The sequence below is a fragment of the Tenrec ecaudatus genome, chromosome 4 (assembly GCF_050624435.1).
Source record: "Tenrec ecaudatus isolate mTenEca1 chromosome 4, mTenEca1.hap1, whole genome shotgun sequence".
Lineage (NCBI taxonomy): Eukaryota > Metazoa > Chordata > Mammalia > Afrosoricida > Tenrecidae > Tenrec > Tenrec ecaudatus.
The window spans coordinates 186,117,067-186,189,155 of NC_134533.1; the positions used below are offsets into that span (position 1 = coordinate 186,117,067).

Below are 72,089 nucleotides of genomic sequence, written 5' to 3' on the forward strand. Positions count from 1 at the left end.
TGGTGAACCAATAGGCCCGGGTAGAACTGCTTCTGAGTTCCTGAGACTGTAGCTCTTTACAGGAGTAAAAAGCCCAGACTTTCTTCCTCAGCAGGTACCCTGGCGTCCTGGTTACACGTTGGACTGTGATCTGCATGGCTGGCAATTTGAAACCACCAGCAGTTCTGAGGGAGAAAGCCTGGGCTTTCTATTCCCATAAACAGTTACAGTGTTGGAGACACACAGAGGGTCACTATGAGTCAACACAGATTTGATGGTAGCGAGTTTAGGTTTGGTATTTTTCTTCCTCAGAGTAGCTAGTGGTTTTGAACTGGTGACCCTGCAGATCTTAACCTCACATATAACCATTGGCCTTCCAGGGTGCAAACCTCCTAATATGGATCGAGGGACTCAATTTACAATTTGAAAAAAAAATTTAGAGGAGCATCTCTTGTACATAATACTAGTATCCTGAATTTATTTTTTTAGAATTTTTTATTTTTTAAGGCACATTGTGCCTCTTTAGCAACTAACTACCTTGCTGCCTTCAGTGAAGTTCTACCACATCTCCACATCATCTCCACATCTCCAGATCGCTTATGTTCATGCTCTCCTTAGAAGAGTTTCCCAACATATCATGAAACAAAATGCACTCCTCCGTGACAATTCAACAGTGGCTAAAACAAGGAAAGAGGGAAATGGACTAGAACAATAAACCAGAGCTCTCTGCCAACAGAGCAGCGATAAAACAGGAGCCAGCAACCCGCTCTATGCCACTGCAATTCGGTGATGATTACACCATAGTAGAGTAATCATGTAAGAAAGTGAAAACAGTCAGATGGTTGAATCTTTGCAAGATTCCCTCCATCCTGCCAGGCTACTTGAAAACACTCCACCAACAGCCCTCTAGCACATGGCAGTGTGCTCCGAGTTCCTGGGATTGGGAAAAATCAGTGCCAACCTGGTTGGTCCCTATCTGCCTAGAGTACCAAGGCTGGGAATGTTTCACTTAAAAAAAAAATTCAATTCATTTCTGCGGTGAAATCACAAACAAGCAAGAAGGGACGACGTGACAAGAAGGTGAGCAGCAACGGAATAGCTGAAATCGTAAAGTTCTCAGACTTTATATATATGTATAAATATACACGTATATACATACACAAACACATAATGTTTTTTTAATGCTGTTGTCACCGAGAAACTGTGCAACAGAACACTTTGCACACGAAGCATGCGTTCGCTGGCGCTGATGACAGTCGGGTTGTGCACCCAATTCTCGCCCTTCTCTGGATGGCTTTTCCATTAACATAATTGCAATTATGTTCATTGTTAGAGCATCAAGTGATCAACTACTTCATTTAATCATTACGTTCTAATTATTCAATTATGAATATATTAAAAATGTTAACATAACAGAAGTGGCCCCTAATTCCCTACCTGATCTGTGTCATTGCTACTGTCTGATCACACAGAGAAGGATATTTAAAGAGGACAAGGCTCAGGCAGCTAACTCACCTAATTCGGCTTGTTTGTTTGTTTGTTTGTTCTCAAGGCGTGCTAGTCTGTGTGTATTCGCTGCGGAGAGCGTAGAGACGGGAAGGCATTCAGTGCTCTTGCCTTTCTTTAACAACTGGAGCTCAGTACATATAGAATGACATAATGCCTTTGTTCTAGATCTAAATTTAACAAAGCAATTTGACTTCGGTTTAAAACCGGCAACAGAGTATGAAAGCGCCTTATGGATTAAATTAGCCAGCTACAGCCCGTTACCGAGCTTGATGAAGAAAATGACAAAACATTAATAAACAGCCGCCTTTCAAAAATACCCACCTCTGAAAACATAAGGGAATGCAGTCATAGTCCAAAAGGAATGTAAACCCGTATTATAATACCACATGATATGGTTCGTTACACACTTCGAGTCTTTAGGGTGCTTTTCGGAATTGCAAAATATTTCTGTCATATCCCCACTGTAATTCAGTACTCCAAAATACCATTAACTTTTAAATGTACCAATTTGCTTTTTGCTGCTTGATAAATCTTATTTGTCATTCATAGATTCTAAATTCATTTTATGCTTTATGATAGCCCACTCAAAAAAACTTTCTGCAGCGCAGCACATTCCTCAATAAAAAAATAAAAACTTGGAGATAAAAAGGTATTTAGGCAGAGTATAGGAATATTGCCAGTCATTGTCTCCTTCTACATTAAAATTGATGTGACTATTTAGGGCAAGCAAATTATTTCTCTTTTGATTCTGAAAGCATCTAAAACATTAAAACTGTACATAGTTGTGGCATCAGCAGTGTGGAATGATGTGCTCCGCGTGGAAGACAACCAAAGGACAGAAGTTTGTATCAACACCGTCTTGGGGCTTATTCATATACAATTTATAGACCAAGACCAAATCCAACTAAATGAAAGAAATTGCCAGTGCATGGCGTGATCCCCAGCAAATACAGAAACCGAGAAAGACAAAGGCAATTTAAATCTTCAGTCATCCAAACAACACATTTTTTAAAAGGGAGCTATGCTTACCAGAGAAGACCTGCCAAATTATCTCTGGGGCCCTTTGGAGTAGCCAGGATGTGCCGGTAACTTTCCCAGCCTTCAGCAGGAACGATAGGCTGCAGTTAGGAGACTAGCAGCTAGTAAAGCTTGGGATTTGATGTTTGTCCCCCTAGAAAGAGCCACAATGGAATGACTGCCTTTTGCTCCGCTGGCCAGCCAGTTCCAAGGCCACAGCTGAATTTCACAAGTCAGGACAAACACAAAAACTCAGACAATACCTTTTGGCAAAATAACAATTGGAAAGGCTCCATTATTTACCATTATGCTCTTCAAAGGGAACTTCATTGAGGAGCTGTGGGAAGTCTGCTTAACAAAACACAACAGAAAAAAAGCATTCACTAAAGACATGGAGGGTATTAGAAAGTTTCCATCCTCGTGCGCTTCCCTGAATACATTTTGTTTGTGGTCTAACCCACAAACACAAGGAAGTATAAGCGCATATGTATTTTTATGTGTTGTTGGGTTTTTCACGCCAATAACACATTTTGATTTCTTTTTAATATGGTCAAGGCTCTATCTGATACTTTCTTATCCGCTGTATCTTGTTACACCCCACAAGACAAAGATAAAGGGATTGTGGAGTAAAGCGGTCATGACAAATCTATTTACTGGTATTTTACTTTGTTTCTCAAATAACACTTTAAAAGAGCCTTAAAGGGACCATTTTATAAAGAATAAAGACTCTTTGAAGGTAATTTCTCTGGACTCAGAAGCTGGAGCACACATAGTAAGTGTGCGGAGCCCTGATTGGCTCGGACCATCAGACACATGGCCTTTCCTGGCCCAAAGAGATCATGATTCAAAGAGGCCAAACTCAGATCAACAGCCAGACTGCCAAAGGCCAAATTCTCTAAAAAACCTGATACAAATAACAAGCCTTAAATGTAATTCTATTTGAACTGGCTTCTTGAAAAATTGTGTATAAATGTTCAAACACTATACTTTGGGGGAAGTGTTCAATAAGCTTAGAAAGCCACAACATAAACATATTTTCCCTAATGGTGGTATATTTCACGCCTTTTTTTTTTTTTGCTATCGATCTATAAAGGAAATTTATAGTTAAAGCACGATTGGCATTCATTTTCTTCAAATAAAAAGGCACTGAAAAAATAATCTGAAAGAGGGTTTTATAGGATTTGCATATTTTACCTTCGCTTAAAAAAAAGGTTCATTCAGAGGGAAATCACCTTAAATTGTTTTTCTACTCTGCTATGTTTCTTCCTTATTCCTAGGAAAAGGTTTTTCCCTTTATTTATGGCATTACAGTTACACACTGAAATGTCACAAATGAGTCAATTTATTTAAAATTTCTAGGAGATGATAGATTTCTTTTGTTCACTTAAATGAATCAGCTAGCTCACTCTTGTTAGGATATTTTATTGGTAAACAAATTGTATGACTGCCCTTTCTTCTCTGTCATCTTTAATTACTTTCTTTAAGCAGGGAAAGAAATACAAATGGGAGAGAGATTAGACCCTCCATGAATTCTGACAGTGGCAGTTTCTTCCACCAAAGTAACAATTCACTATGATTCAATCCCTCTGGATATTTCTGACTTAATACATAGCATTTTCCTGGTCACTTCTCAAAGCCTCCCTCACAACAAACAGTTCTGAGAAGAACTTGTTGAATACAGTAGTATCTGTCCCCAATTCCTTTCTAATTCATAACGAACCCTAAATCACTCAATCCAGGAGGAACATATAGGAGACTTTGAAGCTACTGAAAATTTACAACAGAAATATTCAATATGTGTATGTGCAAATGTATGCATACGCATATGGAGAGAAAGTGACAGAATGACTAAAAATACACCTATCCATCACAATGAGCACTTTGGCATTTCGGTAGAATGTGACTATAATGTTAACAGAAATAATGTGAGACAACGTATGCACACATGCTGCAGGGCAACGAATTGTTTACCATGGCTCTTCTTGTCGCGGTCTTTGTAAATTACCAAAGGCCCACCTGATGAGTAAGAGAAAATAAGGGTGAAATACTGATAGTATCTGTGTTCGTCTGGGTTGACTAGATAAACAAATTCATAGACATTCATCTGTGTATAAGAAAGAGCTTTATATCAAAGAGTAATGGTATATTAAGAAAACATACCAGCCCAGTCCAGATCAAATCCCTAAGTCTGATATTAGCCCATATGTCTGATATCAGTCTGTAAATTCTGCTTGAGACTCACACAGCACATGCAATGCTGCTGAGTGCAGGAAGATCACAGGCCAGTGAGTGGAAAGTCTTGTGGATCCAGTGGTGGTAGAAGCATCTCAGTGCTGGTGTGGCTCTCCACTTGGCTCCTCCAGCTCCAAGGCTCTCACTGCAATCAGCATCTCTCCATGTGACTTGTCAGCAGGAAGACAAAGCAGAGAGAGAGTGTGTCTCTGGCTGGCCTCCAGTGAGCTAGTTAGCTCCTTTGCACCTCCAAATGAGATCATCACACTGCAACTGATTGACAGGCTAAGTTCCAGCCTTTCCAAAATTGACAGGGGTTTATGTAACTACCATGGTATCCAATTTTGAGCAATTGTTAACAGGGCCCATTGTGATTGCTGGGGAAGGAGACATCAGGCGAAGGGAGAGGTGAGCAAATAACGCCATAAACAGGGGAGCAACTAGGGAATTAAAATCAACAACAAGGAAGACATAGAGATTGTGGGGGTGATGGAGCTACACAATCTAGCTGAGAGGAATTACTAAGAGGCAGAAGAAGGGCAAGTGTGATGGAGGGGCAGGAGGAAGGTAAAAGGAATGAGAGCAAAGATCTAGGAAGCAAAGCTATGGATAGTGGTATGAGCATAGGTGTGGACATATGTAAATACGGTAATTCATAAAATAGAGGTATTGGCCTATGTACATATCTTTATATGGACATACACTGAAGGAGTGGACAGACTTGAGGCCTCTGCTCAAGCCCTCTCCTAATACAAAAACACTTTGTTGTAACAACCTGACATCTGGCTCACCATCCAGGCACAGTCACTGAAGACAATATGGGTGCATAAAGAAATGTGCTGAAGAAAGCAGATGATGCCTGGCTACCAAAAGATATATGGCATTTGGAATCGTAAGGCTTGACGTTAAACAAGTGGCCACGTAGCTTAGAAGCAACAAGCCCACATAAAAGAGAAGCACACCAGCCTCTGCCATAATGAGGTGTCCATGGGATCGGGTACCAGGCATCACGATCCAAAGCAAGCAAGCAAACAAACAAGCAAAAAACACATTTTTGAGAACAAGGGGTCAGAGCAGAGACCCAAAATCCATCTTTAGACAATGGGACATCCCCTCACAGAACAGTCACAAGAAAGGGCTGAGTCAACCAGGGCGCCGTTTAGCACCAATGAAACACAATATTCCTGTGGTCCCCTGAAGCTTCCTCACTTCCCACTATCATGACCCTACTCCCGCCTTTTGTTATGGACTAAGCTGGAACATGGACACAGGTACAGATAAGCAATAAGAGCTCACGACACACACAATCCAGGACCAGGAGTGGGAATAGTGATACCAGGAGGGTAGGGGGAAGGTGGAGAGGGAAGGAAGGGGGAAATAATGGCAATGATTGATACATAACCACACAAGCACATGCACAGAGGGTGAACAACAAAAAACATGGGGGAAGGGAGACAGTGGTCGGTAAGATATGAAAATATTTATAATTTACCAAGAGGTCACATGGGTGGGGGTGGGGAGAGGAGCTGATACCAAGGGCTCAATATAAAGTAAATGTTTACAAAATTATGATGACAACATATGTACAAATATGCTTGATACATCTTATGTATGGATTGTTATAAACCTGTAAGAGCCCCCAATAAAATGATCTTTTAATAAAAAACATTAAAAAGATATGTGTTTAGAAATATTTGGTCGAAAAACTATATGCTGAATCCCTCCAAACAGCCAAGAGCAAGACAGGGCCAGGCTTGACACTCTCTGGCCTTGTGATAGCAACTAAGTGCCTGCTTGCCACAAAAGGCCATGCACCCCTCATACATAGAAGAGCCGGAAGCACTTGGCCACAGACCATGCCTACCATCCATTCTTTTTGAAAGAAAGGCATGCAGCTTCCACAAACATTTCGAACATTGGCAACTAAATAGGGCAGTTCTCTCTGTCCGATGGGATCACTGTAAGTTGTGATCAACTCTATAGAAGTGGATACTTGGCAGTACTGTTGTGTAAATTTACACTGAGCAAATCTATGTAGCAAAAGTCATTGTGTAATCTATGGGGGTTTAGTCTATGGAGTCTGAGGATAGATACATGTAAAGGCATATGAAGATGTAGGCAAATCTGCAGACAAAGATGTTTGGGAAGACATGTAAATTCCACAAAAGTTATTCAGTGCTTACTTTGGGGATGACACCAATCAGTTATTTATATGTGATATTGTGCTAAACTGGGAGTCACGAATTTAAATAAAACAATGTTCTCAGTATTTCACAGAATAAAACTCCAAAAACCAAAATCATTACCATTGATTTGATATCGTCTCATAGCAACCCTGTAGGACAGGGTACCACTACCCCTGTGGGTTCCCTTAGAGGATTCGGGAGCATAAGGGAAAGCTAATCTGGTCTTGACAGATCAGTAGAACTTGGTCAAAATAAAAGTGGGATTGAATTGACAAAAGGAAGTCACAGACATTTCATGTAAAAGATCAAAATGCCCATTCAGGGACTTGGTGGAATTACTTTTATTTATCTTGCGGGCTAGCCATGGGGAAGCGCAGAGAAATAAGGCAGACACTATGTTAGGTCAGATGCTCCTAAACACCACTGTCAAGTCTGAAATGCCATGCTAAGACATGTAAGCATTGGTTTATACAATTGAGGATGGTGGTTCTTCAGGCAAGAGAGAGAAATAATTGGATATATACTTTTAAAATTATGAATGAAAAGTGGAGACATTACATAAATCAATGATTCTCCCCAAATTAGATTGGATTCATGAAGCCATATCAGGGTGGTTTAAAGCACAGTTCCAAATCATCCACCTCAGTGTACAACCAAACAGAACCCTGCCAGTCCAGCTCCATCCTCACAGTGCTCAAGTTTGAGGCCGTCTTTGCAGTCACTGTGTCAGTTCATCCCGTTAAGGGTCGCCTTCATCTTTGCTGACCGTGACGTTCTGTAATGACCTTTACCAGGGCGGTTTCTCCTGATAAAACACACACGTACCATCCTTGCTTCTATAAGAAGCCTTCTGGCGGCACTTCTTCCATGGCATATTTATTTGTTCTTCTGGCAGTCAATAGTCTTTGCCAGCACCATAATTCAGATGCATCGATTCTTCTGTGGTCTTCTTTATTCACTGTCCGAAGTTCACATGCATATAAAAGGGTTGAAGATTCGATCGCTTGGGCCAAGCACCTCCCAGTTCTCAAAGCGACACCTTGCTCTTCACCACTTTAAAGAAATCTTGTGCAGCAGATTTACCCCAGGCAATGCGTCATTCTATTTCTTGACCGCTGATTCCCTGAGCCTTGATTGTGGATCAATGAAATATTTGACCACTTCGAATTTTATTCCACGGATCACGGTGTTACTGATTCATCCACTTGTTAAGATTTTAGTTTTTTTACAATGAGTTGTAATCCATACTGAAGGCTAGAATCTCTGATCTTTCTCCCCAATTGAAGTCCTCCACACTTCCAACATGCAAGGTTATGTTGTAACCTTGTTAATAAGCCTTCCTCTAATCCTGATATTGTGTTCTTGGCTCCTACACCCCAGTATCTCGGATAATTTGCTCAGCAGACATATGGAAAAACCACGATGAGATACAACCCTGACACTGAACTTTCCTGATTTAAACCGTGCCATATTCCCCTTGCTTTGCTCAAGTGATTGCTCCTTGGTCCAGTGTACTGGTTCGCCAGAGCATAATGAAGTGTTGTGGACTTCCCATTCTTCTCAGTGCTGTCCATAGTTTGAAGGCCTAGGTTCTACTATAAACAAGCTAAGTGATTAGGATACCTGGCTTTAGTCATTGATGTTTTTCTCATCATCATTGGATTATATGTACTACAAATTTAGTATAAGATTAGTTAACATTTGAAAGCCAAACTCACTGCCATGGTGGCAGCTTCAACTCATGGTTGCCCAATACAGGGCTTTTCCAGGACCGTAAATCTTTATGGGAGCAGAGAGTCTTCTCTTTAACCCTCAGAGCAGCCAATAGGGTTAAATTTCGGATATGGCTTTCGGTTATTTGCCTAATGCCTAATTCCCAGTACCGCCAGGGCCTCTTTAGGAGATAGAAGGCACTCTAGAATGCGAAGTAAATACATATTCATTGAAATCCTATTATGTTCCCGGTATTGAGGGGATCATGATAAAACAGACAAATGAAGAATTACCTGGTCTAACATAAATTTTAAGAGGTGGCCCAAAGGAAGTGGACATTATCTAACAATGTCATTCCTATCACACGGAAGTAAAATGCTGGGGAGGCAGTTCATAAATGGCAGCCCATCAATAGGGAACTGCCAGATTCTGCAGAAGACCTGCAATGAGGGATCGCTGACACCAAACAGCTCTTGGCTGAAAGCACAGAATACCTTAAAGAAGTCTACTTGCGTCTTATTGACTATGCAACGCATTCAACTGTATGGATCGTAACACATCATGGATAATGTAAATTCCAAACACTTAACTGCGCTCCTGGGGAAGATGTGCATAGGTCTGAAGACCATCTTTCAGACCAAACAAGGGGGAAAGTCCTGCTTTAAAATCAGGGAATGTGGACCTCAGTTTATTCCTCTCACCATACTCATTCAGTCTGCATCCCAAACACACAAGCAGAGAAGCTGGATTTCATGAAGAAGAATAGGGCATCAAGACTGGAGCATGGCTTATGAGCAGTCTGTGCGACATAGATGATACAATTTGTCTTTCTGGAAGTGACGAGAACTTGAAGCACTTGCTGGCAAAACAAAAGGCTGACTGCTGTCTTCTGTCCGGACTGTAACTCAACACAAAAGAAAGCCCGAATTCTGTAACAGGACGAACAGACAACCTCGTGATAGATAAACTGAGGAAAGCTGTCAAGGATTTCATTTCAGTTGGATCCGCAAGCCAAAAGTGCAACAGATTAAAAAAATCAAATTACTTGTTACTTTGGTCAAATCTGCTGCACTAGACGTCTTTCTAGCAGTGAGGGACAAGGACGTCACTTTGAGGACTCAGGCACTCCTGATCCAAGCCAGGGGGTTTCCCATCACCTCATATGTTTGCCAACAGTCAACAGCGAATGAAGAAATAGGAGACTAATTAATTAATGCATGCAGATTATGCTGATAGCGAAGAGCATTGGAAATATCGCAAACTGCCGGATGAAGAAATCTTCCTCGGAAGAAGCATATAGACATAACACTGCTAGCAATGAAGACCACAAGACTTCACCTCACATACTCTGGACATGTTATCAGGCAAGACCAGCTCCTGGACAAGGATATCATGCTCCGGAAAGTGGATCGGCAGCATCCAAGAGGGGGACCGTGGACTAGCTGCATTTAAGCAGTAGCTGCAACAATGGCCTCAAACATAACAATCGGAAGGACAATGATGGTCCAGAGCTGGGTAGGGTTTTGTTTCCTTGCACACCATGTCACTACGAATCAGAATTGATTTAAAGGCATCTAACAATAATGACATTTACAGCAAAGCAGCATTCAATCAAGGTCTTACCAAATGGCTTCCATTTGGCTTTAATGGTTCTGAGACAAAATTACTTTTGGTCATGGGATTTTAAAAAAGTTTTATGACCCTCTAAAGAATTATATTTCATATTCCCAACCGGATGCACAGAAATACAAAGCTTCCAGAGCTTAAAGTGTTCAACCTGGTACACATTCCCCTTTCATTCAGATGCACAGAAAGGATGAAACCCCTTCCCGCACTGCTCCCAAAGAGCACTCTCCACCCTCTACCTAAACTGAGACAGCGGTTTCAGTCACTGTTTGCAGTGTGTTACGACGCTCTTTAACAGGATGGCCAATGAAAACAACCCTTTAGTTGTTTTTTTTTTCACCCAAATTAAACATGTCTAAAAAAGTTATAAAAATTCCTTTATAAAAATACATTTTGTTAAGTGCCATCAAGCCAGTCCCGATTCATAGCGATCAGATGCACAATGGAATGAAATACGACAGGTCTGAACCATCTTCAGAATTGTTTGAATGTTTGCACTGCTTCAGATTTTCAGTACATCTGATAGTGTTCCCCTACCATCCAGACAGTTTTCAGTGATGCATCACTCCCAAGTGGACAGCCTATCCCTTCACCTGGAGGCTTGTTTATCTTGGGTGACCCTGCTAGTATTCCAAATACTAGTGACACAGCTTGAAGCACTATGGCAACACACAAGCCACCACAGTCTGGCAAACTAACAGAACATCTGGACTTATTACAAGAATCCCTTTTTCTTGGTGGCTTGGTTTTTCGGCCTGTTCCTGAAGTGGCTTGGGGCACTGATTCAGAAAATTGCACCAGATAGGCTGCATCTGTTTCTACTTTCTTCAATATGGTGTTCCACTCTATTTTCAGCTATTACGTTACTCTATTTGTAAATTTACCATCCTAGGTTTAAATATAAGAAGTCAGACCCACGAACAACTCGATAAAGCCAAACAAGGTAAGGGAAATTTGAAAAAGAATTAGGTATGAAAGGACTTTCAAGGGAAGTTGTATATGGACCTATGGTGGCTAGTTGGTTGTGCATTAAGCTGCCAATCATAAGATCAGTGGTTCAAACCCACCAGTCACTCTGCAGGTTTTAAAAGATTTAACTCTTTTTAAAAAAGATGTCACTATGAGCTAGGATCAATTAGATGGCAGCAGGTTTTTTGGGTGGGGTGTGTGTGGGAGGCTGTGCAATATAGACTGAGACTATAAGTTGGATATCAAAAATCAGAACACAGCTTGAGAAGAGTGGAAAATAAACAAAATCGAAAAGGCAGACATATGAAAGGTGTGAGCGCAATTTAGAACATTGAAAATAAAAGACTTCATATCTACTTTCATAACTATCTTGAAGACCTAAAATTTCTTCTTCAAATTACACTGTTAATATTTCAGAACATGTTGTCATCTATCTGTCATATCATATATATACGTATATATATGTCAATGGATAATTCATGTTACATGCTTCAGAAGTGAGGTGACTCCAAGGTTCTTTATAAGAAAAAGTGTAACTTCTAAGAGTTTCTGTGCATAGGTAGAGAAGTTGTGCCGTCTTATGACAAGATCAGAGCATTTTAATTTCAATAAAGGAGTTTGAATGCTGGCAGACCCAGTTTGGGTACTAAACTCACTACCCGTCAACTGTGACTCAGCAACCCTCTGAGAAAATGGAACTTCTCCTGTGGATTTCTGAGACTGTCAATCAAAAGGGGAGCAGAAAGTCTCCTCTTTCCCTGGCAGAATTCCTGATGGGCTCTAATGGCTAACCTGTGGTGAGCGGTCACATACATAACCCACTACACCATCAGAGCTCCTTAGCTATCGTACAGTAACTCCTTGGTCTAGGCCCCTTTTAACATAACAAACTGGAAGTACCTGCTATTCAGTTCCTAATGAAAGTGAAGTGACACTTGGGGAAAATTCCCAAGTGTAATTTGTACTGTTCAAATATATCTTTGGATCCATAGACCCCATGTGAAGAATAACTTGACCAAAATATTTAGTACAACACAATCTAAATAAAACCATGTGAACTTCCTTTATCACAGGGTAGCTAACACTGCTTTAAACTATCTTGATATTGTATGGGCAAGCAGAGTGAAGATGGTATATAGCATGCATTATGTAGCTCAAAACTAAGCGGTGCTATTTTTGAATCAGCAGGTCAAATATACCCGGGACCAAGTCGCACATCTGAGTCAACAAAATGTGTGTTGGCCAGTGCCATTATAATGAATGTGTTGTACTTGAGTGTCCAGTACCAAATTATGTTAATGCTAGAAATTATCCTTCTTTCAATTAAATCAAATGAAAAAAATTATTGGTGAAGAATGTAATAATTAGGATGATATACATACAACACTTTTCTTAATGAAGAAAATGAATATAAAGTATTAACTCCAGGAAGTAGTGTTGGTTAATATAGCAGCTCTGGCCAATCATGAGAAAGAGACCAAACTGACAGTCAAGATCACCAAGTAGTTTGGAAGCTCAATTCCCTCTGAGAGTGCTAGGAAGCAGATCTTCTGGGTTGAGTATGAAGAAAAATAGGAATATAAGTTGCACAATTTAACTGCCAGGAAGGAGCCATAAATTAGCAGGGTTTATCATGTATGCCTGCATCCTTGGAAAATAACACTGTGATTGTAATTATGTAATGGAACTCAATAGACATTTGTGGAACAAGAGTCATGACCAATGTTTGGTTGCCCCCCACCCCCCAGAGTCATATTTTGGGGTGGCAGAATAAAAGTACTCTTCTTTGCTCAATTATAAATTATAGTCCCCAAGCCACCATATTATAAACTACAGCGCAGGATACTTTCCCTCCCTAAAATGCATTTTTATTGAAGATCATCAGTCACTTTTCTGCTTACTCTGAGAAAGGCGAGAGCTTACTATAATTTACCCATAAGAATGGCCTGTGCAATGTGCAAACGCAGAGATTTCCTTATGTGCTCTAACTTCCAAGCCATTTGTTAAAATGGTAAGTCAGGAGGCTGATACCCGGGTTCATCGCCCGGAAGATTCAGTCCATTAGTCACCTGCTGTCCTTACTAGGTTTCCTGTTGAAACATTTCAAAATATTTTCTCCTCACGAATGTGTTTGCCAATTACCTATCGCCTTTTCAAAGAGTATTGCAGATGTAGGATAAAATGATATGGGGAAATCTTTACATCACTGATTTTACACGACTTTTCTAAAGTTTCTTAAAAACTATGCTTTAATAAATGCAAGGAGCTTCAGAGGTTCTTAAAAACTCCCCTTATCTTTTAATCCCATTTTCCATCAACTTTTTTGAAATTCCCTTGTTCAAAAAGAGCCCTGAAGCGCTACGGGTTACACACTGGGCTTCAAGGCTGTCGTTCAAACCCACCGGCCACTCCATGGAAGAAAGCGGAGTCTGTCTGCTCTCATAAAGATCTACCATCTCTGAAACCTCATCCAGGGTCACTCTGAGGCAGGATCTGCTCCGCGGCAGTAGGTTTGTACAATAAGCTAACTAAGAGAAACATTACCAATATCCTAATAGTGATCATTCCTGCTTGATAATATTCCCGTACATGTGTCTCATTATTTTTGTATTTATTCAGTCGTTTACATAATATGCACATTTTAAAGTATTCATGAAAAGCTGATAAGCTTTGAAAATATCTAGTTGTCAAATAAACGGTACCAAATAAAAGACAGGTTTGGTAGCATCCATAAGGTTTACAATGTGTGGTAGTTACCTGCTCTGGTGTCAATTTGGGACTTGAGAGGATTAAGAGTGAAGGGATGGACTCTAGTCTGTCAATCGGATCTCAGTCAATGAGGCCTCTGTGTGGGCATGGCCTTCTCCTGAGAATTGTGGGAAATCCTGTTTTTCCTCCTTGAAGATGGGAGACACACTCTCTCTCTGCTCACTCCCTGGGAGACATAGCAGCGGACAAAACACATGGAACTATGCTAGTGGCCGGAGCTAGAGAAGCCACATGGAGACCCCTGCCAGCACTGAGATGCTTACCACGCCACTGGATCCAAATTTTGTCTACCCATTGGCCTCTGATTGTCCTGTATTTGGTGTCATTGCATGTGCTTAGTGAGTCTGAAAAGGACTTTCTTTATAGATACGTATCGGACATATGGGCTAATATCGGACTTAGACACTTGGACTGGACTGGGTTGGGATGCTTTCCTAATGTACAATTACCCTTTATATAAAACTCTCTTGTACATGTGAGTGTCCATGGACTTGTTTCTCTAGTCTCCCCTGACTCACACAGAATGTTTGGGGTAATGATGAAACGTCTAGAAAAATTCTGATAACATGCCCTTCAGTGAAACCAGTTAATATTTTTAAATGTTTTTATTTTATTTTTTTCTGTTGCAAGATTTGCTCTCTTCTTGAATACACAGTTGGCTATTTAAAAGCAACCCAATTTCTAGGGATTACTCATGCAAAACGTGGATGGTTTTTTATACTTGGTACGGGAACTACTGTCTTTGGTATAAGAAATAAAAACAAAGAGGAAGGAAAACATTACTTTAATTACAGCTACTAAGAATGAGGGCTTGAGGGATGAGGAGGTGAATTAACCACAAGTCACGGGGTGTAGGGATGGCTCAGCCAATCACACCGTGATGATCCTCAGCTGTCAATGAAGATGTGAGTGTTTTCGTGAGGCAATGTGCAAAACCTGTTTCAGCGGAGCTTCTAAACTAAGGCGGCCTAGTTGGAAAGGCCTGAAAATCTACTCTTGAAAATCAGGCAATAAAAACTCTCTGGAAGACCATGCTCCTGTGTGTGATGGTCGGGAGGGCTCAGGGTTCCGTGTGCCTGGACTGGGCAACCGCTGCAGCAGCAGCACTCTGTTGCCTGACAAAGAGGGAAATTGTGCTCCAATGCGGAGATGACCTTGAACAGTGGAAATGGACTGTAAGGGGATCCTTGTTGCTGAGAAAGAAACTTGGAGGTGAAAAACCACAAAGGCCAGGTGAGAAACCTCAGCGATTAGGGCTAAATTTTTAAATGGCCAAGATTGTAGGAAGAAAGAATAATTTCTTACTTCAAAGAAAACCAAACTCCCAAATCCAAACCAACTGCAGTGGGCTGATTCTGACTGACAGTGTCTCCAGGGAGTGTGTCCAAGACTTGTGTCTTTACTGCGGCAGGTAACCTGATCTTTCTCCCAAGAAGTGGCTGCAAATAAACCACAGTTGCAAAATTAAAAAAACACCCAAATCTCGCTACCATCCAGTCAAGGCCGACTCAAAACCACCGGATAGTCTCCAGTGACGCACCTGTATGACAGAGCAGCTACAAGAAACCCCACTGCTCTCAGGCTGGGCCCCGAAGTGCCCAAGAGCAAACACAGTTTCCATTGTTTATTTTAGGATGCTACCAAATTCAAACCCGGACTTCTTGATGATGGCTGATAACGTTTTTATACACAGATGATAAGGAATCACGCCTTCAGACTACAGAAAAAGGCTGATTGATGCAGAAACTCACGTCCGAAGATGTCACAAGACATGCATGGTGTAGGCATGGGCACACTATGCCAAAACTTAGCATAATTTCCTTGGTTCCTCCTGTTTTGCATGTCTCTGTGTTAGCTACTGTATATACTCATGTATAAGTCGAGTTTTTCAGCACATTTTCAATTCAGTTTTTGTGGTAGGTGCCCTGGCTGGTATTCGGGTTGAATTCCATTTGAGTATATACGGTATGTGGGGCATGGTGCATGTGAGGAATCTCTTAAGTCGAACAAAGACCAAGTATATCTTCAGAAGGGGTTATTCTTTTTATGACCTGTATGACTAAGGGAGGAATCCTGGGGTGGTAAAAATGGGTCAGACACTCAGCTACTAACGTGTTTGTAGATTTAAGTCCACCACGGGTGCTGCAGAAGAACGGCCTGGGAATCTATTTCTGCAAAAACTAGCTCGATGCTTTTCTTTGATACCCTGTGGAGCACAGTTCTACTTTGACACCCATCGGGCAACCATGAGTTGAAAGTGACCAAGGCAACTGGTTAAAAGCTATAAAAAGAAACCCAATGGCCTTGACTCTTCTCCATTATCTACAGAGTCTCAGTTTCTTAAACCCAGCTCACCCTCCAACTTCCATATGAGGTGAGTTTTGCTTTTGTTAGATTTCCATTCTCAGTGGAGGCTAACTTTGATTTGCAATGGTCTTGCATAAATATATTTAGAACCCCTTAAAGATCATTCCCATCTGTGTTTGATACAGCAAAACACACACACATACACACACACACACACACACCAACCACTGTGTACAGAGAAGGGTGTGGGCTTGGGAATACAGGAGTACAGCTACGCTACAGGAAACAAAGCTAGTTTTTGGTACAGGTTTGTCAAATTCCCTCCAGTGCACAATACATTTCCATCACATCTTCTGCTCGCAGGCATTAGTGCAGATTGAAAACATACAAACGATTGTAGCAGCAGCAGCTCATATCCACACATTTGAATGTCTACAAAATCATATGAAGGACTACACATTTGGAAAATAATTTCACAAATTTGGTGTGCTAAGAAAAGTTAATATAGAATGGGAAATCCATCTCACAATGCACGCATTCGTCATTGTTAACCGTGCTTCTTAATGTGGATTTAGGTTGTGAAGGTTTCCTCTTGCCTGCAGAACTCAAGATTAGAGAGAGAGCTCTCTTCTACGTGTTTCTAGGCTGTGGCAATATATTTATTTCCTATCAGAATGGTTACAGAGAGATACCCAAGTACCCCAGACCTGATAAGGAGAGGTCACTGAGCTTTGAACCCCAAACATCCCTAATCAGAGACAAGGAGCCTGACAACCACATTCCATCACTGGGTAAACATGCAGGTTGGAAGCTCACCTTATGCAGGTCCAATCCAGCGAACTGCTGTTTTTGCTTTTGCTTTAATTCTCCTTTTAGGAACAAGGGAATATACACTGAATAAGGGACCCATCAGAACTGAGGGTTCCAGAATCATTGTTATTCATATGCAAAGGTAAATTAGTGATAATTAAGCTCAGTAGAAGTTTCCAGGGTGCATATGTGCATGCGTGCACATGTGTACACTCACAAGCCCCAAAGTCTAATTAAATATAACAGACACTGGATGAAATATTGGCTTTGGTACCATGAAGACAAAAATAGTTCTGCAAGAAAAGCTATGATTTGAAGTAAAGGTAACATTACTAGATCGAGGCACTCTACTGAGGATGTTCGTAATGAGGAGGAGGAGGAGGACTGGATTCCATTCTTCTTCATCATTAGAGTCTGGGAATGAACGAAACCAGTCCTCAAAGGCTGTGGTTTGGAAATTCAGCTGAGTTATGGCATGGAAACATTCAAACTGGCCTTTCTACTGAACTTCTTAGGCCACGCAAACAAAGCCTAATAAATTTGGTCTGAGAACAGGCCAGTGATGGGAGTATCATATTAAGCCTCATTTGGGTAATTTATCCTGATCTAACAATCCAACTATTTGAACAGTATAATTTGTTCTTACTGCAGACTGGAATATAGCCCCCAGGGGCTTTGGTTTCTAAGAGCTTATTATATATTTACATATGCCTATCCTATTGTCACTTCATTCCTAATATATTCAAGCCAAACTCCTCATTCTTACTACAAAAATAGCTCCTGATCACCCTGTCTCTTTTCAGCACCCTCATTTTCTCACTCAGGCTGAAACACCTCAAAGCCCTCACTAACCCATTCTTCTTGTGTAGGTAGCTAGCTAGTATCCAAATTATTATTCTTTTTAATATGCTGAAACTATCACTTTATGTCAAAGGCTTGTGGGTCTTCCAACAAGAAACTCATGTTGTAAGGAAGCTTCCTCAGATCAACCTACTGTGTGCTTCATGCTACAGTTAGCACCACGTGCTCTCCTCACGTTAGGTAAGAAGAGATGGGTAGAATTCAACTTTGAATGATAAGTCATAAAATTAAAAAAAGACTCAAAAATATTTTAAAAAACAAAAATAAAAGTGACTTAATATGGTGATTCCACCAAATCTTTTCCAAGCATACAGTTACTCGTTTGGGCCACAGAGGGCAGAAACTAATGACTGTTATTTTCTCAAAAATGGTGCCCAACTATTACCATTCTATAGGCAAGGGATCCTTTGGACATTGGGGCTTGGGGTTTAATTGTCTCTAAAGAGCCCTGTTGAGAAGAGCTGATTATAAACTACTAAAAAAAGCAAGTGAGTGATAGAGTAAGTGACAAAAAGACTGCTAACACAGAGCATAAACGCTGGCATGGTAGACCTGGCCCAGTCACCCCACCCCACCCCCACCCAGGCTCTAAGGGGAGTCCTTCAGCCTCCAAGGATCTCAACTGTTATCATGTAACATGACACAATTAAACCCATCGCTTAGTAAAAATCTCATCCTATTGACGGTTTTAAACAATTTCTACCACAGAAGCCATCTGCCTCTCTGCCCACTGCCCAAATTGTTAGTGCTTTTAACAAAGATTAAACTATTCGCCAACATACCAGAAAGAGGGGTTTCTAGATCCTGCCTCATACCCCCTCAGCCTTTAACCTGTCCTCTTACACGGATTCTGACACAGAGATCCGATCGGCTAACACCTTCCAAGGCTGCCACCTCTCTGAAAGCCAGCGGTCACTGCTTTGTACTACAGGCCAGCTGGTGGGATTCAAACTGCGGGCCTCCTGGTCAGCCACCGCGCGCTTCACCATTGCACCGCCGGGACCCCTGACCAGTCTCTAAGCTTCACACTATTAAATTCTAGATCTGTTCCATCTTATTCATTGTTCTCAAGACTTGCCAAGAATTCCAAGGAATTTGGCCAGCTGTCCTCGGATTAAATGCTCTTCTTTTAAGGCAATTCTTTACATCCAGCTCTAACATGAGTCCCCTCGGTTTAGGGCCAGGCGTGTAATGGGTTTCAGTCTTGATACCTTTGCCCAATATCTCAAAAAGCAAATTGTCACAGCTGAGATTCAGCCTCTGCATGATACAGATTCAAAATAGAATGAGGAGAGAGAGAGAGAGAAAAGAGATGCCTATATAAGGTTTTAAAATAACGATTCTATAATTATTGGTAGATCTCAATGGATTTAGTACATCACTAATTATACTACATTACTGTCAAATGAATTCTTTTAGGATGATTAATGTTATTATCCCAAATCCCAAATTAATTCACAATGAGTATCTTAAAGTCTCAGCAATACTTAAAAGGAGGGGGTGGGGGGAAGGGTGACAAATTAAGCAGGGCCATTATAGTGAAATACGGGGAGGTTTGCTTTCGAAGCCCTTCAAATCTATTGCTAGAATTAACCTATATATTTATGAAGCACCCTTTGGATCTCAGTTCAGTTTTGCAGTAGATTTTTCAGCTGAGAAAATACTGTGCTAAATGAACAGCTCAACTACGCAGGCCTTCGACCTTGTACCCTTGTCTGCACACGTCCATTGTCTGTCTCTTTTGTGGAAGCCTGTAGCGGTCATCACTGCGGAAGCCGGTAGGCTATAAATAAAAATACAAGGACAAAGAAAACATGCCGCCTCTTTGTCAGTTAATTTTTAAATTTAACTACTCAATACTTTTTCTGATAAAACGAATCTTCTCCAATTATCCTAGGATTTGATTAGCCCTCGCCTGTTTGGGTTCTCTGTGGCAGACTCAAATTTCTTAATTGCCTGCCATTGCCTGCCTTTCCCTTTATCCTCCATGGAGCCAACCCACCTTCTACAGGTCTCCGCTCTTCCCCACCCATGTGTTTTAAGAGAGCAGACATAGAGGTCAACTCCTTGGGTTGTATATCTTGCCTCTGGCGAGCTGTGTGAAACCTTAAACAAGATACTAAACTTCCATTAACTCACTTTGCACACCTGTGTAATGGGGATAATAATGCTTACCTGTTAGGATGTATGGCAGTGAACTCTTGTGAGCTTCAATGGTTTCCTATCTGCTCAACACAGTACTGAGAAAAGTATAAGTGCTAGGTACACCTTAATTTTCATTATTATCTGTTTTCTGAAGTGAACTATACAGACAGAGGCCCAAACCCATTCCCAACATCAGCAGCATCATTTCCCCTAATACTTAGGTGCCGATGATGGCACTAAGCATTCAACATGGTTGGTAGATATAAGCATTTGTTCTTACATTTCCCAGGCTTACACCGCTTATAAAGATGACAAGGGCTAAAAAAGCATTTGAATTGAGTTGGGTTTTTGTTGTTTATTTCTTTTAGCTCAAGTTTATAAAATTAACTGTCTATGACAAAAGTGTTTTGATTGCTTTACAAAATGATTTCCTGTATGACATTCACAAGCATGAAACTTTAGAGAAATTAACTTACCTTAGCTCAAAGTATCATAAGCACGCAGAATTAGCCATGATCTACAAATCCTGACAAACACCCTAACGCATAAATATCTTTGGAAATTCGCAGGAAAAATAAATAAATAACAGTGACATTGAGCAAGCAAGAGAGGAATGCATTTAATCTGAGGACCTCTAAGTCAGCAAATGTATGAAGCTCTCAGTCACTCAGCCACAGAAGCAAGACATCTGAAATATACTGTTTCTTAGACTCATTGCTTCATTTAAAAAATTGCCGCACTGAGTCACTAATTGTCAAGACTATTCTACACAAATTAAGAGCCCTCCTGCTATTTCACTGGCTGGTGTAGTTCCAGAAAATATTTTTAATGACTTTCAACATTAGGGAAAGGCAAGATTATTTAACACAAGATTCATAAATCATCACAGCCTACTCCTCAGTTCCTGTTTAATAATAGGTATGGAAATGTGTCTCGTCCCTGTGTAGGACCAACAGTTCACCACTTGACTATGAGCTGAAGAGTGAGTGGTTTCACTTGACGCAAATTTGTCTTGATGAGCTCAAAAGATGGGCTCTGATGATCTGCTTTGGAAAGTTTATAAACTTGCAAATAAAAACAGGACCACACAAAACAATGGAGCAGTTTTGCTCTGCACCCAAGGGGGCTAACCTGTGGGAACCTGACTGATGGCAACAACAACAACAGCTTTTCAAGATCAGAGTGGTAACAATGGGAGAGCAACAGAGCAGAAACACTAAAGATAAAAGCATCCGTTGTCATTTTGTCAGAAATGATACGGTATGGACAAGCCTGACGGTACTGAAGGAAGAAGTTCAAATAGCATGAGAAATATTAGGCAGTAACAGGACTCCAGGAATTGATGGAAGACTGAGTGAAATGTTTCAATAAGCTAATGAAGCACTGGAAGCACTCACTTGTCTATGCCAGGAAATTTGGAAGACAATAGAATGCACAGAATACAGAAAAAATATCACTGGTATCACATGCAAGTAAAATTCGGCTGAGAATCATGCAACAATAATTGTAGAAATACACTTTTCAGTAGGGTACAAGGAACAAGGGATATAACTGCTGATGTCAGATGGATCTTGACTGAAAGTAGTGTATACCAGAAAGATGTTTGCCTGTGTTTCACTGAGTAGCCAAGGCATTGAACTGTGTGGATCATTACAAACTATGGATGGGGAATTTCAGAACACTTCATTGTGCCCATGAATAATTTGTACATGGGTCAAGAGTAAGGTGACCAGACGTCCCATTTTGGCGGGACAGTCCAGATTTTTAACAATTTTTCCCGCATCCCACGGCATTTTAAAAAGTCCCGATTTTTGGAAAGAATGCACGACAAGCTAGGGTATATGGTTTTCGGCTGCCGTGTGGCTGTTTCGCCAGGATATGAGTTTTATCAATGGTGTCCCGCTGGCGTCCCGCTTTACCAATGTTAAAATCTGGTCACCTTAGAGAGGGAGTTGTGCAAATAGATCAAGGGAATGCTACATGGTTTAAAATCAAGAAAAGTGTGTGACAGTGTTGTCTACGTTCACCATCATTATTCCATCTGTATGCTGAGTAAATCAACAGAGAAGCTGGATTCAATGATGAAGAATATGCCATCAGGATTGGAGGAAGGCTTGTGAGCAACCTGTGATATGCAGATGACACAATCTTGCGGTTGAAAGTTAACAGGCCCTGAAGTCCTGCTGATGGAGATCAAGGATTGCAGCCCTCCATATGGATTACAACTCAACGTAAAGAAGACTAAAATCCTCACAAATGGATCAATATTTAACCTCTTCTTGTCCTTTTTTTTGTCTGCATGAGCCTTCTAGAAATTCTGTGCCACAATGGTTATGCATTGGGTTGCTTATCTCCAGGTCAGTGGTTCGAAACCACCACTCAGGTAAAAGATGGAGCTTTCTACTCCCTCAAAGACTTGCAGTCTCAGTCTTAGAAACCCAATGGGACAGTCTTACACTGCCCCACAGGGTCACTATGAATTAGCACCAACTCAATGGCAGTTTTTTTGTTTTTTGTTGTTGTTGGTCTGGGAGGATGGGTCTTACAGGCATCTGCTCTAGAAGGATGACCTGAAAGCACAGATACAATAGTGTGAATAACTGGTTAGCAGGTGGAAAGGTGATAAATCAGCTAATTAGGAGCACAGGGGACTTTGACTTACTACACAAATTGTAAGACATAAGTGGAACTATTCCGCTATGCTTCCTGCTGCAGATATTCTAAACATGTAGGTAACATACATGTAGGTAAAACACAACTGACAAAGATGAGCAGACCCAATACTGACTTTGGCAAAAGCTAAGCCAGGGTCAGAAATTTGGCTCTTTGGAGGAATTTTTGATGACTGGAACTGAAGACAGAATCGATACAGGTCATTCCATAACCAGAAATAAAATTCGTCATCATTCACTGGACAGATAAAGTGCTATTAGGAGTAAGGGAAGGCAAGTACCAGTCCAGGGCACCAGCCAACGAGCAGGGTGGCATTAGATGCATAAGGTTATACATCAACCGTTGCCTACATTCTCTATATTTGGATAAAATGATACTGAGAGTATATTTTATTAAACTCCCATTTTAACCTGATTTTCATTAAAGAGAACAAACAAGCAAACGCACAAAAAACAACCCAACTCACTGCCATCAAGCTGATTTTGACTCATAGCAAGCCCAGAGGATGGGTTAGAATGCCCCTGTGGGCTTCCAAACTGCCACTCTTACAGGAGAAGAAAGACTCCCCTAGTTTTCATAACCTTATGAAATCAATAGGGGAAACTTGAATATTTAGGAAACTTTAGAAAATCAGAGGTAATAATTGGTATGGAAAAGATTATCATTTTGATACAGTGTTTACATAACTTGATTCAAAGTTTTCTAATTTTTTATATATGGTCACCCTCTCTAGACTTGCTGCCGGTTTAGGCTTATCTTTCCAATATATATTAAGGAAAATACTTTTCTCTTTAGTGTTGGCTCAAATGGGGGGAAAGGAAGGATGCTTTAAAGGACTTCAACACATTCTTTATTTGTATGCAAATGATGCTGTTAATTGCCAAATTAAAAGAAGTCCCAGCAGGACCTCTTCATGAAACCACTTGGTTAACAGCTAGCTCCCATTGTCAGTGTTATTGAAAAGTGATGAAATTTCTTTTTATTTTTAAATAGTCTTAAATTCAGTCTCTTCAGTTTGTAAGATTGGCATTCTCCCAACTTTCCTAAAGAGAAGTTTCACTATGGCCCTCTCTCTGTATCAACCTTGTGAAATTTTAGCAAACACCCAATTTTTATTAGCTGAGGATTAAATCTTAATCTACACCCCAACATTCCCTTATCAGAAGGTAAGAAAAAGAAGTGTAATCATAACTTAAAATTTATTACAAAGCGAGAATACTAAAAATCCAGTCACATATTTCATTTAGTATGTGGAGACCTCAGGTCCTTATTTGGCCAGTGTGGACTCCTCTGTTAAGCAGCCTGATTAAGAGTGTTCGTCGAATTAAACAGCACCATGGGGAGGTGTGAATGAACAGACAGAATAGGAAGGTGCTGGAGACTGTGCATTTTGAAAAGTCTGATGGGAACATATTAAAGTCATTATGGACAAAAGGGAGAACGAGTAAAATTAGAAGGCAGGTATGGAAACTAAAAAGCATATGACATCGTCTTGTCAGAAAAAAAAGGTATACAGACCAATACTAAAATTGTGGGGAAAATATAGAAGAACGAATCAAATTATGGTCAATTCTTCCACATCATCCTAGCACCGATCAAGCTCATCATGTACTTAATGCTGGGCTAAATGCTGTTTACCTCATTCAATGTTCTTAACATTAATACTGGATAGACACTATTATTATTCTTATTTTACGTAGGAGTAAAATAACTCACGGAGAGATTCAGTAACATCCAGAAGTCACACAGTGATGATGGAGGAAATCCCAAGTCAGAGTGCATTCTGTTTAAAGAAAACCTACTACAGTCCATCGTTTTAAGGAAATCCACTTTGAACAGTTCTATCAGCTTTTAATTTTACGCACTCTCTAAGAGCTTTAATGTGAAATTAGAATTCTATAACCTTCACTATTCTACAAACCACTGATTTTTACTAAATACACAAAGTAGTGCAACCATTAGTACCATCTCCATTTAGAAAGTCTCCATCATTCTAAAAATATCCCTCCTGACTACATGCATCAGACAATGAGTTGCCTGCATTTTGTCTCTATAGATCAGGTTGCTTTTGATATTCATATAAATGAAATCTTAGAATATATAGAGTTTGGAAGACCAAACACTTCATGGTAAATATCTTTTTGTCAGCAATAAAATGGCAACTCTAAAGGTAGACCTCGCCATATGGAATACACAGGAATTACATTGAGCACATCCTGGGAAGCGAGAATGGAGAAGCTTAATATCCACAAACAGCCAAAATGAGACCAGGGCCTGACTGTGGAACAGATATGCAATTACTAGTATATAAGTTAAGGGTGAAGTTGAAGAACGTCAAAACAATCCATGAAAGCCAAAATTCAATCTTGAGTATATTGTACCTAAATTTCTAGAACACTTCAGGAACAGAGTTGACACACTGAACACTAATGGCAGAAGACCTGATAAGCTAGGGATAACTTCAAGAATATCACATGATGATGACAGGAAATGGGGCATGAAAAGAGAAGAGAGACAGAAAAGACCAAAGTGGATGTCAGAAGAGGCTCTTAAACTTGCTCTTGATCACAGAGTAGCTAAACCAAATGGAAGAAATGACAAGTCAAAGAGTCGAACAGGACATTTCAAAGAACAGTTGGAGAAGAAAAAGGCAAGCATCATAATGATATGCGCAGTTAGAAAACCAACCAGGAAGAGCATCCTAAGCATGTCTCAAGCTAAAAGAACTTGAGAAAAAAACGGAATCCTTGAGTCACAGGCATATTGAATTATGCATGAAGCCTCAAAAGGAGATAGCTGGAAAATAGGAGGAATACAGTCACTGTACAAAAACAAACCGGAAAAAGATAGACATTCAACCATTTCAAGAGAGAGCTTATGATTAAGAATCAATGGTAAGAAATAAGATGTCTAAGTTGCCCTGAAGGCGTGAGCAACAAATCTCCAGGAAATGATGGAATACCAACTGAAGTGTTTCAACAAACAAACTGATGAAGCACTGGAAGCACTCACTTGTCTACGCTGAGAAATTTGGAAGACCTGGCCAATGGCCTCGAAGAGACCCATATTTGTGTCCATTACAAGAATGGCCCGACAGAACGTGATTATCTCCCTAATATAACAAACAAGTAACATTTTGCTGAAGATCATTCAACAACTCTTACAGCAATACATTGACAGTGAGCTTTCAGAAACACTCAGAAGAGACTGTGGCCTGAGGGAATCAATGCTGATGTCAGATGGATTGTGAGGGAAAGCAGAGAATACAAGAAAGATGCTTCCTTGTGCCTTATTGACTATCAGAAGATATTAGACTATGTGGATCACAATGAACAAGAAATAGCACCAGATGAATGGGAACTACAGATCACTTGATTGTGCCCGTGCAATACCTGCACACAGACCAAGGAGCAATCATTCCAACAGAACACTTGAATACTGGGTGATTTAACATGATGACATGTGAGTCTGGATGCTGAGCAAGCAATCTGAAAAACTGGATTCTGCAAAGAAGAGAGCGTCATCGGGATTAACCTACTTGTGATATGCAGAGGACCCAAGTCTACTTGCCCAAAGTGAAGAGGACTTGAAAGCTTTAAAGATGAATTTCAGGAACTTCAGCCTGGAGGACAGATTGCAATTCAGTATAAAGAAACCACACCTGGACCGATGGACAACCCCACAGTAAAAGGAGAAAAGTTGACAAGGATTTCACCTTCCTTGGATCTACAATCAATGCTCTTGGAAGCAGCAGGCAAGAAATCGAGGGACATGAGGTGCCAACAAAGTCCACCAGCCTGTGTGATCCAAGGATTGCAAATAATAAAACTCAAATATGAGGGAGGGAATGGTATCAGAGCTGAAATTGCGAACACCTAATTTGTAGAAGGCTATGGAGGACAGTAGAAGCCCAAACTCCATTTGCAGGTTCCCAAAGGATTTAGTCTCCCATAAATCCCCTCAGACCACAGTCCAGAATTTGAATAGCCCTGCTATCGTCAGAGCATGGCAAAATAGCTTATAGCAGATGTAATTAGGTAAAAATGCAATACCTGATCATTCGCTCACCCTTTTCACCCATTTAAAGTTGAGATTTTCTGCTTTCTCTTTGATTGAGATTTTTCTAACTTTTGTCTAATTTTTGTTCGTTTTTCTTTTTTCTTTGAATGATTTTGTATAATTGTGTTTTGTTTTGTATGCTTTTCTGCATATGAAATCTAGAATAGGGAGGTCTCTAGAGACAGTAACTGGCTGGGGAAGGATATGATGTGGATTATGGTTTTATTTTACACTGTGGATGATGATCCTCTTTTATTGGTGAAGTGTCTTTTCAAATTGTTTGCCCATTAAAAAAAGTAGGTTGTCTTACTTAGTGGTAAAGTGCTTTATCCATTCTGAATACAATCCCTTTACGAAATATGTAATTTAGAAATGCTGTTTCCTAATCTGTCTTTTAGCTTTTCTTGATGTATAAAGTTAAACAATGTTGAGGAGTCAGTTTATCATATTTTTTTTCACACAGCACTTTATCTTTACTACTTAGGACTTTAAAAATCACCTTTATCAGTTATCTTTAAACACAGTCTATCGCTAATAGGACATGGTAAGTTCCTCTGGGGAATGGTGCGTGATTTATCTTTCATTCCCATTGCTTTTAAAAAAAATAAGTCATCTTATTAGGGGCTCATACAACTCTTCTTACAATGCATACATGCATCATTTGTCTCCAGCATGCTTGTACATATATTGCCATCATCATTCTCAAAACACCCACTCTCCACCTGAGGCCCTGGCATCAGCTCCTCATTTCTCTTCCCTCCCTGCTTCTCCCTCCCTCCAAACCCTGCATAATTTATAAATAATTATTATTTTATCATATCTTACACTATCCGACGTCTTCCTCACCCACTTCTCCACTGTCCATCCTCCAGGGTGGAGGTTACATGTAGACCTTGTCATCTGTTTGCCGTTTCTCCCTCACCCTTCCTCCACCTTCCCAATATCGCCACTCTCACCACTGTTCCTGAGGGGCTCGTCTGTCCTGGATTCCCCGTATTTCCAGTTCCTATCTGTCAGTGTACATCTCCCGGTCCAGCCGGTTATGTAAGGTACAACTGGGATCATGATAGTGGGGTGGGGGAGGAAGCATTCAAGAACCAGAGGAAAATTATATGTTTCATCGTTGCTACACTACACTCTGACTGGATTGTCACCTCCCCACAACCCTTCTGCAAGGGGATGTCCACTTTCCCCCAGATGAGCCCTGGGTCCCCACTCTGCACTCCTCCTCATTCACAATGCTATGATTTTTGGGGGGGGGGGTCTTTCATGCCTGATACCTGATCCCTTTGATGCCTTGTCATCTCGCAGGCTGGTGTGTATTCTCCATGTGGGCTTTGTTGTTTTCAGTTAGATGGCCCCTATATTTTTTGTTTTTTGAATATTTCTATTGATGACACATCAAAAAACTTTCACAATTTAAAGGCTTAAGAATTTTCTATTTTCCCCCAAATGTTACAAAGTTTTAGCTATGTTATTTATGTTTGTGATCCTCTTTAAATTACTATTTATATATGTGTGGGATGAATTAAAGAAATTTGCCCCCAACTAATGCACTGGAATTCTCAAATAATTTATTTATCCCCTGAAACTTTTAGTTTTAAAATTCCAAACATGAAAGAAAGTTTTAAAAATTGGATGTATACCAAGATTCAACAATATTTGATATTTGCTTGATCACACACTTTTCTGCAAGGAAATCCAATTGGATTCATGATCAGCATGAATCCAGTCACCTAAATGTGAAGATTTACACTTAACATTTCCATTTTTGCATCCTCATTGGCACCCATCCACGCACTCTCTCTCTCTTCCTAGCCACCTGGAGCTAAGTCAGAGTTTACAAGTTGAAAGGGCACTCTGCTTCCGACTGTGAAATAGGCAGACAGATCACATATTTAGGGAATCCATAGGATAGACACCTCCAATTTATTGATCTACTGGCCATAAATTGGAAACCAGTTTCCCTTCAACATGAAAGCAGCAAGGTCAGGAACAAGCGATAACTTTAACTTTCTGATCTGCTGGTTTCTACTTCCCCTTTGTGCCCCATCATTTGCTAGCATGTCACAGAATGTGGGGGCGAGGCTAACCTGGTGGCACAGTGGCTGAGTGCTCAGCTGTTACCTGAAATGGTCCCAGTTTGAACTCAGTAACAGAAAGATATGGCATTCTGCTTCCTTAAAGATGGTAGTCTTGGGAATTCCGGGGGGTGGGGGGGGGTGGGTAGTTCTACTCTATCCTATAGAGTTGCTATGAGTCAGATTAAACTTGATAGCAATGAGTTTGGTTTTGATTTTATATCATACTTACTGTTACAGATTTAGTATAGCCCAAAAGATAACAAATGAAGTGACACATAGCACATGGTAGCTTTTCCTGAGCTTAGTGTTGATGGCTCTGTAAGCCAATCCTATATGATCCACTAAATCTGTGGTTCTCAACCTTCCTAATACTATGACCCTTTGATACAGTTCCTCGTGTTGTGTGACCCCCCCAACCATAAAATTATTTTCATTTCTACTTCATAACTGTAATTTTGCTACTGTTATGAATCAGGCAACCCCTGTGAAAGGGTCGTTCAACCCCCAAAGGGGTCACAATCCACAAGATGAGAACCAGTGGACTAAATCATGTCTCCTCAAGTTTGTGCATATTGACCTCTTGGGTCAATATTTTTCAGTCTGGCCAGCCTCAACTAACCAGCATAAACTTTCAAATATGGTCTCAAAGTCCCAGACCAAGCCAACCCAATTACTTTTATCAAAGGCAAAGATAAAGGAAACATTACCTGCCTCTTATCCCATACTTATCCATAAACCCGTATCCCTATACCTATCCCTCTTAGTTTTTCTTATTTTTGATGTATTTAAGAGTAAATTGAAATGATAATGGCAACATACTATGCAGCAATGCCCTTGATTTAATTGATGTATGGATTGTTATAAGAGCTGGAAGAGCCCCCAATAGAATGGATTATAAGAAAAAGCATCAATAATAAAATGCTCACTCTAAGCACAATGAGATGTTATTTTAAAAATAAAACAAGGATCTCAAGAATTTAAAAAGAAAAAATAAATGTGTATTACGAGGTTCTAGATGTTACCATTTTAAGTGAAATTTACACAGTGAAATCCATACGATGAGTCTTGACCAATTATATACCATATAAGCCCAAATCCTATCAACATGCAAAACATATGTAGACACCTACATAGACACGTGCACAAGTCTACACACAAACACAAACCCACCATCTTGAAGCTGATTTCGACTCATGGTGACCCTATAGGACAGAGTAGAATTGTTCCTTAGAATTTCCAAGGCGGTAAAGCTTTATAAGAACAGATGGTCGCCTCTTCCTCTTAGGGCAGCTGGTGGATCAAATGCTGGCCACATAGTTAGCAGCCCAACAAGTCACTCAATATGCGCTAGAGTGTGAACACACACACACACACACGGCTTCAAAAAGTTTGTGGGGGCAAAAGAGTGGAAAGATCATGGAATTTTCCCACAAACCTTTAAAGCCCCCTTGTAAACATGTAGTTATGTAACCCTTGCACAGAATTTCCTTCATGTCCTTTCTGAGCCAAGCCTTCCACCCCTTAAAACATTATCCTTTTTTTAAACCAAAGATTAGCTTTGCCTTACAGAAGAAACAACATAAATGGCATAATCTCACATATATATTTTTCCCATCATACTTGCTTTTGTAGCTGGCAAAATATTACCGAGATTCCACCAGATTCACCCAGGTAGATCCCATTGAATAGCTGTATCATAGTTTGCTTACAGGCTCTCCTTTTGAGTGACACCTGAGCTAAAGAGAAGCCTACCATGACCATTCTTATACCATTTTTGGGGACAGTAAGCCCAGGATGAAGCAGATGGGCCAATAGAAGAGACACAATTGAATTTTATAAGAGAAAGTGCAGGATGCTTTTCCCCAAAAGTGAATGTCCCATTTTACACGCCACCAGCAACACAGGTGATTTCCATCGAGTCCACATCCTTGTCGACATGCTGGGAAACACAGCGCTTCCTAAGTCTATGGTATTCCCAAGAATCACACACATTAGGAGTGTCACAGAGGCTAAAAGAACAGTTTCACAGCCTGGGTGGGCTGGGGAATCTAACCTATCCAGGCAAAAAAAAAGAGATCTGGACCCTGTTCCCAGAAGATCTAAAGAAAGAGGAAGCACTCATCTGGAACAGCTTCCCTTCTGCCTCTCTTGATGCACAAGTCTCCTTTTCTAGCTTGGGAATCATGGCTGCAATTCATGGTCTCAGAAATCCCTTTTCTTTCCATGGGGTCAGATCGCTACAGACTAGATCATTCAATTGAATCCTATAACTCTCCACCTGCATTTAGACCGATCTCGGATACTATTCGCATTTCAAGGGGGGAAACAAAGGATCAGGTGAGTGCCCTGTAGCTGAGAAGGCACTAATGGCCGAAGATCCGAAGTCACTTATAACATGGTAAATGCATGTCTAAATGTATGAAACCTCTGTCTTTCTGAAGGATTTTTAAAGTTGTAATAGCATAGAACTTGGGCATTCACTCTTCAGCCAGAACTTGTTCCAAATGAATCAAGCATGACTTCCTAAAAATTTAACAGAATAACTCTTCATCAAGAACTGTCCCAATATCACCGCTGCTACACATATTTGGCTATTGAACAGTTTAAATGGGGTTTGTCGGAATTTAAGATGTAGTGTGTGTGTAGCACACACTGGATTTTGAAGGCTTCATAGAAAATATAAGATATTCTAATTTTTAATATTGATAATACATTGAGATGCATTTAAAATAAAATAAAAGCATTAAAATAATTTCACCTAGATGGGGGGACCACTGCAAGCTTTTAAAAGTTAAATGGAAATTGGAATTGAAGATAATGAAAATTTCCCACAATCTTGCTGAAGCCACCTCGAATCTTTACTTTCCTCACTGTGTCTAGCTAAAAAAGTTTCAAGCTACTCAACTATTTCACATTTCCACTGGGCAATAGTGGCAACGGCTATTGTAATGTCTTTCTTTCAAAATAGTTTGTACTTGTTTACTTCGACTTTAATATTCCCATCAAAAGCCATCAAACTCTGTGGTTCAGAAATGCCTCTGAGAGAAAGTGTTTGTTTTTTCCCCATTATGTGTGTTTTTTCCCGATGAAGTATGTAGTTTCAAAGCACCATTTTCATCTTTCAAAACAGCTTTCTCGAGCCAAGAAGCCTGGATCATAGAAGCTCTACACAGATCTGACTCTACCAATGAAGGTATAGGTTCACTTTAGCAAGCAGGGCAATAAACATAAAGTGCCACAGAAATGGGCAATCATAAAATAAATTTGTAACCATGCATGTAGTTATAAGATCAGTTTATGTGGTACACATAAACCCCCAAAAGCCAAGTCCACTGCCATCAAGTTGATTCCAAATCACAGCCACCCTGTGTAAGACTCTCTATGGGAGCAGACAGCCTCATCTTTCTCCACTGAAGCAGTTGGTGGGTTGAATCACTGGTCTTGTGGTCTGTTGCCCAACTCCTTACCACACCCCTCCACACACATGATGGTTATTGGGATCAATGATCACATCGTCCCAGATGTTGCACGTTACCCATCATTGTCAGCAGGGTTTCTATGTGCCAAATCCAGGGGCTTTAATCTCCTCTTTCTCTGGGCAGCTGAGGTCCATCTGAGAAGAGAGCTGCCCTCCTGTCTCCAAGGACATGGCAGCGTCTCTCTCCCATAGAAACTGAAGCTTCGGCAAGTGGTAATACCCCAGGAATGCAGAACCTTCTTCACAGTGAGAGGTCTCAGGTAAGTCCTGGAAAAATAGGACCAGTCAAGGGACCCGAGCATGAATCAGTCCCTGAGGAGACTTAGTGGTGCAGTTGGTATGTGCTTGGCTGCTATTCGGAAAATGGTTTGAGCCCACCAACCACTCCCTAGGGAAAGATGTCGCAGCCTGCTTCCATGAAAATGTACACATTCTTGGAAACCCTGTGAGACAGTTCACGCCTGTTCTAAAGGATGGAGTGGGATTTAGATGGGTTTGGATTTGGGTTTGAGACCATTAAGGAAGGATAGGTAAAGCATATAAGCCTTCAGAGCTTGAGATCCCTGAGCCATGACAGACCGGGGCATACAGCGTAGCATGCAGAGGACTGGGATGATGCATCTCAGATCTCCTCTCTTGCTAACTGCTTAACTGTGGTCCTGGAGCACATGATGCCAGGTGAGGTTTGTGCTGTCTTGGCCCTGCCTAGCCTTCTGCGACTGCCACGACTATCCCCCTCCTGCTGGCCTGTGCATACTTGCATATTTGCAGTGCAGGCAAACAGAAACAAACCAGTTGACTTTAGGATGAAGCAAGTTGGATTTTTAAACCAAATTATTCTATTCTGCAGCCCTAAAGAGGAAATAACAAAAGAATGTAACGGTGTAGTGCTGGAGTACTGCTTTCTAGTGAATATCTGCTGTTCTTTTAGGGTGATTTTATACAAAGATAACTATTGATGCATTCCTTAGAATTAATCCCGACACATTTCTCCAAATAAATGTAAAATATATGAATATAAACACCAATGCCCACGACTGGCTTTTCTCTCTCTTCACATTGACTTTTGAATACACCCACACATGTGTGTCGTTGTAGTTTTAAAAGTGTACTCTCATTGACAATTTATGACAGATGTAAAGTAGGAGGCCAGCTTTTGTAAGCAATATTTTATTATACTATTTAATTTCAACCCTGCTTATTTTAGAAAGTACTGCAAATTCCTTCTGAAGGTATTGTTCACTCTGCTCTTCAATTAAGAGACCTGTGTTATTACTTGGGTTCACGACTATAAATCACTTGCATTTTTAAAAGGAATACATCACTCTATATATATTTGTTGTGCCCTTATAGAATTGTCTTCAAGTTGAAGCAAATCCACTGAGAAAATTGTTCCTATGAATCAAACAATCACTCCCTGATATCCATATTGTCAATTCCAATAGTTCATGGTCTCAGTTCTGTTTTAAAATACATACTTATGTGAAACAATTTCCCTGGTTATCTTCCTCTATTGCTGGAGTTGAAAAGTTAAATGAGTTATTTTTTAAAACTAATTTATCATCTCAGTCAAGCTCTTTTGAACTTAACCTGCACAAGTTATTACTGAACATAATCACGGACCCAGTTAAATCATGTGGAAGAATTTACTCTTCTTCTGAGAAGCTGAGATGACTTATGCTTCCAAACACTCCCAGCAATGGGAGTCCAGTGCCCTGCACCTAGGTGTTATATTTATCTATTTCTGTTATTAAAAGGGCTTTCTGTTAAGCTGACCTGTGCCTTCCTACAATACAGAACCACTGGTTTCTGTCCTCCCCCCCTGCCCCCACAGGACCAGCAGTTTAAAGAAATGGAATTCGCCTTATACCTTGACAGACTGTCACATATTTTAAAGATAAGTAATAACTGTCACTTTTTGAGCATATGCAGTATACCAGGCACTATAATAACATAGCGTATATAACCTGGTACAATAACAAGGAGTTCTGGTGGCACAAAAGGTTAAGCAGTCCAAGTCAACCAGCAGCTCTACTGGAGAAAGGCCACACTGCCTGCTGCTGTATAGACGTCCTGTCTGGGAAACCCCAAGGGGGAGTTAGATGTCCTTTTGGATGGCTCTGAATCTAGTGGTTGGGCGTAGGTGCGAGCATCCATACTACTAAATAATATGTATCTTAATCTTCCTTTTAAAGAAGAGCAAATGGAGATGTGGAGAGGTTGTATAACTCACCTAAGATTATAGAGATAATAAGGGGGATTTCAGTCTTTGCATGGCGCATGTCAAATACTCAAATCCTTCGACACTCTCAGGGAGCTGTGTTTTCTTCCTGCCTCACCTCCCACATTCGTAAATGCTTAGCAACTCTTCTCTCATTCCCTAGGATATTTAAATACAACATGAGTAAACACAGCTAATATTTATTTGATGAAGATGTGCATGAGCAAGTTATTAAAATGATTCATAGATGCCAAGGTGCATGTTTGTTGTTGTTCTTTTCAGCTTTCTGAGTTGTCATCCTCCAGACTTAGGCTTCTATAAAGTAACCATTTGCTCTGTAGCAAAGCTTCAAGTCCTCTTAAGTCAACAGAGTCCTACGCCTTCCAGGGGAGTATCACACGATATCCTGAGAGTCTCATGAAAGCTTTGGATTTTCTCCCAAGAAAAAAATATACCCCACTTTTGAATTATAACCCCAATTTTGCAAATCCATAGATCCTTTGATGCTCATCAATGGTGAACCCATAAAAACCACGTTTATTCCATTTTAAGCCAATGTGATGATTTTCTGACGTGCTAACAGATGAGAAGACAAACCTTTGGTGGCCATGCTTTGACTTTGGGAAAAGAAAAGCTGTGGAGTCCATTTCAACCCACGGAAACATCTGTTTAGGGTGGACCTGCACATGATGGGTGTGCAAGGCTGTGCCCTTTCAGAAATAGGTCACCACACATCTTTCTCAGGCAGCTGTGTGTGTGTTCAACTCTCCAATCCTTGTTTAGTAGGAGAGTACTTTGTTCTACACCCAGGCACTCTTGTTTCACCTTAAGTAAAACTTCCGTGCCTGCTCCCAAACAAGGAGACTTTTCCCCTTCACCTTCCTCAAACTACTCAAAAACTGGCAGTTACTCCTAATGTCTAGGTGTACCAGCAGACACCTGCATGCTTTGTGTACTGCACACATATTCATGCACATAGAATAGAGCACATCAGGGCACATTCTCAGACACTGCCCGACATCACCATGCACACGGGGGATTGGTTGATGGGGTTTTAAAGCTTAGGACCATAGTCTCATTGAAACAATTTGGTCGATTGGCATAAAGGTTATGCTCTGCCTTCCAATTTGGTTAAGTAGTGTCTGGAGTTTTAAAAACCGTGAGCAGACATCTAAAGTGCCACAATTGGTCTCTAGTTGTAGGGAACAGAAGAGAAAGAAAGTAACTAATGAAGCAAAGACGACACCAGCCTTCCTTTACACATTCCACGGTCTTCTCTGTCCTCAGACCAGAACTGGATGGTAATCTGGCCATGGCCACTGACCATTGTCACCATGGCCATGTTCCAGATAGAAGGAGAAGATTGTAGAATAAAACTAAGCTTCTGAAAAATTAAAAAAAAAACAGACTTACTAGACTAATAAATATTCAATAGAGTAAGTCCCAAGACTACAGACAGCTTTAAGTTGAACTGAATCCACTCCTGGAGAGCATCTTTCAGTTAAATAACAGATCATCTCATAAAATAGTGCCATCACCCGTGAGGACGGTGCTCCTTTAAAAACCGAAGAGCAAAAGTCGCTATGACAACCGATGCTCAAAATTAATCCTAAAGATAAGGAGAGTCAAGGGGGACAAGGAAGCTATAAGAAAAACAACAGAACTGCCAGAATGGAAAAATGAGAATGTTGATGCAACGTAGAAGCAACATCACTGAACTCTGTGTGTGTGTGTGTGTGTGTGTGTGTGTGTGTGTGTGTGACCCTCGAAAACCAAACAAATAAAGTCTGACTCCATGACCCCATGGGACTGGTTAGAATTGCTCCTGTGGGCTTCCCAAGCCCTGTTTATAGGAGTAGACTGTCTCTTCTTTCTCCCTGGAGAGACTGGCGGTTTCAAACTGCTGACCTTGCAGTTTGGAACCCAATGCGCACCACTGTACCACCAAGGCTTCCAACAGTAAGCATGTTGTTAGGTGCCTCCCAGGGGGACCCAACTCACAGTGATGCTACATACAAGTGAAGGAAACGTGGCCAGGTCCTGATCTAAATTAAAATTGTCCTTATTTTTGAGTCTAGCAAAGCAGCCACTGTGTCAAGCCATCTTGTCAAAGGTTTTCTTCCACTCCTACAAACTGTTCAACAGGAACCTAAGGTACTGTGTAAATGCCTGCCCCCAAACAATACATTTTAAAATGGCTGCTTTTGGAGTTTCATTTATGGTATGTCAGCTCATTCTAGGGTTTGGAAATCTAAAAATTATGCTGACTGAAGTCAGTTGGTCAAAAATGGAAAGCTATTGTATGAGTCGATTACTAAAGATAAACAAGATGAAAGCAGGTTTCTACACTCAGGCCATGTAATCTTCTAATCCAGTCTCCCGAGCAATGGAGAGCCTGCCAGGGACCGTGAGCTGTACATCACACTCTCTGTGTGTACAGTCTAAAAACCATTTCAACAGAGGAGACACCTCACACCTCCAGTGGGTAATTTTAACAAGATGGAGAAAGAGGGAGGCGGCCATTCAATGGGTGCTACACCACATTATTCTAAGGGTACCCCAGATCAGGATACAGTCTTGTAGGGGATCTTAATGGAAATTCAAGTCAAGATGGGGGGTGAGGGGATGTCCATTTCTGAGAAGGTGAATATACTGTTGTTGGTTAAATTGGGTGAAACAACCTCCCATTTGGGGAAAAATGTTTAATACTTATATTGAATCCAAGAGGAGGACATGCCAGGTACAATGTTTCTAATCGGACACTTTGATCCTAGTGTCGATCTAGCTCATGTGCTATAGACAACTGAGACTCCAGAGTCTGTGCTTTCGAGGCACACAACATCCTTCATAGGCTGCATCAGAAGGATTAAGTGTGGAAACTCCACTGAGTGGGCTTTGTCTCAAGTTCACCTGTAGCAGATTTAAAGAAGTAATATCCTCCCTTGGACTTCATTACGGTTGAAACACACTAGAGTGCGAAGCAGATGACTTATATCCCAGGGTTATGGAATTAGTGGTTGTTGGCCTTTGGTTTGCATCTCCCCTTTTGAGGGTGCCCAATGAAGGATGGCCCAGTACCACCATACATTTACTAACATCCTTTCTTTCTTATGCCATGTAGGATTGGTCTGGTAGGCATGGTTCTTCACTTGTGTTACTGAAAGTGTTGTCCTATTTCCAACCCCTGTATTTTACGTAAATAGTGTGTAGTCACTGAAGAGTTTAATTTGGAATAATCAAGAATGCATGTGTTTCAGTCTGAAGTTGGCCTATACTTATATAATTTCCTTTATTAAGTGTCTTAAATTCTATACCATTAGCTGTATCAATGACACTATCAATAGAATTAACTCATACCACATGATTTATTTTATAATGTTTTATAACTTATTTTATATATTTTTATTAACAGTGTTTTAAATCATAAAATGATAGTATCTTTAAAGTGAACCAGAGACATGTATAAACCATACATATATGATTTGTGGTACACACTTAATTATAGCCCCAATCCAAGAACAATTAGCTCTTATGACATGACACTCCTGACACTTTCTCTCATGAAAAGCTCGTTGGAGATATGGGAGCAATAGCAAAGTGTGGTGAAGACCCGAGGGTGCCCAGTTGTGAGAAAGAATAGCATCTGGGATTTGAAAAGCTTATTTTCAAGCAGACATCTAAGTGAGGCATCAACTAAATCCACATGGAAGAAGCACATCAATCCCTTTGGTCCAATGATTGTAAATAATAAAATACAAAGGAGAGAATAGTATCAGAGCTTAAATTGTGAACACCCAGTTTTCAGGAGGCTGTGTCTAACAGGAGAACCCCCAAGTCCATGTGCAGGGTTCCCGCATGGATTAATCACCTGGTGAATCCTCTCTGAACATAGTCCAACCTTGTGAATTGCCTTGCTATGAGACAGAGATTATTGTAAAGTGGACTATGGCAGATGTGGGTTAGTATGTAAGACCTTACACCATTTCATCTCCCTTTTGACACATTTTATTTTTTTATTTTTAACAGTTTATTGGCGCTTTATCCACATAGCGTATCATTCATTAGCTCAATCATATCAAGAAAAGTTGTACAACTTTTACCACCATCAATTTTAGAATATTTTCTTCTATCTTGTCTTGTTATTCATGCATTTAAAATTGGGGTAAAAATATACTCAAGAAAACATTCTCGATTTCAACATCTTCCATGTGTGTCATTCAGTGCTACTGGTTATGTTCTTGCACAGCCACCGTTGGTCTCCGTTTCCCAATGATTCCACCCGTTAGCATCCACTCAACGCCCCTACACAGAACTCGTCCTCCTGCACCCACGATAACCACAGGTCAAGTTTGGCTTCTTCTTTTTAATGTAGTTTCTTGGTACATTATCTTGATATCATGCACTTCCATAGTTAAATTGCTTTTAAAAAGAGTAGTAGATCCATTATAATCCATTCTAGTGCCCTCCCCACTCTTCCATATCCATTGTTTGCTCCCCAAGTCCCCTCACCCTCCCCTCTCCCTGTCCCCTATCCACCATTGCATCAGTTGTTGTCTCTGTGCACTCTCCTGCAATCTATTCATTCCTGCTGTGCTTCATACACTGGGAAGCCAAACAGAAGCAGTAGAAAACAAAAAAGGAAACAGAAAGAACAATAATAATAATATAAAGATAAAAATAGGTATAAAGAATAAGAAAGAAGAGGCGTGCACGCCTTTTCCGCCCAGGGCTGGAAGGGTGCTGTGGCTGGGCTTCACAAGCCACACTGGATCTGCCATTTTCAACGTTCACAGTCTGTTGACTGTCATCTTGCTGCTTCTATGTACCTGCACTTGTATTCGATCCTTGACTCTCAGTGTCCTGGACAGAAACAAAACCGAACTGTTGGATATCTTTGGGAATTGTGCCACAATCGGTGAACGGAAGAGTCCTCATGCCACTGTATGGTACAGAGTGATGGCATTCAGCCTCCTGTTCACACAGTAGCATGGAACTATGCCAGAACATAATTGCCATCAGATTTCAACATGAAAAAAAAAACTTACCTACCGAAAATAATGGAAAGTTTAACCTTTTCTTCTCTGAACACTGAGAGAGATTCCCAGTGGCTGCTCTCATTTCCATGGTATTGGACCAATGTTCTATATAAATAAGATGTAACCATTTCATACTCAAAGAGTTTAATCGACCTCGGTATTGTCACTACAATAGTACCTTCTGCAAGTGTAATTCGGTTCTGTTTGATGCCAATTTCTAGTGAGATATCTATCTCTAAGGCAAAGAGTAAACAACAAGTTGATGGGTTGTCCTAAATTTCTTTCACTGTGATTTAGAACTGATACGTCTCTATAGCGTCTTGAGATCTTTTGGGACTAGCTTTTCCATTGGGAGAAAAAAGTGTTGCACATGTGTTGGTGAAGACTGCCTTCATACTGAGTCATGCTGGCTTGTTTTTCTGCGGACAACACCATTCTGGATGCACATGAACCAGAGCACCTCTCCTCTCAGCAAACTCTAGTTCAGGATTGATTGTTGACTCTATAACCGACTGTGCTTCTTAAGGAGGGACATACCGTACATACTCGAGTACAGCCCAACCTGAATGTCAGCCGAGGCACCTAATTTTATCACAAAACCAGCATTTGAAATGGGCTGAAAAATGTGGCTTATACACAAGTATATACGGTAAGTGCGGTGTGACTTCAGAGTATTAGGAGAAGGCTCTTGTTTAAAACAAGTTTAGACTAACTGACTGGTATAGGAGCCTCTGAAATTTCTGGTTCAGTATAGATAAACATCTCAAGTATAAATTTGACCAGCTCACGATCTGTCTCTGAAAAATACTCTTCTTAGAATAAAAAATAATAATTATAGAATAACGATCCTTTATGTGTTTTTCCGTTCTTTTTAGTTTGATCTTTCACAAATGAAAGAATTGTAATTGTCCCAAGATACAATCTGTGTTTTAAAGACAGCACTCTAAATCTAGCTACATTCATTCTCTCAGTCTGCTTGAACTGGAATCTCATGGCAATTTACTTCTGGATGGAGTAGGTGCTGATAAAAACTTTTCAAATATACTAATCTATATAACTTGGGGGAAAAAAGAGTAAGAAAGAAAAGACCATCAGCAATATTCAAAAAGCCAGAGTAGAAATGTCTGTCTGAACAATTGAGAAAGATTTGAGGCTAGAGCACACTCAGGTTGGGGCTATGGGCCCATGTGAAAGTGTGTCAAACGTGTTTGGTATTTTCTGCTTTCTTTTCACTAGAGAAACTTTCACGCTTTGTCTAGGCATTGGGATTTTGTTGTTGTTGTTGTTGTCTGTTTGCTTTCCCTTTGTGTTTTATATTATGTTCTGTAGATGAAATCAAGAATAAGGAGATTTATGGAGACAGTATCTGGATTAATAATTACCCCAGGCATGGCAGGGAATCGGGGGGAGAAATGGAGAGCTACAACCAGTATGAGGAGAAAATTGATTGTAGTGATGATTGTACATCTCTGTAAATATGATTTTACTGTTAAATTGTATGCTACATGATGTATATATACCAATAAAACCCTTTTTTTAAAAAAAAGCTTGTAATCATTCTTTGGTAAGGAGCCTCTCTATTTTATACAACTTCTATTTTACAAGTTTTTCTCATGCAAGGTTATATTTTATATGAGTTCTTCTATTGAGCTAGCATTATTTTGGGGTCACACAAAGCTGAACAATCTTGACAATATCACTCATTGAGAGGCGTGCTTGTTTATTTCTGAAGAATACTAATTTTCTTATATAAAGTGTTACAACTGTGAATAAAACCAAATACATTTTCCTCTAAGAGAAAAAGATGGCTTTATCCTAGAGATACCTTTAATTATTAAGCAGTCCGACTTAATTCATCACTAGTGCCCATAATGAAATACAATAAAGCCATTTAGAAGGAATGGAACACAGGTGCTATAGAGTAAAATATAAAGTCTAAACATTTATCACGGCTTGCCAGGAAGGACTGTCTTCTGCTGGAAGACATTCTACTAGATGTAGAACTTGAACTCCTAAAGAATGGACGTCAACCGTGGCACACACTGGTTAGCCTTTCCACAAAAGCCCAATTCCTTTTGTTTTGGGCTACACAGATTACATTCCCTACCTTCCTTGTGGTTCTCTGCCATTGCCAATGTACACATAAAATCCTATCACTTAGCTCTCCATAGCTTCTTCTGCTCCTGGTGACTACAATCTTGGATAGCCTGAGACACATGCCTTGAACAATGTAGAACGACAAAATGGGAAGAGGCGGCACCTCTGAATCAAAGGCTGGAAACAAGCTGCCAGATCAGGAGCATCCACGTTGGACCACTAAGTGAGTAACAGACAAGCTTCTAGTGCACTAAGTCAGCTTTATTTTAAGCAATACAACTCCCTTGTAGAAGTACTGATCCTGAAAAATTTCAAAGCTTGTTATGTTTATTCTAACTACACTAGATTTATCCTTGTATGCCACCCAATTATTCTTGTGTCTATCTTTGACTTTATCTAAAGAGTTTCATTATGAGAGGTTCATTAATAAAAGTTTCCTTATTTGGAGTGTAAAGAATTACAGTGGTGTTAGTGGGATTGGATTTAGAGGTGGTAAACAAACAAACAAACCCTTCCAATTCTGAATAAATGACAGTCAAAATGAAAAGAAACCAAGAAAACAAACTCACTGCCATTGAGTGAATTCCTTCTCTAAGCCACCGTGTAGGACAAGGTAGAATTGCCCTGTGAGACTCTCAGATTCTTTATGGGAGTAGAAAGCCCTGTCTTTCTCTCAAAGAGTGGCTGCCCAACGCATAACTATTTCACCCCAGGACTCCTGCAGAGATAGAAAAATCTACATGATTCCAGTGAGAGTAAAATAAGTACAAAGCAGACAATCTTTTTAGTATCTTGAACTATAAAAGTTGAAAGCCAACCTTTAGTTTTCTAACAGCAGTATTTCAGGAAAAGATAAAATGAAATTAGATATTTTAACTCAAGACACACAAAAATACACATACACATTACTCAGCAAATGCAGATATGCATGCTAGCCTATAATGTGCATCATTAAAATATTTGTCTTACTAAATTATATAATAAAAATAGAACTTGTACAAATCAATTGAGGCATACCATTTCAGATGTATGCGTTGTAACTAAAGTAACAATCCTAATAAAAAACACTAGTGGTTAAAAAAAACCAGTGAACCCCCATAAATAAAACTATATGTTTAAAATCTTAAAAGAGTAAAGGTGAGGACTACTTTGATGAAATGACCATATATACTAGAGTATAAGACCACCTGAAGATCAGCCGAGGCACCTAGTTTTCTCCATAAAACTTGCATTAAAAATGTGATGAAAAACTCAACTTATACACGAGTGTATATGGTAATATTCCCTACAAAACTGCAAACCCACTGCCATCGAGTGGATCCAGAATCATGGGGACACTAGAACAGGGTCAAACTGCCCTGGTGGGTTTCCAAGACTGTAACTATTTAGTTAAAACTGCCTTTGCAAAAGAATTTGAACAAACAAAACCTATAGTCAAAGTGAGTCTTGAGGAAGATGAAGGACTAATGCCCTGTAGACAATTCTAGTAGCCCTGATAGAACGCTGAGCTACGGGCTGCCGTTCAAACTCCTTAGCCACTCTAAGGGAGAAAGATGCCGTCTCCTGTGCGGAGTTAGTCTTGGCACCCATGCAGAGAGTCACCAAGTTAGAACCACATCAGTGGCAGTGGATTTTGGTTCTGGTTTTATACACAACTCTATGTTCCCGACAGCTTGCTGCCTTCAATTGCGCTAATGCACTTTTAAATATTAAACATCAGTTTCCTGGGAAACAAATGAACCCCATGTTTCATCAGCATTAGTCCCTCTGGATATTAGCACATTGTCACATGCAATGTCGCATTATATAAATATTATGATAGCGGGACACAGTAGGGGTTCAGTAAATATTTGTTAAGTGAGTAAGTGTCCCCGGAGGTCAGGAAAGTGCTGAGTTGGGCTCGCCAACACGCTGGCATGGCGGCTCGTGAGTACTCGGTTTCTTCCTCCACAAGCAGGCTGTGGGGACAGTCACTTGCTTCCTAGGGCGATCATGAAGGGTAAAAAGAAAAAATTTTTACAAGTCTGACAACATGAATACATTCTATAAATGATAGTGACTACTATTGTTAATAGTGTGCTTTTCTTCTGCACTATTAGCAAATAAGCAATTCATAGAAAAAATAGGATTCAAGCCAGGCCATGGCAGGTAAATTGAATGTGGAGCTTTGAAGGATGAAAAGAGACATAAAATGTGGGTCAAATTACAGAATTTGAAGGAAAATCTTTATGTTAACTTTAAAAGTGAATCGACTAGATACACTGATTTCAATAGTTTATAGGGATGGAAAGCTGAGATGGGGCTACTGATGCCTGGTGTGATAGGTAGGTTTATTGTACCAACCTGGCCAATAAGAACATGTAGGATTAATAAGGTCACAGTTTGATTGGAGGGCAGAGAGATAAATGGCTCGGCGAGCCCCACCTCTCTCTCTCTCTTGCTCTCAGGTGATTGGACCAGTATGCAGTTGCATGAACTAGTTTTCTGCTTCAAATTAATGAGCTACACTACCTGTGGGACACGCAACCCATGGACTGTGTTGCTAGAGTTTGAGTTTACTTCAAGACCTGCTTCGCCATATTACTAGCGTACACATCGCTTGAGCTGGGGACTGTCAGATCCTGTCATCTGGCTGACTGTGGGTGACCTGCCCTGCTGTTTGCTACCTGTGGCTGGACTGCCTGCACTGTTCTACGGAAGACTCAGCTGTCTGCTTCCTTGACCTTGGATCTAGCAGGCCTCATGAGTTGAAGACCTTCCGGTATATTAACTGCTTCACGGAAGTGAGTTGAATTGAGCCTGCTCTGTGGGCTAATTAGCTGTTATATTCCTTTGTGCTGTACATATCATATATATATGTGTATGTATATGTATCATAAGTGTTCTGGTTTTGTTTTTCTAGAGAACCCTGTCTAACATACCAGGCAATATATTTTATCCCCTTTCTCCTTGGATATTCTGTGCAATGTGAACTCACATTTATGTTAGTAAAGAAACACTCAGATCTAGTCTCTTCTCTAGAATTATGGAATATTAGAAGTAAGAAAGGTGCTATGTTTAGTCAGTAAATGGGTCATCCTCCCACCAAGGTCCTCAACTTGATATCATTTCTGTTCAGGAAAGAATTTCTAAAACCAATCAGTTTAATTTTGTTAAGTATCAGTCTTAATAAGAAGTATGACAAAATAATTATAATTCATAAATTATCAAGGGTGAAATAGTTAAAGTTTATGGTGCCGACCTGGCCGATGAACACGTGGGGTTAATTGAAGGGCAGAGAGATAAATGGCTTGGTGAGCCTCGCCTTTCTAGTTCTCCGGTCTCCTGCTTTCTGATGGTCACACCGGGGCAGCTGCCTTAGCAGTTCTCTGCTTCAGCTTGCAAGACTGACTTCCTGTAAAGACATCCCCAAGGAGAAGCCGCATGGACCTACTCGATGCAGCCCTGGGTGCCGGAGCAGCCATGTGGAGACCCCTGCCAGTGCTGAGATGCTTACATGTTCACTGACTCGGCTTTCCTCCTGTAGTCAGCATCATTGCCTCTGTTTTGTGAGATGGAGGGCTTTGTAAACTGGTGTGGGACATATGGGTTAATGTTGGACTTATGGGCTTGGGCAGCACTGGGGTGGGACGTTTTCTTGATGTGCACTTACCCTTTATATAAAATTCTTCCTTATACATGAGTTTCTGTGGATTTGTTTCTCTAAAGTACCCAGACTAATACAAGGGTTCATCGGGGAGAGGGGAGCAGGGACAGAGGGGAAAAATGAGGAGCTGATACCAAGAGCTCAAGTAGAAGGCAATTTTTTTTAGAATGATGAGGGAAACAAATGTACAAAAATGCTTGACACAATGGATGTATGTGTGGATTGTGATGAGTTGTACAAGCACCCAATAAAAAGATGTAATTATTTCAAAAAAAAGAGAAAATCCAAATAGTTTTGGGGGGGGGGGTTGTGTCACTGATTTTCTTGACTGAAGCTGTGGGTGTATTGGCTTTCAATATTAAGAGTGTACGGTGACTGCAATCTCTTCTTCTAGCATAGATTCTACTGTTAGATGTTTTAAGGAATATTGGTATTTTGAAACTTAAAATATATAGTTCCTGTATGTCACACACGGGCGATCTTTAACTTCAATATTTTTTTTTACTGTTTCCAAAACAAGGAGAAATAAGAATGAGTGCCTGAAATCTATCATGCTGCTGATAAAAATCCAAGTATATCTTCATGAGTCCAAATACTTAGAAGTCGCGACAAGTTCCCCATTGTCCAAAGACATGGGGCGTAACAACATACATTTTGTCATGCTTGGCATCTCTGACTTAAACATAGTCCGAGGTTCAGAAAAGGGTTCCACACTCAAATCTAGAGTAATACTGGGAAGTCTACCTATAAATGCTTACGATACATCTAAAAACACGTTAGAGCCATGGTCAAGTTCAGGACTGAAGAAGGACCTTGGAATACTTTTGTAAAACACAGCCATTCAGAAAAAGACTGCATCATCAGATGGTTTGGGGAAATGATGCTCACTGCACTCTTCCACTGACAAGGTGCACAGCTTCCTGGTATTTAAAAAGCACAGAGAAATACTGTCGAAACCAAATGTGTGTAGATGTGTTTCAATCTGTGTTTATCAAACATCGACCCATACAACCCTTTGAAAAAGAAAAAATCATGAACTATTAAAACACTTTGGGAAAAACATTCAACGGCTCTATTGATTCGGGACAGAAGTAGCTTTCTTAAACAAGGTGGCCACACAGTCGTAGGATGCTTACCATTCCCATTCCTCCGTTCCTACCAGCCCTACTTCTACACACCATCTCCTGCCCATTTTACTAAACCCAAAAGATGATTTGGTTATTTAGAGTGGCATTTAAGAGATATACTGCTAGTGCTTCAGTTATAAAACTTTAATTTTCTTTGGTTTCTCCCTCTATTTAACTCTTCCCTTTCAGTCCACCCAGAGCCAACTTGGTTTTCTAGTCCAGTGCTACATAAAGGGTGGCCTGGACGTGCAGCTCCAGCATAAGCTAGCAGTTGTGAGCAAAGCAAAATCTTGCATTTAACCCTCCTATTTACTGTACCGAAATCTCTGGGGGAGGAGTCGAAGAGACTTAAAGTTCTTAACAACCTATCTCCCGATAATTCTGACGTGAAAATTTGAGAATTCCTGCTCTAAATTTCTTAAACAAGTTCTACAATATTCTTTTTGTTTTTATAATTTTATTAGGGGCTCATACAACTCTTATCAAAATCCATACATACATCATTTGTGTAAAGCACATCTGTACATTCTTTGCCCTCATCATTCTCAAAACAGTTGCTCTCCATCTAAGTCCCTAGCATCAGCTCCTCATTTTCCCCTCCCTCCTCACTCTGCCCCCTCTCATGAACTCTTGATAATTTATAAATTATTTTGTCATATCTTGCCCTGTCAGACATCTCCCTTCACCCATTTTTCTGTTGTCTGTCCCCCAAGGAGGAGGTTATATGTAGCTCCTTGTAATCAGTTCCCTCTTTCCAACCCACCCTCCATTCACCCTCCCAGTATCGCCACTCACACCCCTGGTCCTGAAGGAATTATCTGCCCTAAATTCCCTGTGTTTCCAGTTCCTATCTGTACCAGTGTACATCCTCTAGTCTAGTCATATTTGTAAGGTAGAATTGGGATTATGATAGTGTGGGGTAGGAAGCATTTAGAAACTAATGTTGTATGTTTCATCATTGCTACTCCGCACCCTGACTGGCTCATCTCCTCCCTGAGCCCCTTCTGTAAGTGGATGTCCAGTGGCCTACAAATGTCCAGTGGCCACTTCCCCCTTCATTCACAATGATATGATTTTTTTGTTCTGATGATGCCTGATCCTTTCAACACCTCATGATCATGCGGGCTGGTGTGTGTCTTCCATGTGGACTAGATGACCGCTTGTTTACCTTCAAACCTTTAAGACCCCAGATGCTATATCTTTTGATAGCCGGGAACCAACAGCTTTCTTCACCATATTTGCTTAATCACCCACTTTGTCTGCAGCGACTGTGTCAGGAAGGTGAGCATCATAGAATGCCAATTTAATAGAAGAAAGTATTCTTGCATTTAAGGACTACTTGAGTGGAGGCCCATATGCACATAGATCTATTTCCCCACCCTCATATATAAATATATTTACGTATCTCCATGCTTCTATTTAGACTTCTATAAATGCCCTTTGATTCCTACCTCTTTCCTCTATTTCCTTTGACTTTCCTCTTGTCCCACTATCATGTTCAGTCTTCATTTGGGTTTCAGTAATTCCTTTTGGTTACATTACCCTTGATCATGCCCTTCCATGCCTCCTACACCCACTTCACCACCAATTTGGATCACTTGTTGTTCCCTTGTCCCTGGTTTGTTAACACCACTACCTTTCCCCCACCTTCCCCTCTCCCATGTGCCCCTGGAACTGTCCCATTGTTTTCTCCTCCAGATTGTTCATCCAGCCTATCTTATTTAGACAGAACTACAGAGATAATAACATGCATAAAAACAAAACAGAGCAAAACCAAGCAACAGTATAACAAAACAACAACAAACCAGTGACAAAAAAAACAACAAAACAAAACATAAAAGCAAAGCTTGTAGTTAGTTCAAGGACTGTTTTTTCGCCTCTAGGAGTGTTTTCCAGTCCAGTCTGTTGGGGCACCAATCCCTGGCCCCAAAGTCAACCCTTGGCATCCCCTGGGGACCTTGCTGCTCTGTTCCTTTGCTGTTCTTTTGCACCCCCTTAGTGTTTTCCCTTGGTATGGCGGGATCAGAGGTACAATTTCCACACTGTGCCTCCTGTGTTGTCCCCTGTAGGGCTATGGCTCAGTGAGGGACGCTGTGTGTCATAGTGTGGCCGGCCATGTGGTCCTCTCTGTGGACTGGCTGCTCTAATTGGGAACATAGTCTTCAAGGAATGGTGGGCCAGGATGTAAATTATATTCTTAAGCCAATATAACATTCTAGTTCTTCTGGACTTTGTTGCTGCCCCTTTCTCCCTATGTCAATTACTCTCAATACACCTTTGTTTAGCTCAGTACCTAAGGTATGATAGATACTCCATAGATAGACGCTCATTAAATTCATGACTAAGTGATTGCAAGTCTATATCTCCATCCCACTTGCAAACATTCCTACTGGGTTTTGAAATAGACACCAGTTAGTTTTCAAACTTACCTTATCCAAGGTTGACTTTATTCGCCTCCTTCTCTGAACCCAATCTAACAATGATAAGTGACACCAACTTGATTCTATGTGCCAGTCTTCCTGCGAATGTGTGCATTTAGTCTTAACACACTACCGATTGGGCTGGCCTCACCAGAAATCATATATCTTTATTTTTCATTTCAACTAAACATACCCATTACAACTAGCTCATTCCCTATTTCTGAGTGTGGGGCTGCGCAGTGATATGCCTTCTTCGACAAGTCAGGACCTTAAAAAGGGACGTCACTGAAGCGGCTCCCCATCCTCTGTTCACTGTACAATCGATGCAAATCCAGAAGCCCTCAACCCCATATTAAGTTATTTAGTGCTATCATCTCTTGTTGCATATATATATGTATATATTCATATATATACATATATATATCTTACAGGATTCCCTGCAATATCTGGAAGTGTAAGAGGTATGCCTTTCTTTCGTATGTGAAAGAAAAGATGGGAAAGAAGGTCTGATCTCAACTCAGGGTGGATGTGAGGCTCTCAAAATCATCTTTCTAAAAACGTTTCTCTGCCCTGGAAGGGTCCGCAGTTCCTGCAGGAAGTCATTGCGCTTGTGTGGAAAACCCTGTGACTGCAAGTAGCTACGTTGGAAGCAGTGCTCACGATGCTTGTAAACATCTGGTCTGCGAGGACAGATCATCTCTAGTCAAGTTTCAGGTATGTGACATCCTAGGGGTAGGAATGTAGAAGAACAAATAATTGATCGTCCTGGATCTCTTTCCTTCTCTGTACAGTCGACAGAACAGCAGCCACAATCTCCTAAGGGGGTTACAATTTTACCTGAAGACACGAGGGGCCGTCAAAAAAAGGCTTGCTCGTAAGCTTCCAGGTAATGCACACACTGGTGCACTGTGAACAAGACATGTGTGAACATGTCCCTGCCCACTGGAGGGCTGCCGACAAGTTCTCTCCATAATGCATCTGTCTTCATCTCCTTCCTACTTCTTGACATGAAGTCAATTCCAACTCGCAGTGACCCCGTCGGTAAGGCTCACACTGTGGGACTCCCAGAGGCTGTAATCTTCCTCATGGAAGTAGAAAGTCCTGCTTTTCTCCTGTGGAGCAGCTAGTGGTTTCAAACGTCTGACCTTAACTCAGCCCAACACATAACCATGGTGGGCACCAGGGCTTCTGCTTATTACTATACGGGTACATTAAAAAGGGGGTCTAATTAAAACAGCGACTTCCACGGGGTTCTGCTGGGTCAGGTCAATTCAAGGCAGAGAGGTCTGCTCAGAAGGGAAGGTGGACTGTTAGGGGGATCCTAAAGGTGTAATTAGGGCAGATTGTCTCGGAAGACACAGGATGATCATGGGGGCTTATTAGAAAGAAGTTTTAGGGGAAAGAAAGCTACCTTGATGAGATGAGGGCCAGGAAAACTGTACCAATTGAAAAGGCACCAAAGCATGTTTCCACCCATTACAATACACTTGCTGAGTTGTTAGGGTAGCAAGAGCTGGTCTATAAGAATATTATCAGGGAATTTACTCCATCCCCTGCCAGCCTAGCTCTGGTCCCCTTCACACTTCTTTTTGTTCTCTAACCTCAGACATTCAAAAAGATCCGATTTGAATCCTCAAGGGCCCCCACACTGCAGTTTTAATATGGGATTCATCCAAACGCTAGAGGGATTCAGAAAAGGGTCAGAGCGATGGAGATACTACCTGTAGACGTATAGAAACCTAAATGAGCAACCTGTTGTGAAACAAGGGTGTCGTGTTTTGATATGTTGGTTTAATCAAGAGTTCTATGATTTGTAACAACCCTTTTGAGTCCCCACCGTATACGTCCTCACCCTTGAGCACCTGTGCAGTAGCAATGTGCAGTCAGTGATCAATCAAATGTCAGCTATCCATCAGGACCCAGTGACTGGATGGCTTTAAAGTGCTACTCAGAGAACAGCACGCTCAGCAAAGGGTCAGAGCAAAAGGAAGACTCAGTGAGATGCTGGGCACAGTGACCGCATCCATGGGTGCTGAGGCTTATGAGGGTGGTGCAAGTGGGGTCACGAAGCATCTAAACCTGCTCAGCAGCATTTCAGAAGGAAGCTCTCCCTCCACTTGCCAGTCAAGAAAGACTTTCTAATGGTGTGCACAGGGGCATCCGGAGAAAGGTACTTTATAGACAGAGAGAGAAGTAACATATTATGGACTAATAATATAAAACCAAACACACTGCTACCCAGTCAGTGCTGACTCATAGCGACCCCCTGTGGGTTTCTGAGATTGTAACTGTTCACAGGAGAAGAAAGCCCAGTCTTTCTCCCTCAGAGCTGCTGGTGAACTGCCGAGCCTGTGGATCTCAGCCACACCACCACCAGGGCTCCTGAGAACATTAATCACTACCATAAAATCGGAGTATACTTTATCTTTTACGTGCATTTTCAATAATTGGTTAGCATAGGCTTTGGATATAGTTTACTTTATTTTTAAATTTTCCATAGCAGTAGAGTTTTTCCTTGTTCGGATAGGGAACCCATATTCCCCCCTTTTAATTTTCTCTCAAGAAATACTTAATTTTCTGTATATCCATGCTTCTCCTGCACTCAATTTAGATATCCAGTGATGCAGGAGCAGCACGCTCACCTGTGATGCTGCAGGAGTGCTTGAAATGATTTTAGAGGGGGGAGTTTTTGAAATTGCTCTATGGCTAGCAGGTTGCAGTAATGGTTAGATCCTATTCTCCTTTTTATGCCATCTGCTGTCAATTCCTACCGAGAATTTAATCCGATTTCTACCAAATCATATACTGAACTATAAGACTTAAGGAACTTTAATAAGAAGGGCGAAGGAATGAAGAAATTGAAAAACGGGCCTTAGACATACTTTAGGACTTGATTGGTTACATGAAGCCTACCATACTACCACGTTGTCTTCCAACACTGGATCAGTGGACATTGCATTTATATTTTTCCCAAAGGTTGAATGGGTATTAAAAACCTAAGAGTTATGAAATTGCTTCTTATTACATATTGTGCCACAACTTTCAGGGTATCTTAGTGAAAACGGACTCTTCGAGTTGGCTCAAAGTAGATGTGCTTTTAGCAATCTTTTCAAGAACGACATCTATACTTGAAAAGCAAGGACATCAGTCTCATCCTAGCATCTTCAGTGAAACTGGCAAACAACTCTATTGTACACGTTTTTTAAAAAATCCCAAACAAACATTTTCTAAAGCAAGCTTTGGCAAATTAGATAATTATTAAGCAAAATACTACAGTGCCCAACATGATGCATGAACAGTTTCTACTGTTATTGAAGCGAACGACAAGAGAGGCACTTTGTTCTGACTTAGTTGGCAGACAATTACTCTTTCCTCCCACAATACTTCATGTGCATACTTCCAAGGAAGACTCATGAATGCAAAGGTTCATTAAGGGAATGAGAGAATCGATTGTAAAATGGAAAAGGCCGGCTGAGGTCATATTTCAAAGAGATGAATATGGTACACTCCATTATGTTGTAATCAGCCTCCCTCTTTCATTCCACACACCATAATAGTTTATCCTAATTTATTTTAAGGAAAAGAAATAGGACAAAAAACAATCCCTGCAGTTTTCTGACCACGTCTATCTGCCAGCCAGGCAGGAGGTGCCATGCAGGCTGCGGGCATGTTCCATATACCATAGTCCTTGGAGTGCACCGAGCTGGCATCGCTGACCATTTTTTTCTTTAATATGAAAAAACATTCTAATGCTACCCTTATTGCTGCCCTGGCAAACCACACTTCATAGATGGGCCTTGCCCTGTACGTGACACTTCGAACATCAATCAGGACTGCATTTTATTCCAATTTATTATGGTTGCTGTCCACATTAAAAAAATGCTTATATTGTAAAGATGTCTTAGAATACAAATGTGTCAATGATGTAATCACAGATTTAAGGCGAGGGGGGAGAATCCCAATTTGGGTTAAACATTTGTCCATCCTTCCTCCTTCCTAAATTTTTCATTGAAGTAAAATGGAACAAAATAATGGGACCGTTAAGAGCTGATGTTGGTACCAAGCAGGTCACACACTAAATATTTCATATCTTTATGAGAGAGCTTTATTATATTTTCATTCTTTAAGAAAGGAGTTGATATTTCCAAATGATCGGGGATAGATGACTTTAATTTCCATTTCATTGAAGGCTCATCTGCAATTTCACCCCCATGAAATGACCATTCATCAGGGGAGCAACACTACCCAGCTTATTAGTCTGGAATTTATCCTCGGCCACAGCTGTTGGCCAGCAAAAGCTCCCGACAGAGCTCCAATCCCCCTGGGATTCCATCCCCAGTGATGGAGAGAAATGGATGTCAAGAGGTGCTTCTCACCATTGGCCAAGAAAATCAGAGTGTGTTCTGACTCACACAATGATTATTCAGTGACTTTGAACCTTGCTGTAGAGACTGCTCGGCCTGTCTCTCAAGAAGCTGGAAGGGGTTCAGTCTATTTCAGACCGCCAGGATCCCCGTGTGCGGTGCAGGTGGCTAAAGTACTCAACTGATAACTACAAGGCGGCTAACTTAGTCCCCGCAGAGGGATCCCCGAAGAAAGTCATTGGAGCTGTTCAATTCACACACATAGGTTTGCCCGTGTGGCCACAGCAATGGGGTTTATAAGGTGGTCAAACACTCCTACTTTCGTGATTGTCAATCCTGACCATGCATCAGAATCACCGGGAGTGATTGCTCTAATATAGAAGCTAGGCTCAGGCTAATGGACACCTGGTCCTTCCACCGCTATAGGGCCTTATGCTGAGAAGAGTTCTATACTTGGTTTAATGCTCTACCACGGTGGTCTTGAGATTTTACATAATTTTTGAAGGGGTTCTATATTCTTTTTACTCTGAGCAGTACACATTAAGTCACTGATCTTGACAGATTACGGGCAGGGACGAAAATGACATTTCTCACACGTCCTCTGTGAAGTTGATGTTGTTGACCTGGGACTTCATTTAAGAAACTGCTGTTTCTGAGAAGGCCCTCCCCTTCCAGACTCAACTCATCCCTTTCAGAAAGTAAACTTTCCACATTCTCTCTGTCTTTTCCTCCTTGAAGGCAGTGTCTGCCATTGCAGTGGCTATCCTAAGCAATAAGGACAAAAGCCAAATTTAAAGATGTCTGAGTATCGCTCTGCTGAGTCTATGTCCTACAGAAGTACACGTCATAACACAGACAGACATGTGCACACCCCTGTTCATTGCAGCCCTGCTCACAATAGCTAGAAGGCAGAAGCAACTGAAATGCCCATCCGAGGATGGGTAAAAAGCCTCCAGTACATTCCACAATGCAATACTATGCATCGCTAAAAAATGACAAAATCATGAAGCACCTCATGGCACAATGTTCCATTATGCTGAGTGAAATTAGCCAATCACAAAAGGACAAGTATTGTAGGAGTCCAATGTTACAAGACAAAATAAGGACTTCCACGTCAAAGGGAAAAGACTTTCAGAGCTTTCCAATGGGGCAAAAAAAGGGAGAGAAGGCAAAAGCTGGAGAAGAATGGGCAAGATCAGGAGTTGGCAAAATTTGAGACGGAAGAACTATCCCTATCCCTTACAACAATTTAAAAGTTATTTGAAAGACAAAATATATTTTCTCAAATAAATGAAGGCACCCTTTATCTGACGGAAATCCTTTATTGAAACTAGGGTAGTTTTATTTTCATTTGCAGTGTTACTTCAGAGCCACGTGTATGCACTGAAAGAGCCACGTGTGGCTTAAGAGCCACCGTTTGCTGTCTCTTGGGCTAGAAGTAATGTTAAGAAGGATGGGTGCTGATGGGTGCTAAGAAAGAGATCAATCAAGGCGCAGGTGAAGAATAGACTATTGGGAGGTGGGAGTTGGTGAGTCATTTCAACTGTTCAATCAACTTAAAATTGATCATCTGAAATATAAACACCCACCCAATTTCCATGAAAATATTACAAAATTACTTATGAATGAAAAATAAAGATGTCAGAGTAGAAAACCAAATGTAGCCACTGTGATAGAAGATTCTGAGACTAATATAGTATCTAGTAAGCTAATAGTGAAGTCCTATAGAGGATTAAAAAGTAGGATAAACTATTTTCACTATAACCACACTAACATATTGTCACATGTGAGCAAATGCCTCCTAAAATATTTGTTCAAGGTAATATCATATTACATATGTAATTTGTAGCTTGAAACACTCAAATTATAAATACCAATGCTATTGTCTAACTGTACCTAATAATCCCGTGACAATAACCCTCTGAAATTATTATTATTCATGTTTTATAATTTGCAACTCCTTTTCCTAAGCATTGTCTCATGTGTTATCCACAATGCTATGAATTAGGTACAAGAGCAACAAGTGATAATCCAACCCAATGATGAAGCATTCAAGTTATAGAAATATAGAAATGTACTTATTGAGTCAAGTATACTCTTGAAGCCAATAGTATTAGAACTAAATAAATAACTTGATTTTTTTTAATGTGCCATTTGAAAGGAAAAAAGAACTTTGGTCAAAATAGAGGTAGGGGCTACTTCCTATCAGGCGCACATTTTCACTTCCTGAAATGATCATGTGGCTAGAGAAGAAATTTCCTTTTTTTTTTTTTTAAAAAAACAACTCGAAGAAACTTCCTTTGAAAATGCCATGATCGAGAATTTCATATGCTGCCCAAAGTTAATAGCCATAACTTGAGCTGCAGAAATTCACCCCGAAGTGTTTCATTCCTGTATTTATTTGACTATCAGGTTTGACTGTCAGCAAAGCTCACTCTGGTCACATTTAATTGAGTTACGCCGCTGTGCCTAAGGTAAGAAATTATGGAATGATGGATATGGACAACGATCCGACATGGCAAAGCCTTACACTTTGTGGAGGAGGAGAGACAGGGCATAATGCTGGCTTCATACATTTATTTAATTAGCAGCAGTCTAATTCAGACGTAACTGTCAGAGACAGACTTCAGAGATGCCGATTCAGACAGCTTCTGACTTCCAGCCATTGTCTCAGGCTTTCACACCGCGGCTTCTCATTCAGACAAATTAGAGTGTGTTCTTTTCCAGGAAGCCGAGCCAGTGGCTAGCTGTGAAGGGTTAACTTCAGGGCACGTTCAGATAATGTGTGCATAATTTTTCTGGGTCAGTTTCCATAATGGTGCAAGTTTGGGTGTGAAACATAACTAGAATACGGATTTAGTTTCCCCTTCAGAAACTATATCCTGCCCTATTCCAGTTCATCGTTCACACGCGTTTTAAGGAAATGCCCAAAATAAACAGAAAAATATCAAGAATTGATATCAAATATGACAGATTAGAATTACCACGTAGGGTTTCCAAAGCTGTGATCTTTAAGGAAACAGACCGTCACATCTCACTCGGAGCGTCTGGTAAATATGAGCTTCAGTTACCAGTGGTGTTCATTCTTGACTACATTTTAAATCGCCATATTCTGAATGTTCTTCTTAAAATAATCAATTGCTGTCAAGTCCATTTTGACCTATGGTTACCTAATAGGGCCACCATTAATCCAAAAAAGCCTTTTTTGATCGAGAGCAGTCGTTTTCCAAATAATGGTCTGCAGACCCAAATTCTAGGGCTCCAGCTCCAGGCTTGCTTAATCAGAACTCAGGTTCGAGTGGGGATAGCCCAATGGTCTACACTTAACTGTCTTTCAGGTGGTTCTGGTGCAAGCCCACAATTGAAAAATACCAATCCGGAGTTCAGGATGGTGAAGAAGAGATTTTAAAATTCTTTTAAAGCAGTCCTAAATCTATCTGGGAACTACCTGCAATCAAAATTGATCAAATGTACTTTTAATCTGCCTCTTTAATCAATTAGCCACGTGTTATTAGACAATTGACAAAAGTTTACATTTCAGTTGCTTTGAAATAATTGAAGATCACACTGCTCATTTTTTAATGATTGAGGAAATCAAATCATCCTCATAAAGCACTTAGTACAACACCTGGTAATCAATAAGTCAGTTTTACTTTTCTAAATATCATAAAGGATTAAGCCCTATATGATTAATTTTATATAAGTTTGTAATGAAAGTAGAAATTAAATATATCCCCCTGGATAAAGCAAAGAGGAAAACAATCCTCCTTCAATACATTCTTCAACCCCATTAAAATGCTATTTCCTTTGAAAATTCTCACCCGACTCTCATTTTATTCCATATTTGAACCCAAACGCCTGCTCTAGATTGTATGATCACGTAGTGCTTTGTTCTCTCTTTGGATATTTGCCTCCATGAGGACACGCAACACACTGTACTTGTTTTGCCATCAAACACATGCTGACACTCTGGGGATACTATATAAATGGAATGAAATGAAATGACACCTATTCATGTATATTATTTTATCATTGCTGTCCAAAAGTCGATAAGCTAATTCATAGAATTTTCTGGATAATTACCAAAACAAACACTTGCATTAAGTAGTCAAATATTACACATTTTCTTAAACTTTGGAATAACTGACTTGTTTGGAAAGCAAATGAATCTTATAAACCTTCATGGAAATACGAACACATGATGATGGAGAAAAGATTGACATTGTCAAAGATTTCATTTAATTGCATCCATCAACACTCATGGAAGCAGCTGTCAAAAAAGAAGATAAATGACATTTAACCCTAGGTAAATCTTCTGTACAAGATTGTCTTTTAAGTGTTAAAGCGCAAAGATGTCACTCTGAGCACTAAGATGCACCTGACTCAAGCCATAATATTCTCAGTCACCTCACATGCATGTGAACATTGGACAATGAATATGGAAGGCCACGGAAGAATGGCTGTGTTTCGATTTTGGTGCCAGTATATTGATAATACCATGACCTGCCACAACAATAAATACCACTGTCATAGAGAAAGCACAGTCAGAATGCTCCTTGGGATAGAGGAGAGTGAGACTTTGTCTCATGAACTTTGGACAGGTTATCAGGAAAGACCAGTCCCTGGAAAAGGACATTACGGCTGGTAATGGAGAGTGACAACCCAAAAGAGACCCTGAGTGAGATCAATGAGATGACTCAACCCAGTGGTGTGAACGTAACAATTGTGAGGCTGGTACACACGGGACCGGGACTTTCACTGTGCTCGACATAGGGCTGCTCATAGTCAGTCAACTCGATGGCACTTAACAATAACATATACTAAAAATAACGTTGCATGTGCATGCATTTGCAATTTTACTAAAGTCTTCTCTTTAGATCACCAGTCACATCTTTTTTTAAAATCATTTTATTGGGGCTCATATAACTCTTATAACAATCCAGGCATCCATCCATTGTGTCAAGCACATTTGTATATTTGTGGCCATCATCATTCTCAAAACATTTGCTTTCTACTTGAGCCCTTGGTATCAGCTCCTCATTCACCCCCCCTCGCTCCCCCATCCTCCCTCCCTCATGAACACTTGATAATTTATAAATTATTATTTTTGCCTGTCTTACACTGTCTGATGTCTCCCTTCATGCACTGTTCTGTTGTCCACCCCCCAGGGAGTGGCTATAGGTAGATCATTGTGATCAGTTCTCCCTTTCTACCCCACCTTTCCCTTACCTTCCTGGTATCACTACTCTCATTATTGGTCCTAAGAGGCTGATCTGTCCTAGATTCCCTGTGTTTCCAGCTCTTTTCTGTACCAGTGTACATGCTCTGGTCTAGCCGGATTTGTAAGGTAGAACTGGGATCATGATAGTGGGGGGAAGAAACATTAAAGAACTAGAGGAAAGTTGTGTGTTTCATTGTTGCTACACTGCACCCTGACTGGCTTTTCTCCTCCCCGAAGCCCTTCTGTAAGGGGATGTCCAGTTGCCTAAAGATGGGCTTAGGGTCTCCACAAAGCCCATATGGAAGAAGCACACCAGCCTGTGTGATAGCAAGGTGTCGATAGGATCAGGTGTCAGGCATCAAAAAACAAAAACAAAAACGTGTCATTTTGAATGACGGGGAGTGCGGAGTAGAGACAGCAGTCATATCTTCTTCACTTCTATGCCATAGTGCCTTGAGCAGAATGTGTAGTTACATAATTAGACCTATAATATCTTGAGCATTGAAATGAACAATGTTAGACAATCCATTCAAATTGTTCCCTTTCTCTTCTATTCTGATAAATCTGGACAAATACAGATATAATCCTTCTGGAAACATAACGTCTCACAGGAACCACCCCAATGCCTGTGAAGTCAAGACAGTAAATTGATCATACAAACTCCCAATGTGTGCGCATTAATTCCTTACAACTTCTGAGAAACCTTTGTGAGGTTTTCACCAAGTTGGTGGGCAGATCCATTACCATTGGCTTGAGGTTTCAATTCCTTGTAGTCCCATGCATATCAGCTGAAAACTGTGCTCCAACAGCTGGTTTTTCAAATGTAGGTTCCCAGACCTTTCTTTGGAAGGAGCTGTAGGTGGACTTGAACCTTCTGGCTTTCAGTTAGCAGCTAAGTCTATTAACCATTTGTATACCAACCAGAGACTCCAGAAAATGGGTCTGTCACTCTACTGAGCTCATTCAATGCTTGATCTTTTACACCTCTGATCCTGTGCAAATAAGAGCCGCCTTTATGTTATACATGTCTGATACAGAAAATAGTTTTCCCTTGAATCAGTTATTCTGAATTAGAACATTCTAATGACTCACTGGGGAAGACTAACCCGTTTTATCTAAGGATCGATTGATAAAGGTCACTTTTGACATCACATACCTGAGACATGTCTAGTAGGAAGCAAACTGTCCCTTGCTTCAGCTCTCTAACATTTGTCCCCTGCTTCTTATATCAACTAAATTTAACATTACCCTTGGATATGTGCCTTTCAGGTTTCGGTGACTGCATGTATTACACATGAATACATGATGAAAAAAGAAATGCAGAGGAAACAACTGACCCATGAATTTTCTTTGGCAAAATCATGACCCCCAGAGTTCTTGATTTTGGAGTCCCTGGCTCCTTTGAGAAAGAAACTCAAGTATTTGAAGATTCCCTTGGTAAAATTCACAGCAACTACATTTTTTCTACATGCTGAGGGTACAGAAATTAATTTCCAACATAAATGGAAAGGCAGAGAAACCCTTAATTGGTCTTTGATCTGGCCTCCTCAGGTTGGTACAGGGATTCCACTGACCAGTTTAAAACAACCTTTTAGTCATTTTCAAGTTTCATTTTCTGGTTCCTTTGAATAAAAAAGGACCATCTCTTGTGTGACTATCGGAAGAGTCAAATCAGAGGTTGGAAAGCCTTGTCTGAGAACAAGACACCATCAAAGTGAAGTGTCCACCGAGTCCTCATGGAGGAAGCACACAGCCAGTGTGGAAAAGGCTTATGAATGATAATATCCATGATGTGCGGGCTGTGGGATCGACTTAGTGTTTGAAATCCAAGCAGAGTCTGCAGAGGGCTACGAATGACAAGGAAGGGCCCAAATCCCTTTCAGGAGCTCCCGCATTAAGCAATGATGTGACTAGTCTGGTCCTCACCCAGAATGCCTTGGAAAGTAGATTACTGCAGACACATAGTTAGGTTGAAATTTAACATCTTGTCATTTGTTCTTCCTTTGGAATCCTTTTTAACTTGTTCTGTTTATTATTTCTTGTTTTCTTTTGGATTAAGGCGTTTCTGTGTTTTATTTCATTGTTTGAAATTTTGGGAGCAGGTGTAAATTTCTTTACATACAATTTTGGACAGGCAACTTTCTAGAGACAGTAGGTAAATAGTTTCTTAGGGTTATGGCAGGGAGGTTGATGGGGCGATGTGGGAACTCATAATAGAGTTAATAATAATGGATATCAAAATGAAAGCAATGTTTTAAAATTGATTGTGGTGAATGAACAACTCATATTTAAACCATTGAATTGTATACTACATGAATTATATGTCAATAAAACTTTTTTTAAAAAAATGAGCCATCTCCAACATAGCCCTTGTCTCTCACTGTCAACTCATCTTTTGGGCTCAAATGGGACCCACCTAGATCACAAAGGGGACATCAGTTTTCTACCTATCTCCTGTAGAGGAGGAAGGGTCAGCTTCTTGGGGAACATGATCTCACCTGATAACTGCTTGTCCTGAAACACCCCCACCCCGACTCCTAGCAATGGACTGACCCACAATCTTCTCTCTCTTAGGTCTGACTGGGCTGCCAGTAGGCTAGAGACCAGTCATCTCAGCAGCTCCCTGCTAGCCTCAGCCCCAATTCTGACAATCCCAGGCTTCTCATCTACTTTTAGTGGTGCAGCTCAAGAATCAAGAATGGTTTTGGAAAGCTCCAGAAACAGAGTGGCCCAGACGTGCACCCCTGAAAGGTGGCTTACTTTACCTCAGGGTCATTCATAAGAACAATGTTTAAGTCCCATCTTTTAATTCTTGCTCTAACTACCTATTCCACAGGGCTTGACTATTTCTCTTTGCTGCCTCGTTTCTCATAGGTCAGAAGATGGTTACGCTTTTCTTTGTTACCTCCTGAGTCTGTGTTTGACTTCTCTTCTTCTCATTATCACTGCTGAGGTTTTATTTAACCCTAGAGGGAAATTGTGCTTAAAAAAGCAAACATTCATTAGGCATTAACTATATATCCCTAACATAGCGATGAAAGAGGGCAAGTGGTAGGTAACCTTCAATGGATACTGAGAGATGCATATAAACCACATAGATCAGTATCTCATAAAATTCACAAGTAATCCAGAGGGGGAGTCATCAGTCTTCTCATTTGAGAGAAAATTTAAGTTACAAGGAAGTTAAGCAACACGCCTAAGACCACTCATTCAGAAAGTGGAGCCGTCTACAGTGAAACACCGTCTGTGATTCGGAATGCAGGCTATTCACGGACAGATACCATTAGACCACCTCTAACATGAATGGTGAATAGTATAGTTTTGAAAACAAGTTAGACAGAAGAAGCATGCGCTGACAAGGATTTCAAAATGTATAGACAGTGGTACTTTTTATATTCAGGATTCATTTGCTTAAAGCCAAATTGTATAAGCTATATAAAGCACAGCTTCCCAGACAGTTCTAAATGCACTGAGTTTGCAAGTGAACTGTAGTCTTTTTCGCAAATCGTGTACCACCATCTACTAAAGTCGTTAATGGACATCCAACTCAGTTCTTCCTTTTACCCTTCTCATTTCACCGATGGAGAAACATACTCGAAAAGGCCTAAGTGATTTGTATAAGGTCACAGAGCTGGAAAGGATATCCACACTCACACCATGTGTGTCTGGAGCTGGGGCCTTCATGCCTGTGTTATAGGGTATCACTAAAACCATTCAGGAATGAGCTCCTCACACAAATATCTGCTAAGGATTTTCACAGATAATCCTTAAATCTTTCCATTTGTTTTCCTGTATCCTCTGATGAACCATACTTCCAGGGAATAAGCAATTGGATGCATTACAAAATCACATTTTTCTATGGTGCTACCCTCCAAAAAAATCAATGTCCAATTTATCAAAGTTCTGGTCAATCTTAAAATGGGTCTTGAGTTTCAAGTAATCTTCTATCAGTAACTCTGTGAGACTGGTCTAAGGAATTTCAACACCAGCATGGCCAAGGACTTGGCAGGTCAGAAATGCATGTGACAGGTGGTTGAGCGCCAACGAGGATGACAAAAGAGAGACGAGCCATCTCCGTTCTCATATAGCCCCAGCAGCCAATACCCCATGTAAACTGTCAAACACGGGAGGGCTTTCAGTCAGGGAAATGCTCAAGGCCCCCTAGGAAGAGAATGGAACGTGCACATTCATATTCAGACAAATAGCAGAAAGAATCACACCTCAGTCACCCCACTTTCTTCACCACGCCATCTGGCAATAGAGACCTGTTACAAAATGCACTTGCTGTGTGTGCAAGGACCATCGTATAGCACTGAATGTGATACACATGCATCGATTATTAAGATTCTCTTTCAGGACATCCCGAGACACCTCGAGATTTTTTTCCCCACTTCCATTCACAGCTGTAAAAGCTAGAATTATGTCCTTAATGTAGATGCCATTCCATATACATAAAGAAGCAACCAAATACATATGATAGGAGATGGGTCAAGACATACTTCCCAGACACAAGTCGAAATAGAACACTTTAAAATGGTGCTGAGCAAATGTTTGCTAGCATGATTTCAGGGGTACTGGTATTGGCAAGGACTTCTACCATGTCATTTCATCAACATAAACACCTCTTTGGAAAGAGGAAAGCCATGACATGACGTACTCCTACTATTTTCTGATCTGACCCTCTACCTTTAACAAATTCAAATTTTAAAACATGTTTTCAAAAACAAGGCTCCAACTAGAGGTTGCAAAAGCCTGATCCCCCTACTCCCCCCCCTCCAAGTTAAGATGCTCTCTCCTGCTTTGGTTCATTCATTGGAAACCCAGGTTTAAAGAAATGAAGCCTCACTCCCTCATTAGGGAAAGGCAGCATTTCCAGGAAGAATTCGTCAGGGAAACCAAAGCAACTGAAGGAGCTGATAATTACAGTTTGTGGTGGTACACAATCAGCCCTGAGAGGAAATAAAAACAAAGGGGAAAGCGGCCAGTTCCCAGGATTGCCATGACTCCACACAGTGTGTGGCTCTGGCTGCCCACATTGCTTTCACTTCCTGCTTTCAGCAGTTCGCCCCGCTTTCTGTTTGTGATGTTCCCAATAATCCCATTATCCAATTAGAAAAGGAAATTCACAATATTATCAGGAGGAAATTAGTCTGACAGTTGCTTTTTCCCTGTTAAATAAAATCCAGGTCTGTCGGCTGTAAAGTGAGGTGAACTTGCTAAATATGAAGGCAGCTTGAACCACAGGCTCAAGGTAAATCTTCCATACACATCCCTGGCACTGCAAACCCCCCAGAAGGGATGAACGACCTATTCTACGTAGGCTGTGAGCACCTGCCCCTCTCGTGTGCTGGTTCCCTCTCCTGCCTGCATCAACCATAGCACTCACATTCTCCCAACACGTTTGCACCATATGCAAGGAATGCCACAATTCCCCAAACAACCATTGAGGTTGATTCTATGATGTCCTCATTTCACAGATGGAGAAAAATAATAACAATAAAAGTGTTGAGTGTAATTTAAGTATCACTTGGCCAAGAATGTAAATCCAGCGCCGGCTGATGAAAGGGACTAGTTTACGATCACCAAGCGTGGTTGTTAAGAAGAGCTGCGAAGCCGGGCAGCCAGGGTTCTAACGGAGTTCCGTGTCTAATCACGGCGTGGCTTTAGCTTGTTTCCCAAATCTATCTAGGGAAACTATTTGCTCAGCTTAACATTGTATGTAGAAGAGACCATCATCTATAGCAGTGGTTCTCAACTGTCCTCATGCCGCCACCCTTTCCAACAGTCCCTCAGGCTGTGGCGACCCCCAACCGCATTTTTTTCGTTGCTCCTTCATCACTGTCATTTTGCCACCGTTATGAATCATAATGCAAATATATAACATGCAGGAGGTGTTTGCATTGTTACAAATGGAACATAAGATGAAAGCACAGTGATGCATCACAAAACTGTATGTAATTGTATGTTGTGAAATGTTTATTTCTAATGACAAATCAATGAAATGTTGTCTTGAAGCATGGTGTAGCATGGTTAACAGTCTTCATGCCGGGTACACCTAGGTGGGTGTCTCTTCATGTGAGCCACGAGGTCAGAATATACAGTCAGCTTAGGTACTGAGAATGAGTTTTAAGCTGTAGGCCAGCTTCTTAAAGATTCTTTTCTAACAATAAGTGAAAACTCTTGTTTCATTGTTGCTCTATATTACTTGTATAATTAGTCACTTAGAAAACAGTATCCATAAGCATAACCATAACAATCTCCTATCATAACATCATGCTAGTCTTCAAAAATGCTACTGATGCTAATGTTCTGAATTAACAGGCTACTGAGATCTTCTCTCTTAAGTTGCCACCACCCAGAATTTGCCTTCAACTTATTCCAAATATGGTGCTCTGATTGAAATGGTAACTTGTAAACTATTATTTTCAGTAGTATCCAAAATACCCCTTGTCCATTCTTGACCCTTCCTGAAAATTATTTTTGCATCTATCACCAACTCTCGGGCACACAGGGTACAAGAAGTATGCATCTGAATCCTTCTCCAGTCGGATCAAGTACAAATCATTCTGTAACTGATAGCAGGTGCTCCAAATACACCAAATGTGCATGCTCTGGGGAAGCAATTTTAAAAAATCTTAAGTGAGTGGAAAACTAGAAGTCTATGGTTCTTTTCTGAGACATTATATTTTACAACTACTTCTACCAGGATTTTGGCTAAAACTGCTTATAACAAAAAGGGTTTTGGATGAGTCTCATATAAATCCATAACTAAAGTAGCCAACTTGTATTTAAAACACTCCAAACAGGAAAGAAGAAAATTACAATTCAAAATATTGGGTACTGAAAAGTTCATATAGAAAGTCAGCCTAAAAAATAATTTTTTATTGATAAATCTTTTTATTGGGGCTCATACAACTCTTATCACAATCCATACATACATCAATTGAGCAAAGCACCCTTATACATTCGTTGCACTCATCATTCTCAAAATTCGACTTCCACTTGGGTTCCTGGAATCAGCTCAGTTTCCCTTTTTTCCTTCCCTCTCCCTCCCCGCTGCCCCCTTCCCCCTGGTCCCTTAATAGTTTATAAATAATTATTTTATCTTATCTTACACTGCCTGGCGTCTCCCCTCACACACCTTCCCATTGCCCATCTCCCAGAGAGGAGGTTACACATAGATCTCCAAGATAGGTTCTCCCTTTCTACATCCCCTTCCATCCTGGTGTCGCCACTCCTTCCGCTGGTGTTGAGGGGTTTGTCCGTCCTAGATTCCCTGTGTTTCCAGATCCCTACTGCACCACTGTACATCCTCTGGTATAACCAGGTCCGCAAGGCAAGGTAGAATTGGGGTCATGATAATTGGGAGGGGAGGAAGCGTTCAGGAACTAGAGGAAGGTTTTTAGTTTCATTGTTGCTACACTGAACCCTGAGTGACTCATCTCCTCCCCACTACCCCTCTGGAAGGGATGTCCAGCTGTCTACAGATGGGCATTGGGGCCCCATCACGCACTCCCCCTCATTCACAGTGATGTGATTCCCACCACGCCCACCCCTCCCCCCCGCCTTTGTTGTTTGAGACCTGGTCTCCTCTGCCCTTCACGATCACCCATGTTGGTGTGTTGCTTTCGTGTGGGCTTTGTTGCTTCTGGGCTAGATGGCCGCTTATTTGCTTTCAAGCCTTTAAGTCCCCAGACGCTATATCTCTCAGTAGCTGGGCACCATCAGCCTTCTTCACCACACTTGCTTATGCACACCTTCGTCTTCAGCGTTTATGTGAGGAAGGTGATCACACAATGATTGTTTTTGTTCCTTGGTGTCTGCTACATGGTCCATTCAAAACCTTGTATTCGCTTAGGCCATGTGCTTCTTCTCTGTGGGCTTTGTTGCTTCTGAGCTAGATGGCTGCTTGTTTGCCTTCAAGCCTTTAAGACCCCAGATGCTATATCTTTTTGATAGCCGGGCACCATTAGCTTTCTTCACCATGTTTGCTGACACACACGTCTGTCTTCAGTGATCATGTTAGAAAGGTGGGTATCACGCAATGACCGTTTAGCAGGGTGAGGTGCTATTGTATTGGGGGAAGTATGCGTGAGGAGGCCCAATGTCCATCTGCTACCCTACTACTGAACATATAAATATATGCACATAAGTCTATTGCCCCCATAATCATAAATATATTTACATATGTACATGTCTGTATTTAGGCTTTAACACTCCACTATCAGAGAAAGACAGGTCACAGGGAAAGAAGCTCAGCAAAGAGGCCAGAGAGCTAAACAATGTACTTAGGCAACAGGGCCTGATAGACATCTATAGAGCTTTTCATCCAAAAGCAAAGGGTTTCACATTCTTTTCAAATCCACACGGATCTTTTTCAAGAATAGACCACATGCTGGGACACAAGGCCAGCCTGAGTAAATTCAAACACATAGATATTATCCAGACGTCTTTCTCAGACCACCATGCCATAAAGCTGGAGATTAATAAGAGGGCATCCAGAAAAGCAAGGGCAACCAATTGGAGAATAAACAATGATCTCCTGCGACATGAATGGGTTCAGGCCCTGATCAAAGAGGATATTAGGAAGTTTCTAGAAATTAACCAGAACGTATCAAAACTTATGGGACACTGCAAAGGCAGTTATCAGAGGTAGCTTGATATCACTGAATGCATATATGAAAAAAGAAGAAAGGCGTATGACAGATATGTTAACACAAAAATAATTTAACAAAATAGAATTTAAGGTCTCCTTTGCTTCTTGCATTTTGCAAGTATGTCGCTAGCCTTTCAGTACATGTCAGGCTAACTTGTTTTATCTACAGAAAATTTCACCTGATGCTGGGAGTACCATAAGGCTTCCTCTCTGGCAAGACCCTTAGATGACTCAGATCAACGGGACCACCGCCTGTTGGATGCCTACGATTTGTACAAGGCTCTGAGGGGAGACTCCAAAGAGAGTGACACCCAGTTTCATGTACCGAGAGCTGTGAAGTTTAGTAAGAAAGGCCAGAAGTGCTTGAGGTGCATCCAGAGAACAAAAACATCAAAAATATTTAAATGCCAAAATGTACCTGGAGACAAAAAAATCCCATAAAAGGCCAAGATAGGCTTCCCAGCCTTAGCTACCATGATCAGCAAAATGTTCTCATAGAGCATGGACCTGATCTCATCTGGAAGAAGACTGGGCAAGTAGAACGTAGAAACACTATGGTTCCATTTAGCATGAGGATTCAGATCTGAGTCGACAAATAAGATTACTGTATATACTCGTGTGTAAGCCAAGTTTTTCAGCACATTTTTAATGCAGTTTTTGTGATAAGAGTAGATGCCGTGGCTGATATTCAGATCAGCTTATACTCGAATATATACAGTAAAATCTTAGTCAAGATTACTATTAAAACTCCTCCAAATCACCCTAGAAACAAAATATAATATAAAAGTATAAAACCCAATCAATTGCCATTGAGCTCATTCTGAATCATGATCACCACCATCATTAGGGTTGACACAGGGTTTTCAATGGCTGATTTTCTAGGGCTGGATTCCAAGCCTTTTCTCCTGAAGCGCCTCTAGGTAGACTAAGATCTCGAACCTTGTGTGTAGGAGCTGGGCACCCAGGGACATACATTCCCTGCCTCTGTGCCAATGCTGTCCCATGGTGATCCCATAGGACGGAGTGGGTTTCCAAGACTGTAAATAGCGATAAGAGTAGAAAGCCTCATCTCCTCCCGAAAAGCGTGTGGTGTTTTGCCAACCTTCTGTTTAGCATCCCAACGTACACCACCCTGCACCATCAGGGCTCCGACCCAGGGGCACCTTGAACAGAACAAACTGATGAAAATCAAGAGGACGTAAAGCATTAAACTGAAGAAGAGCAAAGACACATATATGTATAAATCATCATATAGGACCAACAAGCAACACCCTGATAAGTAGAGAAAAGATTGAATCTGCCAAGGATTTCATTTTGTTTGGATTCACTCATGGAAGCAATGGTCCAGAAATCAAATGACATATTGCCTCAGGCAAGTCTACTACAAAAGACCTCTTCAAAATGTTAAAAAGCTAAGGCTTAATTTAGGATTAAGGTGCACATGACTTAAGCCATGGTAGCTTCAATCGCCTCAATATGCATACTAAAGCTCGGCCGTGTGTATAAGTATCAAAGGGTTGATGTATTTAAATTTATGATGTTGGTGAAGAATATAGAATATCCCATGGGCTGCCTGAAGAATGAACAAGTCTAACTTAGAAGAAGTACAATTGTAATTCTCTTTAAAAAGGAAGATGGAGAGATTTCATCTAATATATTTTGGTTATGTTATCAGGAGGTACCAATCCCTGAAGAATATTATGTTTCATGAAATGCAGAATCCACCAAAAAAATCAAAGACTCTCCATGAAATGGATTGGCGCAGCGGCTGCAGCAATACGTTCACGTGCAGCAATGATTGTGATGACAGCACAGAACTAGACGGTGTTTCACTTTGCCTTAGAGAAGTCATTATTAGTTCCAATGGACGGAGCCACAAGGAATAGCAGCAACAGCATACTGCAGTTCATTGTTTCTCTCTATATTCAAGCAAACACACAAGGAAAGCATTCCAGTGAGTCATTTCCAACTCACCGTGACCTTGTAAAACAGAACTCTTCCGTGGGTTTCTGAAGGTGTAGATCTTTCAGAGAAGCAGACTGTCTCATCTGTCTCCCACAGAGTGGCTGGTGGATTTGAACTGGCAAACATACCGGAAGCAGCTCAATGCATAGCCCTTGATGCCAATAAGGAGGCTTCAAAAAATTCATGGAATGGAATTAAAATATAATGGACTGTTTACACAGACATTTTGAAATCCCCTCTTATAGAGCTAGTGATGACTGATCCTTGTTAAGCTTCTTGGCACCAGGAGCAAACTCTTCTTCCTTAAGTTCAGGAAAAAATACGTCAGCTAAGGGCTGTATCTCTGTATTCTAATTGCCCCAACATAATGATTAATATCACCTCACTTAAAGGTTCTCCCATGTAATGAATGAATTATATAGTCATCCTTTTATAAGATATCCTATCCAGCTGGTCGATGTCCAGACTTCTGAAACCATCTGTATTTTTTAAATACTCTTCACCCATCCTAATCCCAAGTACAGTCACCATCCTTTATGCCACCTTCCATTTTAAATGCACAGTATTTTGTCTCTACGTAGGCATGAACAAGACATCAAATCCTATGTTCTCTATACTCTCTATATATTGTTTTACATTTGTCAGCCGTCATATTACATCTTTCATTCGGGTAATAGTGTTTTCTTTCTTGTGAGTAATAGCTTCAACTTTGGTCCACGTTTCCAGTGACCACTGGATTTTTGACTTCTCTTCATAATAATTTCCACTAACGATTTATTAGCTTGGTATTAAGGTCAGAGAGAACTAAAGGTAGAACTTAATGGGTTTTAACCACTTGACAATGATTAAGTTATATTTGAATAACTTCACATGACATACCGAAAAAAAAGTAATGGATTAAGAGACAGAATGCAATTGGTAATGGAATTTGAGGAAACAGATTAAAAAAACAAAATATAAATATCAAGCCACAATCTACCCTCAATATGTCACTGTTAATTTATCCTTCGAGACCAACTGGAGGACAAAATGTGCTCTGTAACACTGAGCACTCCGAGGATACTGCTTCCAAAGTTGTACCCTGGGTATTTCCACCCACCCCATGTACAGCTTTAAAAAATAATAATTCGTGTACTTTCCCTCAAACCAGCTCTTCATAAAATACACAATGAATAGAGCCCATAACGACTTTCATATTTCAGTCTAATATATAATATGGCATTGCCCTTCCAACCTCCTTTACCGGAGAATCAACACAGCTCCACAGACACATTTTCCTTTCAGCCAGACCCCATATGCCGTAGTCACAGGACACTGGTATTAACATTTAATAGGGTCTGAGGGCATAAAGCACTTTTATGGACACCTGCTAGAGAGCTTTATTTTCCTTCAAAGTTTTATTAGCGCCGTTACATTTTTTCTGTGGTGTTTCATATGACTTGCTGTAAATGATGGTTGCATTACATTAAATACAACAAAACCATTGGTACCAGACGGCCAAGAAACTATGTGGCCAGAGGTTGTCACCTATTTAAAAGAAGGGAGAAGCAGATCCAACATGAAACAAAACTCAGCGGTCACCTGGCTTTTCCATTGAGGCTAACGAAATGTAAATAAGCATATTTGCCTAAGATGAGAAATTGGAGCAAATGATTTATAGATACAAACGAAATGTAAATAAGCATATATGCCTAAGATGAGAAATCAGAGCAAATGATTTATAGATACAAACGAAATGTTAAAATGTAAGCAACTTACACAAAAATCATTGATTTCTCCCTCTGATTACTACTTCAGTGATCAGAGTATATTAGGTACTTGTTTGCTTGCAATGTGTTTTATTAATGCTCTGTATCTGACACCCAATTTGGAAATCAATGCTTATTTCATCATTTTTCTCTGAGGGGCTCTATTATTTACAATTGATTTAACAGGAATGAAAGGCTTACCATTAGCAAGACCCAGCTGCTGACACTTCACAGATGAATTATTGAACTTCAAAAAGTGAATTAACTTAACCATCGCCAAGACGGATGGTTTGATGATTTTTTGCACCAAGTCTAATGTATTTCTAATTAGAAATGTCAAAACAATAGTAGTGTTCTACCTTGCACCCTTTCTTGATTCCTTCACTCTTACAATATTTAAGTTTGCTTATTGCATAGCCTACTGATCCTTTGTGTTTAAAAGTGTTCTTTCACTGACTTAAATACAGAAAAACCACACATCAAGACAGGTGAAATCCTGACCTTCCAACATGTCCACATTAATGTGCACCTGCCACCCCTGAATGCCTCAAGACAGCGTGTCTACAATATAAAATGATTTCATTATTAGGGGCCAAAATAACTATCAAGTGCAACTTGCTTTTGCAAAGATATTAAATTTATTTGTTGCAATTTACAAGTCCAGATTCAGTTAATCTACATAAAGAACATTTAAAAGACCTACGGTAAATTTTTATCATTTAAAATCTGGAATTAATTTGCTGGGTTGCTCAACACCATTGTGGCATAAGGTCACAATACCATGACGTCCCAGGCTCTTATTCCTAGTGCTCTGTATCCTCAGGGGTCAGCTTCAGATCCCTGCAGGCCATGCGGCCTCCTCCACCAGTCTAGGCATCCCATCAGCCTTAACACCATTTATAGGAAGAGAAAACAATCAAGTCTCATGTGTCTTTCTAATATACAAGGAGACCTTTGTTAGGCACTTCTTCCTCTAACAGAGATTCTCCCTTTGGATATAATTAGAAGTAGCTCCTGCATGTATTCATCAACCAATTGCTACCCAGAAAGAAAGAAAAGAGAGAGAGAGATTGCTCCTGTTGAACACATGGTCATGGAGAGATGGGAAGCATTTCTGAACAAGCTGGAATTTTGACACAAGGAGGATGTGAAAATGTTTGTGGCTGGGTGG

General features: G+C 40.6%; 1 protein-coding gene across 1 annotated transcript; it reads left to right on the plus strand.

Annotated features, from left to right (window-relative positions):
• Positions 1-5,998: 5,998 nt before the first annotated feature.
• LOC142446137 (protein kish-A-like) lies at positions 5,999-39,624 on the plus strand. The gene is made up of 4 exons (XM_075547890.1): positions 5,999-6,008; positions 11,155-11,205; positions 17,184-17,259; positions 39,366-39,624. The coding sequence occupies exons 1-4, from the start codon at positions 5,999-6,001 to the stop codon at positions 39,622-39,624; spliced, it is 396 nt and encodes a 131-aa protein (XP_075404005.1).
• The last annotated feature ends 32,465 nt before the right edge of the window (positions 39,625-72,089 follow it).

Bases quoted from the DNA above. Each gene is read 5' to 3' on its own strand.
- LOC142446137 (XM_075547890.1), top strand. The intron at 11,206-17,183 runs GTAAGGGAAATT...TTCTCCTTTTAG, and splicing joins ACTCGATAAAGCCAAACAAG to GAACAAGGGAATATACACTG. The intron at 17,260-39,365 runs GTAAATTAGTGA...TTTTCCGCCCAG, and splicing joins ATTGTTATTCATATGCAAAG to GGCTGGAAGGGTGCTGTGGC.